The sequence below is a fragment of the Propithecus coquereli genome, unplaced genomic scaffold (genome assembly GCF_000956105.1).
Source record: "Propithecus coquereli isolate 6110/MARCELLA unplaced genomic scaffold, Pcoq_1.0 Scaffold66, whole genome shotgun sequence".
Lineage (NCBI taxonomy): Eukaryota > Metazoa > Chordata > Mammalia > Primates > Indriidae > Propithecus > Propithecus coquereli.
The window spans coordinates 7420578-7474542 of record NW_012152618.1 but is presented as its reverse complement, the minus strand read 5'-3'; the positions used below and the strand labels follow the sequence as shown (position 1 = coordinate 7474542).

Genomic DNA, 53965 nt, shown 5'->3' with positions numbered 1-53965 from the left:
AATCCTACCTCAAAGCTCACACACGCTCTTGGCCTGCAAGGCTGCCCAGTTCGCTGTCTCTGTAGATGCGGCCGGTGAGGCCAGCTGCCCAGGTCGCCAGGAGCTGCTTGGTGCTGTGTGGCAGCCTCTGCGGCTGCGGGGCCCTGGGAGCCATCTGCTTCATCTGGGTCTTGCCTTGTCATCCTGCCAAGTGGTTTCTGGCTCTCTCCCTCCTGTCCCAGAGCCTCATCCAGACCCTTGGAGGAGTCACACAAGACCTGGCCGCTGCATCCTCGCCCGCATGGCTGTCTCTCTCTGCTTCCGCTTTCTTGTAGCTTCGTCCTTAGCCATAGCTCTGGTGGCCTCGGCTCAGAGCATGGAGAAGATCCCTAAAGATTGGGGACACAGAGGAGACACCACTTTCCTGGGGCCCAGGAGGCCATCGCAGTGGCCGCCAAGTCCAGACACCATCAGCTTTGGGAAATGTCTCAACCTCTTTTGGAAAAGAGAGGCCAGTGCCCCGCCCCAGGAGCAAGAGTAAGGCGGGGGACGTTGGCCAGGCAGGGCCTCCTGGCAGGAGCAGCTTCTCCCAGGGAAGCCTCCAGAATCAGCACAGCCCAGGTCACCAGGTGGCCCCGGCTCTGCAGAGGAATTGCCTATCTTTGGAGCTCGGGCAGCTCAGGGCCACCTGGACTTCTTAACACCCTCAGGGGAGCTAACACCTGGCTCAGGGGAGATGTGCAACATGCAGGAGCGAAATACCCACCAAACCAGGTGGCCTCTTCGAAAAGAAATTCCCTCATGTTCAGAGAAGGGCAACCAGACCTCCCTCCTCCCCTGCAGCAGTGAGCTTGGGGGCCGGGGAGAGGCACCCTTTTCTGACTCCTTCAGGAGCCCAGAAGCAATACGGCTGGTCCCAGGGACAGTGTCCAGCTGTCCTTCACAGCCACCTCTCCTGTCTTCAGCACAAAACACCTTTCAGGGACAAGAATGGACTTCAAAGAGAAGGGAAGGTCTATGCCACACACCTGTGATTTTGAGGGACCAGAAACATGAAGAAGGAATTACAACTCCGCGTGACCAGGAGGCCCTGGGATGCGGGGCAGAAATGACAGGTCAGGGAGTCCCATCCTCCATTGAATTCGCTGTCACGTTACAACATGGCGGCATATTTGTACATACTGTTGTATCCAGATAATGCTTTTGTCGGGCTGGCTGAGGAGTAACTTGGTGTAAATCTGTCCAGAAAAAGCCACTCAAGGTAGTTCCAAGCGTGGAGTTCCGTCGCATTGTAAATAATACCTCCGTAACGTCGTTCTGCAGTTCGTTCTTTGCTAGTGAGCAAGTTTGTCAAAGTGTACGCCTTTTCCCTTTCAAATTAATCTTTTTAAAAAATATCCACTAGCACCCCACTGCATAGCATCCCAGCTCCTAATTCAGAGCAGGGGAAGACGTTTCCCCAAGGCCTGCTTTCCCCTCTCTGACCTCTTTGGGAAAATAATGATCACAAAGAAAGAGGACGCCAGTAATCCAACCCACAAGGTAACTGACCTAAAAACTATAAAACTGTACATAGTTCTAGGCTGCGTCTTCACCCCTATGTGTACTTCGTAGTTGCAACAACACACTAGGCGCCCCTGGCCCACCAAGGTTGGGGCAGGTCGTGCTTCGCTCCAGAGCGAGCCCGGGTGACGCTGTGGAGCTCACCAGGAGCGGGGGCGGGCCTGCCCTCCTCTCCGAGCCCTCGCTCTCTGTCTGTCTCTCTCGGTGCCCCTGCTGTCTGCACTACCAGAGCACTCTCAGGAAAGGATCAGAATGCAGGATCTATGTGTACTTCTTCCAGGGATATCTGCATTTAAGCCTTAATTCTAGTTGCAAGTGAAAGGCTTGGTCCCCTGGGAAGGCGTGTTTCAGCACCAGGGAACAGGTGGCTCACCGACTGATGAGGCTGCTGCCCATCCTGTAGGCACCTGCTGGCTGTGCGAGGTAGTGGAGGTGGCTAAAACTCTTCAAGAACTCGACATGTGACTGCTGAAAAAACTGTCGCAGGGCCTGTGGCGGGCATTCCAGGGTTCCTCAAGCTCTACTGAGTTTTTGGGGTGGGTCCTGTATACTGTAGGACGTTTAGCGGCATCCTTGGTCCCTACCCACTAGCTGCCAGTAGCAACCCCCAAGTTAGTTGTGACAACCAGAAGTATCTATAACATTGCCAAATGTCCCCTGGGCTGTCCCCAGTTGAGGACTGCTAGGTCATGCTAGCGGTGTGTCATGCATGGATCTACAGTGGTTGTGGGGCTCCCGCTTCACTGTTACGTGGATTGTCACCAGGATTCTCCTTGGGGCAGGTAGGGAGAAATGGGGTGAAGATGCCTCCCACTCTCTACGCCCATTCCTAGAAAGCAAAACACATCACCTTCATTTTCCTTGGCCACATTTTACTGGAAGCAACAGGGGCTTCTTAATGGGTTTGTGGCCTTCAACTGGTTTAAAAAAAAACTAATCAGATATTATTAGTAGATAGTCAAGGTCTATGCTGATCCTGGATAATTTTAGGACTTTTCTTTGCAAGTGAGCGGGGAGCAATGCTCATTGATTGCATTCCTTGGCAGTTCTTTCTTGAAGATAAAGGGTTCCTGGCAGCTTTCGCTGCGTGTGAGCTGTAAGAATATCACGCGGGTTTGGGGCAGGGCGTGTGATGAGACACCAGGTTTATCCCTCCGATACTGAAAAGAGATCAGCTCTTAGCCGGCTTTGATATTGATTCATGGCATAAGTGGGGGCAAATCTCCTAATCTTTCTGTGCCTCAGTATCCCCGCCTGAAAATGGGACTAGTTGTACTAACCTACCTCCTCTAATGTATGGTGAGGATTACGGAACAACACTTTCTAAGGAAAAAAGTGCGGTCTTTCATCTCTTCCCTGTAGGCTAACAGTTCACATTCAATGAATCATACCTGTGTGGTGATTTTCCAGAGTGTTCTTGGACCACAGTGTCTTCCATCCAAGTCTCCTTGTGAGCGGTGCAAGGAGCTAGCCTTGAGGGGCTAAAATAGACATTTAAGACAGGTTTCGTGTGACCTAGAAAGTAACACCCAAATGTTCCCGTTCCCGGTGCAGCCTGTTTTAATAGTACTTGTGCGAGTGCCGTGAACAGGCTGCCTGGTGTAATCTCACTGTTGGTCCTCAAGGTGTCCCCCTTCAACCAAGGAAAGACATTCCTCTGCTTTCTGCCTCCTTGGTTACCTACGTTCTGGTATCTAAGGGGTCTCTCAACTCACAGCTTGTCTCCTGCGTTTCCAGAGGTCTCTGCAGTGGAGCGGTTTGGGGAGCCAGTGTGTATGAGAGTGATGAAATGCGACTGCATGGGGTCCAGAGCCCTGCTGGGCTAAAAAGCAAAGGGGACCAGCTGGGCATCACGTTGCTTTCAGACAACAGAAGACGCTGGGGCTTCCCTGGCACAAGCTATTGACGGGTAGGGGCGGGGGGTTCTGGCTTTTTCGATGCACGACATCGACTTCGGTCAGCTGGAGTTGAGACCTCTGGGGAAGTCTCCCCTGGAGGCGTCTCTGTTCTTGCAAGGAGCACAGCTCATGGAGGGCGCGGCTGCCTGGCCTAGTCCTGGGGAAGGCCCAGGGGCCCGTGGGCGCTGCAGACCAGGCCAGACCCTCGGGCAAACCTCCTCGGAAAGGTCAGGACACAGGCTTCAGGTTTGGGGAGGTGGCCGCTTGCAGCCGCAGAAGCAGGGACACATCAGGTGCTTGCTTGGGGAGACCCAGCCTGAAAGGTCTTTCCAACCGCGCCCGCCCTGGAGACTGGACGCCCAGAGCCCAGACTCTGAGCAGCGAGAGGACGCGGGAGCAAACGAAGCAGAAAACGTTAAATGCATGATGTAGAATTGCTGCCTTTGCACTAAGCTGTTGTATTAAGCATGAGAGGCATTTGTTTGACGTTGGCAAAGGAATCGAACAAGAAACAAAAAGCTTTGTGTCCTTGTTTTGGCTGTCGATAGAACTTCCATTTCCCTGCCTTCCTTTACCCTGTTTCTCCCCCAACCCCATCGCACCCACTTTCTGTCACTTGTTGGTATTTGGTGGCAGCTCTTGGTCCTGTTGTTCATGTTCCACTGAAAACACGGGGGTGGGAGGGAGTGGTAAGAAAAGCAACTTTTTTCTAATTTTTGTATTGGTATCCACAAGCGTTTGTATTTTTTTGAATTGCAAACACTGTGTTTTCTGGTCTTTGGGGGTTGGTTGAACTTTCTGTATTACCTTTTGGAAAACCTGAGTTTTACCACAGTCTTAAGCAGATTTGAAATAAATTCTTTTGACACTACCAACCACTGAACGACAAGGTATGCTCTGTAATTCCGTCAAGGCAACGTCTGCCTTTCTCCAAACTGGCCCCGACTGCCCACCTGGCGGGGTAGAGGCTGCAGGAGGGGGAGGCCACGTCGGCCTCTCACCAGTGGGTTTGGTCAACATGGTTCTGCCTTGTGTGCCCGGGAAATATTGAGGTGACATATGACTCTAAATCGTAAGGCACCACCTCAAATAGCAGGGAGTTCCTGGAATTCATTTTTGCAAGAGGTAGTGAGGCCGGTGATATATAACAGTTAACATATAGATAAGATACATTCATGAGTGAAAAACAGATCACAGGTTCTACACAGAGATTTGGGGGAAACATCCAGGAGACTAACCAGCACCTTCATCCACACACACTGAGACCAGATGCATCTGACCCCAAAACTCTGTCCCCTGCTGCCTTTCTCACAACGTGATCCTCAGGGCAGCCACCTCACACCGTCCCTGACAACCCCTGAGACCAGCGACCTATAGGATTGCCGAACGGGCTCAGCTGGGTAGGGGCAGACGCTGAGATCAGTGTGGAATGTTTCTTAGCAGTTGCTCTTGGGGTCAACACCCATGGAAGCCAAGGGCAGGAAGCGGGATTGGACGATGGGAGACATGGAGCTGCAACGCAGACCCAAGAGATCCCTCAGCCAGCTCCACTCTGGAGTTGTCCTGAGTTGGGATGAGAGCACCGGGCTTTAACACCCTCGCAGGGACCATTCATTGACTGTGGCTCCCCCAGGAAGGGGATGAGGCGATCCCTGCAGAGGGTTAACACCTGAAGCCCGTCTGCCCTAACCACTCTCAGCAGCTGAGGGAGTAAGTCCTTCATCTCTGAAAGGGAATCTAGTGGGACCTCACGGTGTCCATCGCAATCTGCCATTGGGCCCACGCAGGTCTGTGCTTCACACAGTGTGAGGGAGAAGCTCTTCCAGAATTCCAGAGAGGCACACTTAGAAGAGGAGCGTCAGTGGGACAAACTCCAATCCCTGCCACTGTAGCTGGCCTTGGAGCTGCAACTGAGACTCTGCCTCCTGCCGACCTTGGCGGCTTACCTGTTGGAGTGACCCAGGCCCTCAGCACTGGGGAAGTCTGAGCCTTGGGTCCCTGGGCCCCTTTCTGTGCAGGGTTGCTGCACTTGTCTGGTTACCATCAAACTTGGACAAAGGCAGTGTCCAGAGATGCACAAGTGGATGGCCAGGGTGCAAACACATCCCTCCCTGCCACCATGTGACACCAGCCCTGCTTCCTCTTGACAGTCATGGTCAGTCAGCCGGCAAGGAGGTGGCTCTTCTTGCCCAGGAAACACCCTTGGTTCAGTGGGATACTCCCCTTTGGGAAGCAGGGTCTCTAAGTCCGCAGGGCCAAGAAGGGGGTGGGAATCCCATTCCTCAAGTGGGTCCCTGGGAGTCACGGTAGACAATCATGGATTCTTTTCACTAGGACACAGCACCTTATAAATGTAATGACGTTCAAAGTGGCTTAAGGTGTACGCCGCTCCCTGGAGGATGCTGCCTCCTGCTCACCAGGCGTCACCTCTGAGATGGCACTTCAGTGGCACCTGCGACAGGCCTCCCCTTCTCCCAGCAGGACAGCGGTTCAGGACGGTGGCCCCAGAACAGGCGGCCAGGCTCGCACCTCCTTTGCCATCGAGTGGGGCTCTTGGTTGGAAGTAGTGTTGTCCTGTGGGACCCCAGGCCAGGGCATGATCAAACGCTCCACATGCCCTTGTGACAATGGAGCTGGCGGAGACCTGCAGGCAGGAGAGGAAAACCTGTGATAGGAATGGGTATCTGTTCCTGTCACAGTGGTTTACTTTTCCTTCCGGGCTGGAAAGGAGCCAGTGTAGATAGCATGCCACCAGGTGGCTGGTTGGTCTCCTCAGGGGAGGGTCCCTCACTGGGGACTCAGCACTGGACTCTGTGGTGGGCAGGTCGAACATCTCGGCAGCAGCGGAAGTTGGATCCACCCGAGTGAGAATACGGCGGAGCTGCCATCCATGCTGGGCTTGAGCCCGTTCACAGGGAAGCATAGGCTTTTCCCCTTCGCCAGCTGCTCCCAGCTGTGGGCTGAGGGAGAGAAAGGCACCACGGTGTGGGGTGACACAGGTGTCTGGGTCTGGCCACGCAGCCTGCTCGTGCTTGATCCTGGGTGTCCAGTGGATTACCACTGGGCCCCCGACTCCGAGACATGGAGGGTCTGACAGATCCCAGCTCACGGTGAGACTTCTGGCCTCATGGTCCCTTGGTGTCAGGGCCCAGCAGCATGCCGGCAGCTGGTTTTGCTGCAGCTAGTGTGACCCCCTGAGTTCCCAGGCCCAGCACTCAGGCTCCAGCCAGCATCCCTTCCCCCATAGTCCCGCTACTCACCTCTTTGAACATCAACTGGATCACGCCACTCTCCTGCAGCGCTCCCTGGCTGCTCATCACACGCAGGCAGATTCCTTAAAGTGACTTCGAAAACCTTCACCATCTGACCTCGATGCTCCTTCCATCCTGAACTCTGTATTCATAGTTTCAGTTTGCTGCACTGCCTGGTCCTCTGCCCTCTTGGCGCACGCTTCTCCCTCAGACCAACACATTCGTCCCCACCTGCCCTTCCCTGGTGCCCCGGATCAGAATGGGCCCCCTCGCCACCCTGAGCTCGCACAGCCCAGGACTCGAGTTCATGGCACAATCACAGACGAAGAAACCAGTGAGCCAGTCAAACTTTCAAGATTGTCTCTCAGGAAACCCGTCCAGACTCTCAGATAAAACTCAAATCTGTGTCAGGGCTGCTCATGTCCCTTTTGTATACATCCATGTCACACACACACACCAGGGATGAATCCCTGGACGGCAGGGACACTGCGCTTCCATCACCTCTGTATCTCCTCACACCTGGCATGAACTCTGACTTGTGACGGGTGCTCAGTGTGGTATGTTTGGGTCTAAACATTATCCACAAAGAAATGCCTGAGTTCACGTGGGAATCCTTGGTCCTGAGCTTGGAGGAAAGATGAGCTTGGGATGCACAGAGAGGAGAGAAGGGACAAGTTACCCTCGCTGAGAAAACCCAGGCAATGATGCCGGCGCAACCGGAGTGTTGGGAGCAGCTGGGCCAGCCGGTGGGAGGGTGTGCAGTGCTGGGAGTAGAAAAAGAGGGGGTGCTACACGGCGGGAAGTTTGGGTTTTTCCCCATTAGGCTGGTAATGTAACAAGCAAATGCTTCTTTTCACCATTGGTCCAAATGAGGTAAGAGCTTCCAGTTATCCTAACAATGCTTTTCTACTTTCTAATTGCTTTGTCATTGTAAGAATCGGGCTCTGAAACCCTTTTTTGGCCAGTTGGGCTTATCCTAAGGTCAAGAGTCTGGAGGCGTCCTGGTCTGGGCCCGCCCCCGTGCTAACATAATGTGCTCCATAGAGTTGTGTGTCCTGAGCTGCGTGGAGGTGTGTACTGTGTGTACAGCTGGGAAGCAACCTCTGCCAGGGGGAAACAGCAGCATTGGAAGCCACAGCGCAGGCACGTTTGCTCCGGGCACTGGCGCCACATCCCTTGCCTTGGTGGCCGTTGCCAGAGTCTTGGTTGTGACCAGTCTTCCTTTGGACTGTCTTTTGTTGTCGCTTCTCTCTGCTGCTAACCTTGCTAGAGGAAACCTTATCAACAGTAAATAAACAGCACAGCCTTAAGCTTGATCTTCACTCCTTAAACTACAAGGTTTTTTGTTGTTTTTGTTTTTAGTCCCTATACCTTCTAGGTGTTTCCAGAGCACTCAGTGGTCAGAAAACTGCTCTTTAAATATTTATGCAGTAAATTAAAAACTGAAAACAGAAACAAGCTTAGTGACTTACTCTTGGGATGTGCATGCTTTTCCAAAATGGACTAGCCTGGGACTAAGGTCCGGCCTCTGGCCGGTGCTCAGCTGTCTGAGCCAGGATGGCTGCCGGGAGGTGGGGCCGCCCTGTCTCCAGGCTCTGCGAAGACAGGTCAAACTACAGCAGTTCTACTCTAGTCGGTCATATCTAGCCTGAGATTTCCCCTCATGCTTTCTGTCATGTTTGAGATCTTCCACACCTTTTTAAAAAATTACTCTTGGTGCCAAAATATATATCCTAATGAATTCTGCCTTTCAAAATAAAACTGGAAAACAAAACACTCGTTCCAACTTTGCTGGCACTATTCCAAACATCTTATGAGTTCCTCATTTGCCAATGCCAAAGTCATCTTAAAGTCACAGAACAAAGTCACTGATTTTCTTTTTACCAAAACTTTATTATTTACTAGGCTTGGATCTGAATTTTTTGGCAATTAAAAAAAAAAGCCAAAATTGTTACCATCATTGAAGACTTTTTTTTTAATGTTCCACATTTGAGAAATTGCCATCACTTTCAGCAAGGGCAATAACATTACAAATACATGACTCTGAGGGAGACAACCTTGCTTGAACATAGGTAAGAAGATCCCAGTTAAACCCCCCTGTTGTGTTATTTAAGTCACAGTCATATATACTACAAAAGTTGTATTTTATTTATGTAACTTCTTATTAAGTAGATTTTATACACACGGTTGGCCGAAAATCAAAACTACTTTTCCACAAAACAAATGATAAATTACCAGATTCTTGGTTCTTTCATGGTCTCCTGACACTAAACCATTAAAAATATTAAAAGGCAATTTAATGTAAATTACTAGCATTTACAAAAGAATAAAATTATGAAAAATTGTTATTACGACCAAATGCACCAAATACCAGCGAGCACAAAACTGAAATGACGCTTGCTGGAAAATATTAAAGATGCTTTTTAGTAAGTTCGCTTCATATTCACGCTACACTTGGCCCAACGTGTTGAGCACCGTAGGATAGATACTTCAGCGACTCATAATGTTATTTGATTGACTTTTCTCCCCCAAATGAAAAAGCAGTCTGTGAAACATGAAATAAGAATCATCTAGAAGTCTTGCAGGGGTCCAGTTTCAGGATAGTTGACTCAGTTGCTCTCATTCCTCTTGTTACCTGATAAAGTACTTCACTTAACCACTCTGGAAGAATTTATTTTCTTGATATCAACTGAGCTCAGAATCAATGTCCCATTTTTGAATTTTCCAACCTGTCCGACCCGTCTACTTGACAAAATACTGGGAGCTGACTTCTTCTTTTTGGATTTCCTAGAGGTACAGTCAGAGAAAGGTGCCATGAATAGTTAGGCTTACAAATACGCATGACAGCAGCACCACCAGCCAGGCCGATGCGGCCTGGCCTGCATACTCCAGCTCCCAACCCACGCAAAGCCCTGACCCCACCACAGTGCTCCGGGCCTCCTGCAGTCCCTCCAACGTGCCAACTGCCCTCTGGCCTCAGGACCTCTGCACTGGTGCCCTCTGTGTGGAGTGCTGTGCTGCCAGGTCTTTGAAGGCTGTCCTCTCCTCCTTTCTCAGTTCTCAACTCAGATGTCACCTCTGTAGAGTGACTTCCCAGCTTGCCCCTCAGGACTTTTTTTCACAACACTCTATTTCAACCTTGTCACAGTCCTTGACAAACCCGACATCACCTTACTTCTTTGTATGTTTGGGGTGCTTCCCCACTACTCTCTCTGGGCAGAGACATCTTCCGTGTGACCATGGCTGTATGCTGACAGCTAGGGTACCTGCATGCCTGGGGCCCTCAACAGATAGCATCTGATTGCTTCATGGCATGCGTAAGCACACTAGGAGTCCAAGAACAAAGGTCACGATAGTCAATTTTGAAACAGTAATTCGAAGAGAGAGAAAGGCACTTGAATGAAAGCTAAGAAAACAAGCATAAAGCAACAAAATCAATGTTCCATTATTCAAAATTATGGTACTCTACATTATGTGGTATGTCAAAGAACAGGCAGCGTTGACCCAGACTATGCTATCGTGTCAGCAAACACTCTTAGGAGGGAACAGAAGTCTTCTGTTGGAAATGTCAATTGCAACTTTTCCAGTAGTCACAAGAGTTGTCTGTCTTTGAAAATGGGAGATTGGAGAAGGTTCCTAATTCAGTTCTGAGGCAATTATTCGATCTCGGGCAATTCACTAAATCCTATCTTCCCCTACAGGGTCTCATTAGGGTCAATGACAGGCAGTGAAGCAGTCTAACAGGCTAGGAACAGCACATGTATTCAAGGTGCCATTTTCAGAACCAAGCAATAGACTTATCCAGACCATGCAACCCTCGTGCCTGATGTATCACTCACCTCTCTTCCTGCCCTTTCCTCTTCTTTTTCTTGAAAATATCTGTTTCCTGGGCCTGATTTCAGAATTTAAGATAATACACGTATCAGTAATGGACAATGAAGATTCAAAGAAAGGCAGGAGGTTTGTGACCAAAAGCCACTGAGATACCATTGATTTTTAGTATTTTTTCAAGTGGGCATATTAAATATCACAGTCTCAAAGTTGCACCCTAAAACCCTTTCAAGAATGTAAAAGGCTATTTTCTTTTGGGTGAAAGGTAGGAAGCGTAACACCTATTACCCTGTGGTTCTTCATAGGCCCTTATGTTTCTATACAATGTAAAATGAAAAAAATTAAGTATAGGAAAAAGGTCAAGGGAGCCTACATTATCAGTACAAGGGTGCTGTGGTTTGGACATCTGACCCTCCAAACCTTATGTTGAAATGGGACCCGAGTGTTGGAGTGGGGCCTGGTGGGAGGTGTCTGGGTCATGGGGGCAGATCGCTCAGGAAGGTCCTGGTGCCTCCTCACTGTAATGACTGAGTTCCCACTCTGTTAGATCCCTGGAAGTTCCCTCGAGAGTCAGGAACTAAAAAACAGCCTGGTGCCCTCCCCTAGTCCCTCGCTCCTGCTTCCTCCTCTCACCATGTGACCTCTACACACACGGGCTTCCCTCCACCTTCTGCCATGAGTGGAAGCAGCTTGAGGCTTTCACCAGAAGCCGAGCAGATGCTGCTGCCATGCTTCTTGTGCTGCAGCCTGCAGAGCTGTGAGCCAAATAAGCCTCTTTTCCTTATAAATTACCCAGCCTCAGCTATTCCTTTACAGCGACACAAAAGGACTGAGACAAGGAATTTGCTAGTTCAAAGCAAACCTTGCATGTAAATATGCCAGATTACTTGACTGGTATTATGAAATGTGGACAACTCAAAGAAGTGGAGACTACGTGATTCTTCAACTCTGGCGTCTTGACTGCTTTCCAAGCAGTGGCCTCCTGCATTCCCCTGGCAAACTGCACTCATCTTTCCGTTCTAGTTAAATAAAGAACAGATGGTTACACCCACCATTCTCTTTTCTTCTTCCTTTGCTGCCTTTTTTTCTTTGATTTGCTCCTGTAAAACCTTGTAATTCACATAACTGTTTTTGGGAGGCTGAAATGAAAGAAACATGCACCACCAATTTTTATTCTACAAAAATGTCTCAGTGCCCCTTGCCCTGACTTGCCCTTGGCTCTCCCCTTTTCCGCAACCTGTCTGGGGATAGAAGGCAGCAGCCCCTCACCTTAGCTCCCAGCATAATGGCGCGTTCCTGTTCCAGGACTCTTTCCTTTCCTTTTCCGTAACCCGTGATCCCAAACCGGTGTACTTCCAGGCGAGCCTGTGGACACAAAACAGAATCAGACCCAAGGGCATTCCAACAATGCCACAGAAAAAAACGTCACCCCAGGAATAATGCATCATGACAGTTCTGCTACAGTGTGGATGAAGGAGCTCTGTGGAGGCTCTCCTACCTACCGTGATGTTACCATATCTCACCACATTCTTCTCCCACATTTAAGTTGGACAGCTGGAACAAAAAATTACCTCCACGCAAATGAGTAACAGAGCTAGGACCGATGCAGAGTTCTGCAGTACTTTAGGATGCTCTCTAAAACAAGCCATTACCCACAAAGGCAATCATTTCAACTGAAAACTACCTCTCCAAACACACCTACTCACACTTAGAAGCCATTTATCATAGCAGCTTCAAACACAGGTCTATGTTTTTAGAAGGAAGAGAAAAGTCCCTGAGACCCAATTTCAGCTGTTGAATTACGCCCTCCTGGCTTTTTTCTTATGCATTTTTAAAACCTTATTACAGACACAGAATATACATACCCTCCCTTTTCTTACATACCAATCACCGGTATTGTAGTCATGAAATCATCATGTATTAAATGAGTATGTAATATTCAATCAGGAGAATGTAGTGTGATTTGTTTAAGCATTTCTCCACCAATTAAATATGTAAAATATTCATTTTTTGTTATTATAAACAAAGCTGTTAATTTAGGATAAATTTAATAAATTTATGATAAATTCAATAAGTATATAAATAAAGTTAATTTAAATAATCTAACAATCTCAAAGTACATACCTTTTCTAGGTTAAATTCTTGTATATCCACATCTTTCTTAAAAACACTAGTTTCAGTCTGCAGAGAAAAAAATTCTTATTAAGATCATCTGTTATGATAACATTATGATATCTATTACCAACAGAGTAGATAGGTTTTAAGAAGCCTTCCAATTGACTATCTCACGCCCATTAGATTGACTACTACCAAAAAAACAGAAAATAGCAAGTGTTCACAAGAATATGGAGAAATTGGGACCCTTGTGCTCTACTGGTGGGAATGTAAAATGGTATAGTCAAGGTGGAAAACAATACAACAGCTCTTTAGAAAATTGAAAATAGATTTATCATACAATCCAACAATTCCTCTTCTGAGTATATATCCAAAGGAACTGAAGGTAGGGTCTTAAAAAGATAGTTGTACACCTATGTTCAGAGCAGCACTGCTCACAATAGCTACAACATGGAAGCAACCAGATGTCTGTCGACAGCTGAATGGAGTAAATAAAATGTGGTGTGTACGCACGATGGAGCATCGGCCTTAGCAGGAAGGAGATCCTGACACCTGCTGCAACACAGATGAACCCTGAGGACATGATGCCAAGTGAAATAAGCCAGTCCTGAAAGGGCAAATGCTGTATGATTCCACCTACATGAGGTATCTAGAATAGGCAAAATCATACAGAAAAAGGTAGAATGGTGGTTGCCAGGGGCTGGGGGAGGAGAGAATGGGGAGGCAGTGTTCCATGGGTTCAGAGTTTCAGTTGAGGAAGATGAAAAAGTTCTGGAGACGGATAGCGGTGACGGTTGCACAACACTAGTACTGTATTCAATACCACTGCATAGTACACTTAAAAATGGAAAGATGGCAAATGTTGTTATGTTTCTTTTACCACAGCAAAAAAAAAAAAAATTGGGAAAAAGTGCCTTGAAACTGGCCCAGATAGCTAAATAGTATTTAACTGCATTGAACCTAGAGAAGGTTCTCAAAATTTGGCACAAAAGGAAGTATCTGCCAGTGTGTATTAGGTGTTTTTGGTGTATGTACCATAACGAGGTATAAAAATGGACTTAACATGAAAGTGTTAGAGGTGATAGGGAAAATTGTCATATGGGATAAAAACATAACAGTCTAGCAAAATGCGTGGAGCCCACACATGCTAGAACAAGTTCATTTCTATTAACCAATCTGCATGTCTAGCAACTGAAATCTTCAGATTAGCCTATATGTCAGTTAAAAATAACTCATTTTCCGGAACCTTTAAATAAAGGTATTTAATATTCAATTAAAAAAAAAAAGAACCCCGTCTCCACTAAAAAAATAGAAAGAAGTTAGCTGGACAACTAAAAATATATAGAAAAAATTAGCTGGGCATGGTGGCGCATGCCTGTAGTCCCAGCTACTCGGGAGGCTGAGGCAGGAGGATCGCTTGAGCCCAGGAGTTTGAGGTTGCTGTGAGCTAGCCCAGCACTCTAGCCCAGGCAACAGAGTGAGATTCTGTCTCCAGAAAAAAAAAAGAAAAAGAAAAGAAAGTCATGTTAAGAGAGAGGCAGAGATTATAATTACACAGCCACAATCACAAGCCAAGGAATGCCTAGAGCCAACTCTGGGCAGAGACAAGGAAGGATTCTCCCCTAAAGCCCTCAGAGGGAGCACGGCCCTCTCAACACCTTGATTTTGGACTTTGGGCCTCCAGAACTGTAAGAGAATAAATTTCTGTAATTTTACGTGGCCAAGTTTGTGCTAATATGTTATAGCAGTCTCAGAAACTAATTCATATAATCCTCATTTCCTTTTCTGATATACAAAGGTTTATGGAACATGGGGGATGCTACAGAAATGGGATATCCGGATTTTAGCAATGAATTTGACAAAGCCTTTAAGACATCCTTGTGGGGAGGGGAACCCAATTCAAAGGAGCAACCACACCTCCCTTGTGGACTGAATTTTGGGTCGAATTTATAAGTTCAGTCTGAAAGAGACTGCTACTCAATAAAATCAAATTGCTTTTCCACCAGCACGTAAGTTCCTTGAGAGCAAGAATTTCTGTACATTTTATTCACTGCTATATCCCAGTGCCTAGAACAGTGGCTGGCACATAGCAGGAATGCCAGAAATAGTTGTTGAAAGGGTTAACTCAGCAGACCTGGGTTTATTAAACCCTGCCCATTCCCAAGAAAGTCCTAGTTTCATGACTGGGCCGATGGATGGCTCCTGAGAACTGAGCATTCAGAATACTCTGTGTTTTTGCATACCTGAGACCTTGAGCCACTGCTGTATCAAGTTTGCCCAGACAGTTCATACTAACAACGTGACTGATGGTAAACACCGCTTTTCTCTGGAGGCCTAGAGCTTGAATAACTAAGGTCAGTCTGTATGCCTACATGACTGAGTCCTGTTAGTCCTTTTAGCAAATCCTGAGGCCTAAGGGTGCTTTTGGGCCCTCCTGACACAGTATATAAAGATACTCACCTAACACTGCAACACCAGGGGTTCCATCATATATGAATAAGCTAATCAACTAATTACCTTCATGCTCTCTTCTTGATCTGGCTTCAGTTTTCTTTTTTTATTGCTGCTGTGAAATTCTACCACTTCTATTCGTTCCCTGTTGTTCTTTAGGGAAGAGGCAGGTACTGCAGCAGCAGGGACTTCTGGTCCTGAAGGGGGATCTATGGGGGTGCCAGCAGGAGCACAGTGCAGCTCTTCTCTGAGTTCCTTGAAGAAGCTGGAGGCACTCTTCCTCTGGCCTGTTGTGAGAGAACCAGGTAAGGGAGCTGGCTCTGCTGCCAAGGCCACTGATGCCCCCACATCTGTCTTCTTGTTTTCCCTTTTCTTTCTGATTCTCTTCTGTTCTGTTTCATCTGCTGTCTCTCCTATTTGTTCAAACACAAAAAGGAAAATAAATATTTTTGGCTTTAGCTATCACCAATATCACATCATATGAATGTACTTGTGCATATCCCACAGATATAAGCACCCAGAACACACACAAGGAAATAAACTATTTGTTTTTCTTTAAATAGGGTGTATTTGCATAATTTATATAATCCAAAATGCAGTCATCTTTTGCTAGGTACCTATGTCTTTGACACTTATGAGCACAATTACTTTAGTCCTCGCCTTGGTCCCTACTCAAAGTATCATCCCAGCAATAGTCCTCAGGACTGGTAATCACAACTGGTTCATGCAGTATACTAAAAATGTCAGTCGCTGAAGCCAGTGTTTCTTTTTAACACTTTCTACGGCTACAGAAATATGTAATAGTCTTCCTATTTCTTTCACAGTCAGCAGTTAAGATGAACCTAGGACAATTAGCTCAATTCGAATGCCTTTATTTTCTACTAAATCCCCTTATCTACTCTTTGTTTTACCTGTTCAAACTCACCAGTCACCTGAAAGTTCCAACCAGATTCCTAGGCCCCATTATTCACCTGCAGTACAAATACCACAGAGTTCTCTAAATATCAGCTGACAATTTGTGCTTGCTTTTATTTGATTAATCTTTCACTCTATAAAAATGAGTAGGCGCATTCCATGCCTTCAGAGCTCCTATGATAGAATGATTTCCAGCTTGTGTTGACATAAACTATATTTAGGATTTTGCACAATAGTTTTTTCCTCTAGATTTTAAACTTCTCAAGGTCAGAGTCTGAGTCTTCTCTGTCCTCCAATATTTCCAAGGGTGCAGAGAAGCTCTGTCCAAGTATATGTTAATGTAAGTGTAGGGCTGGGGCTTGACCATCTGGGAATTGGAACCCAGGCTTGGTAAATTACCAGCTAGGTAAACTTCAGCAAGTTCCTTTAACTTCTAGTGCTTGTTTCTACATTTGCAATCATGCGGTTGATGACAGAGTCTATTTCATATGGTTGTGCAAAATAAATGAGTAAATACATGAAAGTAATGTAGTAATGATAAGCTCTCAATACTCTAGTGATTGGCAATCTTTAACTATAAGCTCTCGTATTTTCCCTTTCCCCATCAAGATAAAAGAATGAGGGCAAAAGTTTGGCCCACTTGTGAAATAAAAGGTTGAGAAAAGCCTCACGTGAAAACACTCTCTTAGTCCTTGGAGAGGGACACATAAGGACGAGGCTGGTGAATTGTCCATGAGGTCCCAGGGCGACATGACACACACTAGGGGTAGGCAGGTCTGGGAATCACATGAGAGAAGGGTGCTTCCCAGAGGACAGGAAAACGTGAAGTGGGCTATTTCGAGTCCAGGGTCCAGTGTGCACCGCCCCAGTTAACTCTGAAAGCCTTGATGCTACAGACAAGCAACTAGGTTGGTCCTCACACTTGGGGACAAGTTGGAAGGTCTGATTCATGAATAACTCAACAGAGCCCCGACAAGGAAGGAGGTAAAGGTGATTTGCGATGGAGAAATGTGTTCTGGACAGACTATTGGAACCAGGTGGGACGAAGTGAGGGGTGTTTGACGTACAATACACTTTAGCCAGAAAGCACAGGCCGTCCCAGTTTGGGCCACACGGGAGACCCTCGCTCCCCAAGTCCGCTCTCCACGTGGGCTCCGGAGGCCCCGCACTCACCAAAGTCATAGAGGTTCTGGAGCAGAGCATCCAGAAGTGTCGGAGAACCGGGCGGCGTGACACGTCCCGGCCCCTTCTCCGTCGCCATCATGGGGTCTGCCACCCACCCACAATCCGAGCGAACCACCCGGTTTCGGCCGCGCGGCAGCCCTGCTTCCGGGTTCCGGCGTCTGTGCGCGTGCGCGGCAGGGCCCCGCGCGGCTTCCGTCCTGGTTGAGATGGCGGCGCCCGGGGTCCTGTGGAGCGGCTGCACAGGGTGCCTCAGGCGAGGTCGGGCCTCCCTGCACGAAAGAACCGCCCCCACGAGCAGCAGCAGCAGCACTGCTTAGCAAAGAACTCCAGGCCCCACCCGAGAAGGCAGCCGCACCATGGATTCCTCCAATTCATCTAACTCTTATTTCTCCGTCGGCCCCACCAGCTCCAGCGGGGTCGCGCTGCTCTACTCGGTAAGCGCCCAGGGGACGAGGCCTGGGCGGGGCTGCGAGAGACGAACCCCTTCTCTCAGCCCCAGCTTCCTCCAGCCCAAGACCCCTACCCAAAGGAGTGAGTCCCGAGTCAGGGTCAGGTGGTTGGCTTCGTTTCCAAGGCAACGATGTATTGTGTGTCTGTGTGAATGTATGTTTGCTTTTAGAAGTTTCTACCGGTGGTGATGGGCCGTTTGGTTCCTTTCTGCTCGTTCCTTCTCTTTCCCACCCTCAGCCGATGGGCTTTCAGAAAGCCCCTGGACACAGGCATGAGGGATGAGAATTGGAGTCTTCCGATCTCTAGCAAGGGCGTGTCGCCCTTCACATTAGCGTGGGCAAACTTGAGAAACCTGCGGGTCTGACCCAGCTTAAGGTAGCCCGTGTGGCTCAACACCCAGCCTTCTCGCTGATGTTATGTTCTTGGCAGAAAAGTATTTGGCTTCTATGTGAAAATAGTGTTTTTAAAAAGACTCTAATATGGGAAAATTCAGAACTTCTGGAAATTTCTATTGCCTGTTTTTGTCTGCCATTCATTGTACTTTTTCCATAAATCATTTTGGAGGACAACCAATGCCACCCAGCCTCTCTCCAACTTGCCTTTTCACCCCCAACCCCCTCTTTCTCTCCTGGTTTTAACGGGTCTTTTTTGCCAGCAGGATGTTGGTTGCTCACAATTTTCATGAAGAAATTATGAGGTGGAAGCTTTGCAGCCCTCAGGGTTGCTCAATCCCGGAGCAGCTGCTCTGGTTTTTGTTTGTTGTTGTTTTTAACCACCAAATTACTTTTTGACTGCTTTAGAAGGAAATAAAAGAATGCATTTTAAAAGTATATTACCATGTCCTGGTGGTTAGTGTCAGTTTCTGACTTAAGTACGGTGTTTGTTTGTGCAGGAAGGTCAAACAGGAAAACACAAAACAGCATGATAAACAGAAGCCCCAATTTCAAAAGAAAATACGTCTACCTTCAAATTGGGACACCAATATTCTTTGGAACATGGGGAAACTTCTGTTGCCTCCCTCTCTGTCAAGAACTTAGGGTTTATGATTGCTGTTAACTGCCTACTTCTTTAAAGCTTATCACTTTAACCCTTCTCATCATTGACCTTCTCAACCCACACTGCTGTAGAGTAGCGGTCCCCAATATTTTTGGCACCAGGGGCCATTTTCATGGAAGACAATTTTTCCATGGGGGGGCAGGGATGGTTTTTGGGGTATTCAAGCGCATTACATTTATTTTGCACTTTTATTTCTATTATTATCACATTGTAATATATAACGAAATAATTATACAACTCACCATAGGTTGGGGACCCTGGCTGTAGAGGCATCCCCCATGCTTCGACTTTGTTTTCTTACTCTGCTATTCCAGAGCAGGTGTATAGGAAAGAGGAGCTGTGTGTTGCAGATCCAGCTTGTAGTGTGTAGCTTTTTGGACCCCAAATTGGTTTGTGAATTGACTGGAATTTTTCTTTTGTTATTAAAGGAAGGAGTTGGTTTTTTTTACTTTCCCTTTCACCAGTGATTCTTTAGTGATAAGACTTTTGTCAACTTTTTCATGTGAAAGACTAAGACAATTGTATGTAAGCATACCCTACTTCTAATGCTGGACAGCAATCATCTCTTTACCAGTGGTTCCTGATACTGTTTGTGACTCCATAGCCTTTGCTTCTATAATAACCTGGACTTTTTCTTACTGCTTCAGGCTGTCTTTATTTCCTCAGCCGTGCTGTTACTGTGTAATAGTCTCTGTCTAATCTGAAAGTAGCACTTAGAAATGTTTAAGATACTGCTGATTACAGCAAACATTAGGAGTACGTACAGTATCCTAGTCATTATTCCCAGCAGATCCGACCCTTGCCTTTGAGGGCACAGGAAGTCCTAAAAGTAAACAGATAATTACAATTAAGTGGGATAAAGGCAATGATTGAAGTATGTACAGCGTATTGTGGGAGTAAGGAGAAGGCGCACTTAACCTGTTTGGGGACTTGGAGAAGGCTTCTAAAAGAAGGTGACACTTGAGCTGAGTTTTTGAGGTCTAAATGGGAGATGAGGGAGGGAAGACTGTCATAGGCATCAGTGTAAGAAAACCACTTCCTTGCATATTTGGGGTTATAAATAGTTAGATTTGGGTAGACAGAATAAAGGAGACCATGAGAAACAAAACTAAGGAAGTAGACAGAGGGTACTTCCTAAAGGAATTTTATGTATCATGTTTACATACCCTCAAATATAAAATCTTAACTTTATGGGAGATCTTAATGTTAACATTTATATTTTGAAAGTCTAAGAATGCTAGGTTTCTGGTGTGATTGTGTGGGTAACCTCTTTTGCTTAAGTAGAGACTGTGGGAAGAGAATGAGATTGGGGAAGGAATCTGATGCATAATAAGCGTGGAGATCGATTAGGATGCCATTTCAATAACCCAGAGAAGTGATGAAGCCTGAAGTGAGACAGTGACAGTGGGCCTGGGAAGAAGGGAGATGGAAGAATTGGTGTGACATTTAGGACAATAAATCATCAGCCCTTAGAACAAGAAGAATGTGGTGGCAAAGGAAAAGGAGGCAGTCTGAAGTTGATGCTTGGGTGTCTTACCTGGCAACTGGGCAGATGATGATGCCTTTCACTGATAGGAAAGGAGCAGAGCAGGTTTAGTCAGGGCGATGTAGTAATTGCAGTTTAGGGTGTGTTCAGTTTGAGATGTAAGAGGCAAAAGCAATGATTTTTTTTTTTTTTTTTTTTTTTGAGACAGAGTCTCGCTTTGTTGCCCAGAATAGAGTGAGTGCTGTGGCGTCAGCCTAGCTCACAGCAACCTCAGACTCCTGGGCTCAGGCAATCCTTCTGCCTCAGCCTCCCAAGTAGCTGGGACTACAGGCATGTGCCACCATGCCCGGCTAATTTTTTTTTTCTATATATTTTTAGCTGTCCAATTAATTTCTTTCTATTTTTGGTAGAGACGGGGTCTCGCTCTTGCTCAGGCTGGTCTCGAACTCCTGAGCTCAAACAATCCGCCTGCCTCGGCCTCCCAGAGTGCTAGGATTACAGGCGTGAGCCACCACGCCCGGCCAAAAGCAATGATTTTTAACTTGGGGAACATCATGTCATGGACCAGATGCATCACAAGGTGTTGGGGAGACATCCAGGTACAGGTAGAAATATGGTGCTCGAGCAAGAGAGGAAGGTGTGGCTTAGATATATAGATTTGGCACTCATCAAGTAGGTTGTATCTGAAGTCATAGATGAGCCAGCAATCCTTCAGCGAGACCACAGGATGAAAAGAAGACTGGGCATGGGTAACCACTGGTGTGCCATAATCCAAATCAGGACTTCCTGTTAGAGTCTGAATGAAAGACCTGAACGCCTCACAGTGTCTCACAGGACTTTAGATTATCTGGTAACTGATGCTGCTCTGACTTTACTAATCTTGTTCACTGGTCTTCAGCCACTCTGGCCTTCTGCTTCTCAGACAGCAAGCATGCTCTCTCCACAAAATGCTCATAGTCCCCTCTATGTGGCGTGCTATGTTTTCTCAGAAGTTTTTGTTTCTGGCTCTTTTCTTTATTGAGGTCCCAACTCAAATATCACCTCCTCAGAGAGGCCTTCCGCAACGATTCCATCTAAAGTAGCTCTCCAATCATTTGTCCTCATTAGTCACCCCATTTTATTCTTTGTATTCTTTTTCCAGTGGTGCACTACAGTCTTGTACTGTATTGCAAGAGCTGATTGTTAAATTTTCATGATTTGCGAGGCCATTGTTAAAATACAGCCATTATTAAAAATTAAAAATTAAACATTATTTAAATTTATAATTAAATTCTGTTAAAAACAAAGGTAATGTTAATAAATACTAAAAACTTAGCATTTCTTAATTATTTTACTGATTTTTACCATTACCTATGCTCTTCAGGTTATTTATGTCCATCATACTGGAAGGTAGAGATCCACTATAACCAAATGCTACTGGGTGTCTCTCGCCAAGTCTGTGTTCAGTGGGGTCATATTGGTGGCTTGAAATCTGCCATAGGGGGAGTATATATTCTATAGAAATTGGCAAACGCTGTAACTCAGGGCTCTCCCATATCAGTTGTTAAATGGTTAAACATCGACCAGCACGCTACTGGTGGTATTATTAAGTGAACTTACTTTGTTTATTTGTCTGTCTTTCCTTGAGGGCATGTAAGCTGTCTCAGTGCAGTCCCTTGCCTGCCCTGTTCATGCTATATCCTCAGCCTATAAAACGTTGCCTGGTACATTGTGGGCTTTCAGTGACTACCTTGGGATGGATCCTCCAGAGCAGTAGAAAGGAAGGTACAAGGAAGGCCTCTTTAGCAATTGATAGGGAAAGGCCTGCTCTGATAATTAAGATGGGAGAGAAATACTTCACCTTAATGTTCTTGCTTGGGTTCTTATTTGTATTGTGTTCCTGGGTGAGTAGCCATGTAAATATCTTTATTTAATGATAGCAAATATTTCCCCAGCGTGGATACCGAAGGCCAGTTAACAAGCAGTAGTGCTCAACCCTAACTGCACACAGGAATCACTTCCAGTACTTTTAAAAAGAATTCTGATGCGGATCTTAGCACTCTGGGAGGTCAAGGCAGGAGGATTGCTCGGGCTCAGGAGTTCTAGACCAGCCTGAGCAAGAGTGAGACCCTGTCACTACGAAAAATAGAAAAAATTAGCCAGGCTTGGTGGCACACACCTGTGTTCCGGCTACTCGGGAGGCTGAGGCAGGAGGATCTCTTGAGCCCAGGAGTTTGAGGTTGCAGTGAGCTACTATGATACCACTGTACTCTAGCTGGGACAATAGAGCAAGACTCACTGTCTCCAAAAAAAAAAAAAAAAAATTCTGATGCCTGTGTACCACTCACAGACAAAATTAATCAAGAATCTACAGGGGTGGAAACTGGTATTTTTTTTAAGTGTCCCCAATTTATTTTAATGTGCACCCTGAGTTAAAAACCACTGGATTAGACATTGGTTGGATAAAGGCCAGATTGGGGAAGTTTTGAGCTTTATCCTGTGAATATTGGGAAGCCATCATCAACAGGATTCAATAAATGGTTTCATTCAGTAATTTATTTTTTCATTCTACAAACCGACTGAGTTCCTACTAGGAACAGGAAGGCTGTGCTGAAGCAGTGGCCATGGGAATGAGGAGTAGATGTGGTACGTTGTTACAGGCCGTGTTAACAGGATTGGATGGAAAGGATGAGCGAGAAGGCATGTAGAATGATTCAAAGGGGTGTAGATGGTGTGGCAGCTGATGATTGAGAGTTCAGGAAAATGATCATGTTGTGGGACTGTGCAGAAGAGAAATGGGTTTGGTTTTGGAAAGGCCAAGTGTGAAGTGTTTGCAACTAAATGTGTATGTTGGGAGCTTACGTGGGAGAAGAGAACAGGGCAAAAGATTTGGAAGCATATATATATTTAGTACTTTAAACCAGTGGGGTAGGTGAGAGCACCCAGCACAGTATGTGGGGTGAAGAGAGGAGGGTTGGCGATGTTAACTTAGTAAAAGGGAAGTGGGAGGAAAGAAGACACATTTATAGTTCTGAGGGGAAAACTTCCCCCAGGTTAAGAATCACTGGATTAGAGAAATGAGGTGGATTTTCCACTGTGACAAGAGAGTCATGAATTAAAAACCAAAGCAGGAAAATTTCAGGATGATTGGAGGTTGGGGTAAGGAGGGAGCATTTAAAAATGGCGTCAGGCTGTAGAGAAGTCCAGGAGGATTTGCAGAACTGGAAGGAGGTCAGGATTGAATGATCAAATTGAAAGAAATAATAAGAATTGTGCACAAAGGTTATGCTTAAGAATGTTGCATTTTTGTATAATAGCAAGGACTGAAACATTCACATGTACAACATTAAAAATAATGGAAGAAACTTAAATGACATGGAGGAGAGTTTATGACATTAAGTGAAAAAATCACTTGCAAATCATAGTGTATGTGTGTGGGGTGAGGGAAAATGTATCTACAATGCAGAGAAAAAAGCATTCATTGAAATGGTCTCTAGATCATGGGATTGCAGGTAATTTTAATTACTTTCTTTGTCCTTTACTGTAGTCTCTAAATGTTTACAATAAGCATGTATCACTTTAATTTTAGTTAAAAAAAATTATTTAAGAGGTTAGGAGGCTGGGCACAGTGGCTCATGCCTATAATCCCAGCACTAGGGGAGACCGAGGTGGGAAGGATCGCTTGAGGCCAGGAGTTCGAGACCAGCTTGGGCAACATAGTGAGACCTCATCTCTACAAAAATTAAAAAAGAGAAAAAATTAGCTGGGTGTGGTGGCACACACCTGTAGTCCCAGCTACTCAGGAGGCTGAGGCAGGAAGATTGCTTGAGCCTAGGTATTCGAGGGTACAGTGAGCTCTGATCATGCCACTCCAGCCTGGGCGACAGGGTAAGACCCTGTCTCTGGAAAAAGAAAAAAAGAAGAGGAGAAAGTTAGGGTACATAAAGATGATTATGCTGCCACTAAAATATTTTAAAATAATATTTAATATAGGAATATATTCATAATTGAAAAGATAAGATAAACTGGTATTCATATTTTGAATAAAAATATTTCTATAGCTACGAATGAAAAAATAAAGAAACTACTAATAATATTCCTGAGGTATAAAATTGTGGGCAATTTATAGTTGCTTATATGTTTACATGTTTCCAAATTTTCCACAAACAAACATGGTGAGTAGTATGGGGTAGCGGTTAGGAGCAAGGTCTGTGAAGCTGTAGGCTCAAGTTTGAATCCTGTCTCTGCCCTTTACAAGCTGTGGGACCTTGTGTAAATTATTTCACTTCTCTGTGCCTTGGTTTCCCATTGTAAAATGGGGGTGATAACAACTGCTTCATAAGTTTGTGGTGAGGGTTGTTCTTTAATATGTAAAGCTCTTAGAATCGTGCCTGACACTTAGTAAGCTATAATTATTATTACTACTGTTACTTTTATAATCAGAAAAATGCTTTTTTTTTTTTAAATTAGTAATTTGGAAGTCACTGGTATCCTTATAAAGAGAAGTTTTAGGGGCTGGTTGGATAGAAGCTGAATTGCGGTGGCCGGACAGGAGATGAGAACATTGTCACAGTATTAGCTTATATGGGAGTGCTTTTTTCTTGAGTGATTTTTTCTTCAGTTTGCACCCCTGTGGGTTTATCTGACATAATTTTGGGTTTCTAGTGTATGCTTTGATTTAATTTTTAAAGCTAAGTAGAAGCAAATAAGACATTTGTCAATGTGATAGATGAAACTGTGTAAAATTGACCAGATTACTCTAGAGTTTAATGTCTCATCTTTGCTTTCTTGGTTAAATTTCCGAAAGTGATTCTGGCTTTACAAGGATAGCAATCAGAAATATAATAAATATTATGATAATTCATTATCAATTTATCAATCTTAATTATCTTTATATCTCTTTTTCTTAGTATATGAAAATCTAACATCAGAACACTCTTCTCTTATTCATATGTCATAGAATAAAAATTTTGGCAGAGATAAAACCTTCCCAATATAGTCTAATCTGTCCTAATTTATTTTACAATATGTGCTTATTACTTTCTTTCATTTGCCTTATCCACAGAAGGATCTCAAAAAGTGGGATGAGTTTGAAGATATTTTAGAAGAGAGACGACATGTCAGTGACTTGAAATTTGCAATGAAATGCTATACACCTCTTGTCTATAAGGGAATTACTCCATGTAAGCCAATTGATATTAAATGTAGTGTTCTCAATTCTGACGAGATTCGTTATGTCATTAAAGAGGTAAGTTATTCCCTCTTTAGCCATGGATAGATTTGTTCATTATCAGCATGTTCTTTCTCTTCTCGATTCTGTGAATTTATTTTGCTATCTTTAATGTCTCCTTTTAGGTTGAGCTATATTCATTACATTCATCATATACCTGTGGTATCCATAACATGTTTTAGCTCTTTGCTAGACACTGGAGGTCTAACAGTGAACAAATTGAGCACAGTGTATACTCTGGTAGGGAACAGTGACAATTGTACAGTCAGTTACAATGAAATATGAGACATGCTAGTGGTAGCCCTACATGCAGGGACACTAATTAATTATAGTAGCAACGAATTTGGTGTAGGGAGGCAGGCAAGTGATTTTGTTTTAAATGAGACCTGAAAGATGATTAGGGGTTTCCCAAGTGAAGTGGGTAAAGAAGAGTGCTCCTAGAGTAGATCACTTATTCCCATGGTTTTCAAACCTCCACAGGAGAATTCTTCAGGGAGCTTTTAAAAGTCGCTGTATCTGCATATCACCCCCATGCCAATTAAATCAAAATGTCAGGAGGCGGGGGCCAGACATCAGTTTTTAAAGAAGCCCAGGAGATTCCGAAATATAGCAAGGTTTGGGAACCACTGGCTTATTTTAAGGACTGGAGCCAAGAGAGAACAGGACTTTCACCACACTGAAAGTAGTACTGTATGACCAGACCAAAGAGCAAAGAATGGATGATGATAAGAAATGAACCAGGCCGGGCTCGATGGCTCATGCCTGTAATCCTAGCACTCTGGGAGGCTGAGGTGGGTGGATCGCTCAAGGTCAGGAGTTTGAGACCAGCCTGAACAAGAATGAGACCCCGTCTCTACCAAAAAATAGAAAGAAATGATCTGGACAACTAAAAAAAAAATATATATATATATAAAATTAGCCGGGCATGGTGGCACATACCTGTAGTCCCAGCTACTCGGGAGGCTGAGGCAGGAGGATCGCTTGAGCCCAGTAGTTTGAGGTTGCTGTGAGCTAGGCTGACGCCACGGCACTCTAGCCCGGACAACAGAGCCAGACTCTGTGTCAAAAAAAAAAAAAAAGAAAGAAATGAACCTGGACATGTTGTGAAAGGCTTTGTAAACCACATAGAGGAATTGCATTTTATCCTACATACAGTGCAAAGCCATTGAAAGGTTGACATGATCATCAGTTGATGTTTTAGAAATACCATTCTGCTAAAACTAAAGAGAGTAAGTCTGCTTGTGATGCTCTTGCAGTGATCCCTTTATGCAATTTTAGTTGCCTGGATTTGGGTTGTAGAAACAGAGAAATGGACAGATTTTAAGCAATTTGAGAGGTAGAGTCAACCTTATTTAGTGACCAGTTGGGTGTAGGAAGGGAAGGAAAGGAGAGTCAAGGATGATTCACTGAAATAGGGAACATAGAAGAGGGAACCAGTTTAGGAGGAAAGCTAAGTCCCATCATGGATGCGTGATTTACAGATGTCAGAATGAAGGTGTTCAATGGGTAGGGCTAGAGCTTCCTGGTGGCTGGCACTCTGTACCCTGTTACCAAGTGTTCATGTGGTCACAGGTCCACCGGTGATGAACATGAATTTGCAGCGGTTGCTTCTCTGGTGCTTGATCCCTCCCAGACCCTCTTGCCTCATTATTACTAGGAGCAGTCTCCTATCACTCCAGGACCCTGTTTTCTTTGTTTTCAGAAGGAATATGCTCTCCCTTTTTTATTTTTGGTCCTCTATAAATGTCTTAAAGGAAATCACGCATGCAACTAATTGTGTGTTTTTGTAAAGGAAGGAGGAACTCATTCAGAATTGCAGTATTCTTGCTTAATGCTGGCTATTAAAGAATATTAACATTGAAGCACTGCCTCTTTATTCCGCAGACTGTGGCTTGCGCTCATCTTCCCCACAGGTAGGACTGACTCCATTCGTGTGTGAGGCCTCTTCCTGATCTTGCCTGATACCTCTAGTTTTTAGTAGAGATATCTTCGGTTTCAGCTCCAGGATATTGCCTTAGACTTTATTTGTTCTATAGCTTCCTTTCTGACCATTTGTATCTGCTCTGGTTTCCAGTTGGTGAAGAAGAAAGACAGTTTTCAAGTTTTTTATTTTAAAAATGGGGTCTCACTCTGTCACCCAGGCTGGAGTGCGCTGGCACAATCATAGCTCACTGCAGCCTCGAACTCCTGGGCTCAAGCGATCCTCTCGCCTCAGCCTCCCAAGTTGCTGGGTTTATAAGAGGGAGCCACTGTGCCTGTTCAGTTTTCAAGTTTTAAATTTTTGACTCCCATGTTCTGAAGTTTGCCTATAGAGATCTTGCTTTTTTAACTTTTAACTGGAGTTTAATCAGGTTTATGGAAAATTCTTTTATCTCTGCTCTGTTTTCTCTTTTGACTTGGTCATGACCAGTGCTCCCAATCTCTTTGTTTTGATTGGCCTTACGTATGGAGAAGCTATCCGTTTTCTCTAGCTGTGCCTTTCTCATAGATGAAGTCAAGTTTCCTCATCAATTAGATGCTAACAACAGTGGTTCTCAGCACTGGCTTTTCGTTAGAATCTCTTGGAGAACTTTTGCAAAAAGTTAACTATTATTATCCACTAGAACGTAAGCTCCCTAAAGGCAAGAATTTTTATCTTTTTTTTTTTTACGGCTGTATTCCTAGTGCCTCCTAGCACATAGCAGGCTTTAATAAACATTTGTTGAATTAGTGAATAAAAAAATAACGATGATGCCTTGGCCCCAGGTACAGAGATTCTGATTTAACTGGTCTGGGATAGGACCCAGGCTTCTCTCTCTTTTTCTTATGCTTTTTTTTAAAGCTTGTCAAATAATCCTAATGCACAGCCAGGTTAAGAGTGACTTATTCATTTAAAAGATTTTATTCAAGCCAGTGTTTCTCAAACTTGGCTGTGCTGGTGAGAAAAAAAATCACATAATCTAGATAGATTGGAATCGTTACAAATTCATGATTATGCAGCCCAATTGGGCTTTCCATCTTACCCAATAATTCTTTGTTTCTGTAGTGAACCGTCTCCCATTCTCCAAAATGGCAAGTTTTAGCTGCCCCACTCTCTCGGAACCTCCAATTCTCCCCCTCCTCTTGCTCTCAGCAGCTGACTTTTCTTCCTCTGTCACAAAGAAAATTTAAACCATTATATGAGAGCTCTCTCAACCTCCTGTGACCAAATATACCAATTTACCTGCATCCAAAACTCATCATTTTCTTTATCCCTCCTATTAAAATGGCAGAGGATCCCCTCCTCCTGTTTTGAGTTTAATCCCTACCCTGTTCCTTTGTTCTGAATTCTACCCCTCCTTCATTCTCAGGGATTTTGCTCTATTGACCATCCGTTATATGTCTTCACCTTCTTCCTCTTTATCAGCTCTTTTCCATCAGCATTTGACATGTTACATCTCATCCAGCCTAAATAGACCTCCTTTGACCCCTCCCTTCTCTAGTTTCTCTCATCTCTTTCTTCCCCACCTCTGCCTCTCTCCTCTTTTAAGAAATTGGCTATGTTGTCTACACTTACTGCTAAACCCCCTCATTCCTTCATTTACTACTGAGCTTGCTGGAATCTGGTTTCTGATTCACTGTAACATCTCTTTCCAAGCTTGTGAATGACTTCCTCATGGCTGAAATCCACCTCGTTCAAATCCGTGATAGCCTTTGGCACTTGTTCTCTCTCCTTTCTTACCATGGCACCATACCCTCACCCTAAGCCCCCATATCTTTTTGATCATTCCTCAGTTGCTTTTATGAGCTTCTCTTCCTTTGCCTTCCCTTGATTGATTAATTGATTGATTGACAGAGTCTCATTCTGTCACCCAGGCTGGAGTGCAGTGGCCTGATCATAGCTCACTGCAGCCTCAAATTCCTGGGCTCAAGCAATCCTCCCATTTCAGTCTCCCAAGTAGCTGAGACTACAGGCATGCATTACTACACCCAACTAATTTTTGAAATTTTTTGTAGAGACAGGGTCTCGCTATCTTGCCCAGGCTGCTCTGGAACTCTTAGCCTCAAGTGATCCTCCCACCTTAGCCTCCCAAAATGCTGGGATTACAGGTGTGGGTCCACCATGCCTGGCCCTTCTTGGCCCTTTAAATGCTGGTATTCTTCAGGATTTTATTCTAACCCCTTCTTTCTTATTCTACCCACTCACTGGGCAGTTTTATTTATTGCCAGGATTTTAAGTACCCTTTTTATGCTGACATCTCCCTATTGTAATAAATAATAATGTAATAATATAGATAAATAGTATCTATTCCTTCAGCTCAGATCTCATTTGAGTTCCATATGTCTACTGGAATATCAGCTTGGAAATTCCAAAAGCACCTCACATTCAAGATGTCTAAATCAAACTCTTTACCCCTCCCACTCCCAGCCCTGTACCGTGTACCTAGATATATTACCTCCCACCCTTACCCAGTTTTCTCTAAGAATGGCCCCTTCATATACTAGTTGCTCAAACCACAGATCTGGATGCCATCTTCAACTTCTTGCTTTCCTTTTGTATACTGTCGGTCACTAAGATTGCTGATCTTCTCTTCTTGCTGTTAGCAAATGATCATATGTTTTCCTTTGAGATAATGGAAATATTAGACACTATCCTCCTTAATTCCCGATCCTTACCTTCAAATGTATCTATATCTACACTCAAGCCCCTGTGTGCCTTTTAGTTCAGCCTCAGAGACAAAAAGCCTGTTCTCTTGGTCAAAGCTAACCCCACATCTGTGGTCTGGGGGCCACCTCTTCCAGCCTGTTGTAAGGCCTCTGGCAGGCACCCTCTCCCTCCCCTCTGTCTTTAGCCTCTCTCTCTCTCAGCCGGTTTCTTCTGTTTAATCTGTAAACAGCTCCAAGGCTTTCAGATCACTGAGCTGTACACTTAAGTGGTTAAAATGGTCAATTTTGTATTACTTGTATTTTAGTATACTTTTTAAAAAAGTGAAATGCTAATTAATAAAAACAAAAACCTGGTCCAAGCCTTTTCCATCTTGGGAAAGCATTTTTGCTTTAAGCGATAGCCTCCCTGTTCTTCTCATTCAAATTTTTCAGTTATTCTATGGCCACTCTCTTTACTTCCCCACCTCCTATTCATTCGGTCCATTTGCATTCAGTATCAGCTCTTTTCTGACCATATTACTAAACCTTTTCTTGCCAAGTAAGGTCACTGTTTCAGAGAACCTCAGTAAATCAAAGGAACACAAGTCAGTGGAAATAGTCATCCCAGTTCCTCCTTGGGCCTATTGAACTGAGCCCTCAAAATGGTACGATATGGAACTAGATAGAGGTGGCGATTGCACAGTGTTTGTGAATGTACTAAATACTCCCAAATTGTTTACTTTAAAATGATTAATTTTATAGTGTGTGAATTTAACCTCAATGAAAGAAGATAAGCCACTCATTCACGGAGTTGGGGCTCTAACTTCCCATCCTCTAACCTGCTATGCCTCATCCTAAAGTAGAGCATTCTCCTTTGGGAAGCATAGGCACTATTTATCACATAGACGTCACTTCTTTTCAAAGCGCTTGTTTAGGGGAAGGTGCAAATGGTGAAATCAGCCTTCCTGGAGGACAGAAACTGTGACTTGTTCATCTCCAGGCCCTTGACAGTCCTAGCACACAGCAAACATTTTGTTCTCTTTCCAGAGATGTGGAATGCCATGTGAATAAAGTAAATTCCATTGTAAGATCCTTGATTTCTCTAATTATCCTTTGAGGGTTTGGGGGTTTTTGCACTGATACACCTCTTGTAGTCGGAATTGGTTATTTCAGTGTAATCTTGTATTTTTACCTGTATAATACCTTGTAATAGCATTGAACAAGCAGGTGAAGTGCTGCTGTAGTCTACTGAGAGAAGCCACCAAATGCCAGGATACTACGTCATGGGCCATGCCTTATTTTAAAGAGTTTGGATGTAAACTTACTAACAACCAATGGAAAAGTGAAGTCCTTTCTGTGCTCTAAAATGCTGCTCTAGAAAGCTGTTTCTCCTGGAACTTCTAGCCTTTAAACTTGTCTAGATAGGATCTTTTATCTACTTTTACTGTGTTGGAAAATAAATTATGTCAATTTAAGTTAAGAAAACACACAATCTTTGAGTTATGTAATATTGATCGATTTGGAACTAGTCATACTGGTTTGAGTAAAGAGGTCCGGCTTGTTTTTATCAGAAATTTACTCTTGCTTTCCCTTTCCTCTTAGCTTTCCAAGGAATCCCTTCAATCAGTTGATATCTTCCGAGAGGAAGTTAGTGAGATCTTGGATGAAATGAGTCACAAACTGCGTTTGGGAGCCATTCGTTTTTTTGCCTTTGCCTTAAGCAAAATATTTAAACAAATTTTCTCGAAGGTGTGTGTAAATGAAGAAGGTATTCAGAAAGTGAGTATTGTTAAAAAACAATCTCTTCTTCACTCCTCACAATTTAGTCAACTCAAGGACATCTCTCTTGGACAGTAAATTCCTAGGGCCGGGTTATCAGGCCTCTAGTCTGGGGGAAGAGGATATGCCTGTCTGGAGGTTGGGCTGTTTTCCTTTTAGCTTTAGACCTGCAGACTTCAGACTAACTTAGTCAAGTAACTTAATGTTCGATGTTCACTAAAATTACAAAGTAGTAAAAGAATTTCTGTGTATGTTTCACCTAGATTCCCCTACATTTCCTTTATCCTTTGCCCAGTACTCTGATGTGTTTTTCCTATAATTAAGGAAATTCTCTTATGGTACAGTCACCAAAATAAGGGTATCAGCATTGATACAATACTAGTAATACACACCTCACTTGTGTTTCACCAGTTGTCCTAGTTATAAATAGCAAAAGAAAGTGCTGGATCATGTGTTGCATTCTGCTTCTACATCTCTTTAGACTTTTTAAATCTAGAACAATTTCTTGGTCTTCTTTTTTAATGTTTCATGACAATATCTTTTTAAAGAACAGGCCAATTATTTTATAGTGTTGCTTGATTTGGATTTGAGTGATGTTATTTCAATATTAGATTCAGGTTGTATACTTTTTTTTTCTTTTGTCAATGTTTTATTTTTAAAAAACAGGTGAATCCACTTTTTTTATACATCATCACACTTCAGCAATTACATAAAACACAAGTACATGCATCTACGGTTACGCACTGCATTGGAACCCTGATGTAGGTTATAAAATCTACCATGCAGGTAGGTTATAAAATCTACCATCAACCGTTAAATCAGTGTGAAGAAATACAGTGTCAAACCAAAAAACATAACTATAGTTGCATAGAATATCAACCATGCTATAACATTTTAAGGTTGTTGAAAACAAAAGGAAAATTATAAAAGTTTGCCTTTATTGAATGTACAAGAATAAGGTTCAACACATCGGTGCAAACGGATTTAAGGATTTACATGATTTAACAAAAGAAAAAATAATCACTTAAAAAGCAGTCATGTATATACTGCAATTCATTATACCCATTCAGCGGACTGTTCCCGCTTCTTATTAAAGTTGTAGGTTAAGCCCTTAAAATTATAGATTTCAGTTTATATTACTCATCTTTAGTACCGGAACTGCACATTTCCTCATCTGACAACATACAATAAGGAATGAATATCAGCAGCTTAAAAATGAAACAAGCATTTACTTTATTTTGGATTTCTCCCACCCCCCAAAATATAAATATATATGTACATTTATATACTGTATGTATCCATAGGTTTTGCTGCGCTTTACAAAAATGTGTCACTAGATGGCAGCAGTGCATTTTAAAGCACCGTTGAACAGCTGCATCAAGTAAAAAATGGCACATGCATGTCGTGATTCTCAGAGGACCTTTTCACTTCTATTTAAATATTTTAACAAAGGAAAAAAAAGCAACATTCACAGCACATCAAGCCCAAAATAGTTTACACCTTCTACATTGAAGCATTGTTCAAAATGTAGCTAGCTAGGTCACCTTTAGAGAAGAGGCTGAATAAGGCCTGCTTTGGACAGATGTTGTGGGGTTGCTCACTTGAAAGCAGAGAGAAGCGAAAACGGCCAAGCAGAAAATTCAGCAGGTCATGTTGCCACCAGTTTCAGGAACCCAAAGATACTATAAACAATACTTATTGGTGTTTCTCTGGCACGAGTTTTTGTCTTTGTGATTGTTGGTAGAGTTGGTTTTCATTGGCCCAGCTGGTTCATCGTCGTCAGGAACCTCATCTGGCCTCTTCATCTCCTCGTACACGACAATAATCACCACAAGGATGATAATTTCAGCCACAATTCCCAAGAAAGGCCAGAGTGGGGCCAGGTGGCTCCGTATCTTGATGATGGTGACAGCAGAGTGGAGCCAGTGGAGTTGGTAGCATTACAGTCATGCTGGCCAGGATCTTCTGTGCTCTGGAGTTCATAATGCTCAACTCAGTATAATTTTCTTTATTGATGAGGAAGAAGCGGCCAGAAGTATTGACAAGCTCCACGGGCATATTGTTCTCCTCACGCCACATCCACTCTGGGCAAAGGCAGCCAACTGACCTGCAGTACATCGTGGCATCCTGCCCTTCCTTCTTGTTCTCACTCTATTTATGGCCAGTGATGTCAGAAACAACTTTCACTTCAGTGGTGGCATTTGCTTTAACAGTGCTGACAAAGTGATATGCGCAGTGGTATTCTCCTGAATCCTCAGCTCTCGGCTTATTGATCCTAGATTCCATGTTACTGGCATTCTTACAAATGGCAATCATTTCCACCCCATTCTTTGTCCAGTAGCTGTATGTCTGGGTGTGAGAGCTGGAGGTGAGGTTACACTACAGGGTGACAGGGAGAGCAGGACTAAGTAATGACCTCTTCACTGGTGACAATCCTTGGCTCGTTCTGAGCCTGGCCCCGGGAGGAGGGAGTCAGAGACCAGCAACAGTCAGAGGGCCAGGGTACTAGGGAGCAACAGACCCAACATCCTCCCTAGCAGAAGACCCAACAGCGAATGGGTCAGGGCCAGAGCCTGGTCAGGAGGGTAGGGGAGTGAGGGAGGGGTGGGCAAGTGCACAGGGGAGTCAGGTTGTGTACTTCTGGCAGGAATACCCCAGAAGCAATGTTGTGTTTTCTCAGTGCATCATATCAGGAGCAAATGGTGTCTATTTGTCCTATTACTAGAGATGGTCACTTTCCTCAGTTGGTTAAGGTGGTGACTGCCAGGTTTGTGTACTGTAAAGTTATTATTTTTCTTTAATAAGTTTCTTGTGGAGAGACACTTTGAGAATGGTTCAGTATCCTATTTTTCATCATACTTTCCCCCACTATTTTTTGCTTTCACTGATGAGTTTTCCCTGAATCAGTTATTACTCTAATGATTGCCAAATTGTGATTTTTCTAATTTCATCACTTTATTATTTATTCTTGCTTTTTCCTGTGAGGAAGAGCTTTCCCTATGAAAATTATTTTTATTCATTTGTGTTTTTTCTCCTAGGAAAGTTCTTACCTTCATTTGACTTCCTCCTCGTGCCTTTTAATATTTTGTTCTTATTCAGTCTTTTAGTTTCCTGTCAAATATTTCTCCTTCCTTCTATGACTACCTTTAAGATTGCCGACTTATGCTCTGGATCTGCCAGAGAATGTTCAGTATAGTGTTTGGGGGCCAGGCAGAGTCGGCAAGCCATGTCTTAACTGATCACAAGTTACCTGGCCTCAGTTATCTGTTATATAGCACGTTGATACCAGTGAGTGTTCTTGAGGTTGAAGCTTGAGGAATCTATCTGGAAATGCAGATGTATCCTTCCCATCTGCACGACTCCCATTCCCCTTGGCAGTGAGCCTAGCACATAGAGAAACATTATTCCTCTCGCTTTGTTCTAATAACTTACAGATCTTTTTATTTTTTTAATCTTCCCAAGAGAAGCTTTGTTTTCTCTCACTGCAAACAACCAGTCCATTGCAGTGATTAACAATTGACTTTTTCAGTCAGACTGACTTGAGTTCAGTTCCCAGCTCCACCATTTATTGGATGCGTGACCATTTACAAATGGGGAGACTAAGGCTTATTTACAAATATGTGGTATTAAACAATGTGTGTAAAATAATTAGTATATAAAATGTTGCCAATATAGTACCCAACTAATAGTGGTCATCACTGTTATCATTATTGTGATCCATAAAAATGTGCATTTTTACTATTCTTTATGTGAAATCATTTAATTAGAACTCTGAAATAATACTTGTACCTTTTCAGAGAAAATTGTGTGTATGGTAAGGAAGGCAGAAAAAGATGATTAGTATTCCCTCTGTACATAGACTTCTTTTTCCATTTTCTGATTTGAGATATGATTTTAATTACATGAAAACTGAAATTTTTTAAAATGTAACATTTATTTTCAAGCTACAACGAGCCATCCAGGAGCATCCCGTTGTTCTACTGCCTAGTCATCGAAGTTACATTGACTTCCTGATGTTGTCTTTTCTTTTATACAACTATGATTTACCTGTGCCAGTTATAGCAGCAGGAATGGGTAAATATTGTTTCTCTACTTTTTTTAACTATAAAAATTAGAGTGTTCGCTGGCGTGATTCCAGCAATACTGAGGTATTTGAAGAAGATGATGCAGACGGCCTGTCCTTCTATGCCGCTTGACCTTCCCTAGACGATGTACACAGACGTTTATGCACGTGGGACTCCTTGATTTGGGTTTGAAAAACGAGACTATACTACCTACATGTATTACCTGCCTTTTCCTTTTTTTAGTTGATAATATATTGATGGCTATCTATCCAGACAGTAAATAAATCTAAGATTTTTAATGTATTTTTAATTGTGATAAAATACACATAACATAAAGTGTACCATCTCGGCCATCTTTAAATGTACAGTTCAGTGGCATTACTTATATTCCCAGTGTTGTGCTGCCATCACCACCATCCAACTCCAGAACGCTTTCATCTTACAAAGCTGAAATGGTACCCATTAAACACACACTCCGTTCTACCCTCCCTCAGCCGTGGCAACCACCATCCTACTTTCTGTCTCTATGAATTTAACTACTCTAGATACTTCATATAAGTGGAATCACGGAGTATTTGTCCTTTTGTGACTGTATTGTGCAATATGTGCTGTATTTGACTTAGCATAATGTCCTCAAGGTTCATCTATGTTGTAGCGAATATCAGAAATTTCTTTTTAAAGTTGGAAAAACATATCTGTTCAAGACCCCGCTTTCAATTTGTTTAGATGTATACCAAGAAATAGAATTGCTGGGTCATGTGGTAATTTTACTTTTAATTTTCTGAGGAACTACCATACTGTTTTCCACAGCAGTTGCACCATTTTACATTCCCACCAACAGTGCACAAGAGTTCCACTTTCTCCGCATCCTTGCCAACACTTGTTATTTTATCAGTTCTCTTTATTTAATAATAATCATTCTAATGGGTGTGAAGTGGCATCTCGTCGTAGTTTTGGTGTGCATTTCCCTAGCGATTAGTGATACTGGGCATCTCTTTTTGTGCTTATTGAGTTTTATATTAATAGTTTCAGGTCTTACATTTAGGTCTTTGATCCACTGAGTTAACTTTTGTGTATGGTATAAGGTAAGGGTCCAACTTCACGTCTAACATTATTTTTAATAGTTTGTAATATTATATTATATTTAATAGTTTGTAATTTTAATAGTTTGGACATCATAATTTAATAGTTTTGCTGTTACAAACAGTGTTGCAATATATTTTATAACAGTGCTTTTATTTCTATAAGATAGATTCTTAAAAGAAGGATTGCTAAAGCAAGTAAATTCTTTATCAACTCCCTTTCAGGGTAGCCAGGAAAGCTGGGATTTAAGTGTACACCTTTGTCAATAAATGTAGTAAATAGTAAGGTAAAAACTGCCAGAGACTTAAGCACTTTAAAAGCATTTTCATCTAAATAGACATGTGAGAAAGTCCTTTGAAAATTAGGGAAAATGAAGGTAAGGACTGTTTTAAAACTGCTGGTAGAACTCTTCCTCTCATACCAGACTTGCTTTGTTTAATCTCTTCCACTAAAAGTAGGATGATATTTTTACTTGATGGGAAAAGGACGAGAGCTGGATTGGTTTGCTGTCCAGGGCATGAAGGACGCATGTTGGTCTGTTGTCAAGTTAAGCAGGGCTGGGGCTAAAGAAATTGACACCATGATGTTGTTAAGTTGTCACATTGCTCTACTGTTGTCCCTGGTCTCTAGCTGGTCTGGTGGTAAATACAGTAGTGCACAGAGTGGCACAAGGTAACCTCCCAGTGAGCACCCAGCTCACAGAATCTCTTCTTCATAATTCTATTAGGTGTCTCTTAAAGATTTTAATCTCAGAAGGTATAATTATTAACATCATAGGGATATTTCACATACACGAAATCTGTCTTCATAGTCTCTGAGTTTAGCTCTTTATAGAAAGTTCCAAGATGTGGCCGGGCGCGGTGGCTCACGCCTGTAATCCTAGCACTCTGGGAGGCCAAGGCGGGCCGATTGTTTGAGCTCAGGAGTTCGAAACCAGCCTGAGCAAGAGCAAGACCCCGTCTCTACTAAAAATAGAAAGAAATTAATCGGACAACTAAAAATACACAGAAAAAATTATTCGGGCATGGTGGCACATGCCTGTAGTCCCAGCTACTCGGGAGGCTGAGGCAGAAGGATCACTTGAGCCCAGGAGTTTGAGGTTGCTGTGAGCTAGGCTAACGCCATGGCACTCACTCTAGCCAGGGCAACAGAGTGAGACTCTGTCTCAAAAAAAAAAAAAAAAAAAAAAAAGAAAGTTCCAAGATGTACAAATAAATATTAACCCCTCTTTTATTTTTTAGACTTCCTGGGAATGAAAATGGTTGGTGAGCTGCTACGAATGTCGGGTGCCTTTTTCATGCGGCGTACCTTTGGTGGCAATAAACTCTACTGGGCTGTATTCTCTGAATATGTAAAAACTATGTTACGGGTAAATGCAAATAATTACCAAGTACTTTCAAGCTATACTTTTCGTTTCATTGATGTTTGCTTATTTAGATTCTTAACTTCTGAATTGACCAGTTAGCCATTTTTTTCCCTTGAAGGAATGTTCATAAGCTCAGTAATGTGTTTAATCTGTGTGACTCTCTTATTTAAGTTTCAGCATAAGCAGTATTTGTTCAGGAAGCTGGGAGGGGGGCTTGGGAAAAGGAATCAAAAGAAGCATTCATCATTGTGAGAGTAGGCAATGGGTTTCGTATTTTGTTTTGTTTTTTTGTGTTTTCTCTTTAAAGAATGGTTATGCTCCTGTTGAATTTTTCCTCGAAGGGACAAGAAGCCGCTCTGCCAAGACATTGACTCCTAAATTTGGTAGGTCGCTACAGATTAGAAGGAAAAATACAAACCCAAATCCTTTAGGTATGGTGTCATCATAGCTGCTACACAGAACTTGACACCTTTTTTTTTAACAAGATATATTTTCTTCGTAAGTATAATTGTTTAACTGTTTATATTTATGGGCTTAGTGTATAATGTATACTTTTAGTGTCTTCCTGTGTAGGTGCCCAGGGTTGCTCTGTTCTTCAATATGTACGATAAAACATTTCTCCCTATGTTTACAGGTCTTCTGAATATTGTGATGGAGCCATTTTTTAAAAGAGAAGTTTTTGATACCTACTTTGTTCCAATTAGCATCAGTTATGATAAGATATTGGAAGAAACTCTTTATGTATATGAGCTTCTAGGGGTTCCTAAGCCAAAAGAATCTACAAGTGTACGTAAAGGATAGCCAGACTTAATTTTATTTGAATTCAGAGAATATGCTAACTTGCACATCAACTAATTTCAACTAATGTACTCCTTTTTGTTTCCATTTCCACCGTTACGATACTATTAGGGGCTGTTGAAAGCCAGGAGGATTCTCTCTGAAAATTTTGGAAGCATCCATGTATACTTTGGAGACCCTGTGTCACTTCGATCTCTGGCAGCTGGGAGGATGAATCGGAGCCCATATAACTTGGTTCCAAGGTGCAAGGCCTATGTTTTAGTAACTATCGTAAGGATTAAAATCTGAAAGCATGAATTGTGATTCTTGTATATGTACAGGAATTGTTGAGCACTATTGGTAGGCCAGCCAAAGTAGGTACTAAATATTATTTTTGATTCTAGAAAGGATTGCATAATAATAATGAATGGCAGCAAGTCTCTATTCTCAAGAAGGTTGTAGTTTTATGGACAAGAAAATGTGTTAGGTTCTTTCAGGATGCAGGGTATAGATACACATTTGGGTATACCTGGATGGGTAAAGGAGACAAACCATTTGCCTGCACAGCCAGGCCTCAGATGCCTGCAAGATCATTTATAATTTATCTGTAGCTTCAGCAGTTCCCCAGCAGCTACATTAGTCATTGCAGAAGCAGATGTTAGCTTTTTGCTGCCACAGGCTTTCTCTCTTTAGATCTCAAGTTGGGTTGGCCAGTTATTGTCTAGTATAGGCACGCTTATTGGCTACAGCTTTCACATTAAGCTACCTTATTATGTGGCTACTTTTAGGTCATATGTGTATCTCTGCTCCAACCAGCTCTGTGTAGGCCTAATCGTACGATTCAAAGTTTCGTGATCTGTACATGAAGTCAGGCAAACTGGACAGCCTATCCAGTATAGATGTAAACAGTTACTGTGTGATCTGATAAGCATGTCTACAATAGAGATATGTTCAATGTGCTGTGGATTCTGAAAAGACAATAATTCAGTCTACTGGGGGAGGCATCAGTTTTCGCTGAAGTGATGTATCCTATTTATAAAGCAACAGAAGTTTTTTGTCTGCAACTGGGAATAATAGGACTTTGAGTATTTTTTGATATCACCTCTCAAGAGCATACCCTGGAAATGTACGGGTAGGTTACACTATAATAAAACAAAGGAATGCCTCTTGCGCATGACCTGAGAGAATTTGGTTGGCAGAAAGTATGAGACGTCTTCTAAAGGGTTGATCTTCTCTCCCATTCCCATTTGTTAGGTGGCAGAACTGTAATTTGTTGTTCTGTGCTCTTCCTTTTAGATACATTCCTCAGAAACAATCCGCGGACATGCATGCCTTTGTCACTGAAGTTGCCTACAAAATGCAGCTTCTGCAAATTCAGAACCTGGTTTTGAGCCCCTGGTCCCTAATAGTTGCTGTTCTACTTCAGAACCGGCCATCCATGGACTTTGATGCTCTGGTGGAAAAGACTTTATGGCTGAAAGGCTTAACCCAGGTGTTCGGAGGGTTTCTCATTTGGCCCGGTATGTAGGTGAGACGTAGGTGGTGAGAATGCTTGTTGCAAAGTTGTAGCGTGGACCTGAGAAACCTTTAGAAGACTTTCGGCAAAGCATTGCTCAGAGAGAGGAAGAACACCTAATCTGTTTTTATCACTATAGGACATTAAACACAGCATATTAATTATTTGAGAATAGTTGTTTACATGTCATTTCCCCCTACAAGACTCTGAGTATCTTGAGGACTAGAATACCATCTCCTTGGCAGCTAGCAGAGTGGAGAATGAAGTTACAAATCCTGTTGTAGTCCACAACTCCTTCCCTCCACACCACCTCTTTAAACCACACTATGTTTGCAACCCATTGGTCTCACTGAATTGTAAGGATTAAAGACTGGGTCTTGTAGAACTTTATGCAATTCTGTGATAAAAACTATGTAAAAACCTCATTGGAGTTATGAATACTATGCTGGGCATTCAGGATATATATGACAGTACTTAGCTTAAGTTGTTTTTAATCTATTTGGTTTAAAATCGTACAGAGTAGAGTTAGAAATGCAATCCTTTCAAGACCAGATAATTACTTATCGTCAGGTACGTACTATTATTCACTCATCAGTCCTATGTTGAGTACCTCATTGGTGCTGGGTACTACCAGGATACAAAGTGAACAAGGTAGATCCCTGTCCTGGAGGTTCTCCTGGTTTGTAGAAAGCAGGGGTGGGTGGGTGATATGTACGCTAGTAACAAGGGTGCAGTGAAGTAGAGACAGGGAGCTACGCGTGCGCTCTGGAGGGTTCCTGAGCATTCTGTGGAGGAAAGGCCATACTGTGGAATCAGGAAGATTTCATAGATGTGACCTTTGAGCCGATCTTGACAGAAAAGTAGGAGCTCTGCAGGAAGACAGGGAGAGGAGCCTTGCAAGGCAGGGATGAGGAAATGCAGGATGGGCCAGGCACTGAGGATTCACTGGTGACGCTAGAATGGTGGCTGCGGGTGAGGGAGCGACGGAAGATGAGGGTGTGAAGACGGCTGATCATACAGGCCCGCGGGCCTCGGGGCTCAGGACTGAGACCTCTAGGTTAGTGGAAGCACTTACAGACTTTAAGCAGGGAAGTATTGCAGATCGGCTTTTAGGAAACAAGCTGGTATCAGTTTTAAGGTGGACCCCAGTGGGGAGAGACTGGAGGAAGGGAGTCGAGGTGGGAGGCTGCCGTGCCCAGATGAGAAGCGAAGAGGCTTGGGCCGTGGCAGTGGCAGTGCTCATGGCCCAGCCACAAGGTGTCAAGGAGGAATCACTGACAGAAGTGCCAGTCATTCGCATGCCATTCACCAAGAGGGAAAGAAATGAATCAGACATCTGTTCTCAGTCCTGTGAAGGTCTGGTAGGAGGCAAAGGACTTGTTAGTTCTGATACACGGTAGCAAGTGTTGGATGTCGTGAGGGAGGAGTAGGTAAAGTGCTAAACCCATCACCTTTTGGCCTAGGAACATATGAAAACATAGGTACCTGTCTTTCTAAAGTGTTTTGCTTTTTCAAGATGGGATAAATATGTGACTAATCCATAACAAAGAGTATCTGTTCAGGCACTACAGTAACTCTTGTTACTATAATAAAGTGAGGGTTTGTATCCAAGTGACGGTAATAGAGTGGGTGACTAAATATCATTCCTAACGTACAACATGTTACTGATTCTCCATGCTGAGAATATTTGTTAAATATCGCCATCTCTTCATTATGCTTCTGTATTTCTAGCTGCATGGCTCTCTGCAGGCCAATGTCGTGTCAGGTGATAGTGTCAGGAACTGTTATGGGACTGCTTCTTTGGTTATCTTTGATGTGGGAAAACAGGGAATCTCTTCGGCAGCCCTCTGTGCTCATGGCGGCCCGATGGTAGGACTGTGCCTCTTTGGGTTGCCCTTTGGTCCACCTGCAAGGTGATATTCTTGCCACCTTGTTCTAGGTTTCAGCAGGCTGTGTGTGTGAAGTATGTGTGTGCGTGTGCGAAGTATGGCTTAATGCAGCAGTCCCCAGCCTCTTTGGCACCAGCGACTGGTTTCATGGAAGACAATTTTTCCACGGCCTGGGGAGGGGCTGGGGATGGCGAGTGAAGGAGAGCAGCTGTAGATACAGATAAAGCTTTAGCTCATTTCCTGCTGTGTGGCCCAGTTCCTAATAGGTTGTGGAACAGTACCGGGGGCTGGGGACTGCAGTGTTAACGTGCTCTTAACGCTAATCATGGGCCTTTTGTCTTAGTATTGTTGCATTCACATGCATGTGATTTTCCAGTTCATGGAACTTGCTATTACAAAACTCTGGATACCCTTGGTTCCCACAGTAGACAGAGGAAGTGTTGATTTTCAGAGCAGAAACTTACGGGCATTTCAGAATGGCTGACAGATTTGGGGTAGATAAAAAAGTATGTTACATGTTCTTAGACAGGGATTTGATTTATCAAATAGTACTTTTAAGATTTTCTTCCATGTGATATTGTTACCTCAATTGGTAGAGACTAAAACCTGACACTTGAAAATAAATGTCTGTCAAGTTTCTAGCATTAAGCATACAAGGCCTAAGATTCCTGCAGTGACCTGTCTCATTTGAATGACTTGTCTTTGTGTGTAGATAACAAACCTGCTGAAGAAATTGTGCAGTCCCACATTCTTCTGCATTCCAACATCGCCAGCATTGTCAGAGACCAGGTGATTCTGAGAGTGGACTCTGGAGACTCAGAAGTGGTCGATGGACTTATTTTCCAGCACATCACTCTCCTCATGTGCTCAGCTTATAGGAACCAGTTGCTCAACGTTTTTGTCCGTCCTTCCTTAGTAGCTATAGCATTGCAGATGACACCTGGGTTCAGGAAAGGTAACTTTCAGGAATGTGATCTTGAATTTTAGAAGAGGCCCGGCCATTCTATTCCATTCCATGTAGGGAGCAACCTTTGAAGCCTTGTAACCTTCAGCCACATCTGTGCAACCCAGTAAGGAGTAGGCCTGTACACTCAGAAGAAATTAGCTTTGTTTCCTAAATGCATGGCCATCTGCTTAGAATTTTGGAATTCGAAGGGCCTAGAAATCATCTAATCTAAACCTCTCCTTTTATAAATAAGGAAATTTAGGCCTACAAAGTTACATAGTTACTCAGAGAAGGATCTGGCATTTGAGCACAGTTCTCCACTTCCTGGTCTGATACTCTGTTTCTGCTGTAACAGTTCCCTGATCCGGCAGAGGCCGATGGGGTGGGTAAGCCATCCAGCAGTGTATGAGTACTTACTAGATGCACAGTAGCATTCTGGTCGCATCGAGGAATGTAAAAATGAGTAAGACACCGTTCTTGTTCACAGGAGTAGTCAAGGCCAGGGGTTTCTGCCCAGGCCACGTGTTAGAACTATGGGGGATGTGAGGGGACAGGGCGAGCCTCACCCCAGAGGTTCTTCTTCCCTTGTTCTGGGGTATGGGCAAGCCAGTAGTGTTTTGGTCTTAGCTTTTCAAAGCTCCACAGTTGAGTCTAAGGAAAAATGCTAAAGATACAGGAAATATGAATATAGAGGGAAATTAAGAAATCAGTTCCTTCTCTACTAGGGAACAATGGGGTAGGGGAAAGTAAAGTACCCCGGCTTCTAATGACCATGGTGTCTTGCTCATTACCAGACTGGCTGATTACGGGCCTGGTTGTAATTTAGATTTAATCATTTAAAAACTATGCTAGACTGTAGTTTGCTTTGTAAGTAAAATTTGGATCGATTTTAGCTTCTTTTAGGGGACTTAATTCCTATCCCCGTTATATGAATAAAAACATGCCTTTGAAATACTGCATTTGGGCATATCATGGACTTCCTGGTACTCCCCAAAAGTTTAAAAAGCAATATTGTAATTTTATGTAATGAATTTATTTCCAGAGGATGTCTACAGTTGCTTTTGTTTCCTACGCGATGTTTTTTCAGATGAGTTCATCTTCCTTCCAGGAAACATGCTAAAGGTAAAGTCCTTACAACAAAGAGCAAGTATGCTCGCAGTGTGAGTTCTGGAAACACTAGGTGTGAATTCACAGACGGGTCGCAGGCAATGTGTCGTCTCTTTCTTCAAGGTGAAGCGGGGCAGAGAAAACTGGGACACTCACAGTTTAGCAGACTCTAGTTTAAACCCAGGTCAAGTTTAATTAATGATTTAGGATTATTTGGTGAGAGGAAGGTCATTCTTTGAACCATTAGTGAGGCCACTATAAATAAACTAACTCTGTTTTAGTAAACTTTAAAAAACCAGCACTCATTTTCCTGTTACCAGCTTCTTGGAGTGAGTCAGCCAGGCAAATGCCTTTTGTTTTGAGAGTAATGAGTGATGGTCTTGCTTCATGGTGTAGACAGCTGAGGAATCGCCAGGCTCCCAGAGCCGGGCTGCTGTTTGGTTGGGACAGGGAGTGGCAGAATAGATGAGACGGGGTTGTTAAGTGTTTGTATGCTATGCTAAGGAGAACAGGTTTTATTCTGTAGGGAGTAGGAGCAGGGGTGTTAGAGGTTTTTAAGTACAAGGGTAATTCTAAGTATTTTTAAGAGTTGCCGTATGTGCTTCCTGTTTAAATTAAGGAATGTGGCCGTGCAAAGTGAAAGAAAATTCATCACCCAGGTCATGATTTCTAAAGCTTATGAATTTTTTGTGTTTGAGGTTCAACATTTTGAATGTTAGAACAGATGCTTCTCTGGCTACTGTCTAACAACCAGAATTGTTCTGGGAGGGGCTGTGGAAGTAGCTGGTGTTCTCTGAGATGTCGTTCAGAGAACAACACGTGGCTGCATACATTGTGATCAGCATTGCACACATTAACCTAAATGAGCGAGTGCCTTATGGCTTTCCCTTCCCCTTCCAGGACTTCGAAGAAGGCTGTTACCTGCTTTGTAAAAGTGAGGCCATACAAGTGACTACGAGGGACATTCTAATTACAGAGAAAGGAAATACCGTGTTAGAATTTTTAACAGGACTCTTTAAGCCTTTTGTGGAATGTTATCAGGTATGTAAATTCGGCATTCTTCTTCATGTTTCCCATGTCAAATATAATAAGACTTTCTCAGTCTGCTTATTTCTAATCTGAAGGACAGGTGTCTTCCCCAGGCAAATGTAGAACTAGAGACTGATTAATATGATGAATGATTTCACCTCTCCAGTGAGGGATGAAATGCTCCATGCATATAGGGGGAAGCTTGGTCCATTAAAGACCCAAGAGGGTGACAGCTTAGTGATGCCATAAGCACAGTATTTATGTGACCGCAGTTACACCCAGACATTGTCATACTGTATCTTATGTCTTTTGTTCACAGTATATAGCAAGGTGTTTGATATATTAATATAGTAGGCACTCAGTAAAGGCAAGACTTGAATGATACAAAAAGTCAGTTATTTATATTGCTAAATGCTAATATTATAAGGAAAAGAAAAAGTTCAAGTGAAAGTATCTGAGTTTGTCAGAGCTCTTAGGAGTGGTTAGAGAAAGGAGATGGTTACATGCCCAGCAGGAATTGTGCCAAGATTCAGAGGGAGAGGGAGTTTTAAACGTAAACCATAGGAGAGGCCTGCACATATTTGACACAAGAGGATTCTGTGACTCTCAGCTCTGTTTACATGCACACCGGCCTCTGGCACCAGGACCGACTTCCTGGCAGAGTGGGGTTTGTGGGCCATGAAATGACCCATGCCAGCCTCCCTTGCACAAAGCCTAGCACTTAGTGAGCATCTGATAGGTGTTAGTTCTACCTTTAATCACCTTCCTACAGTAGAAATCATCAAGTATTTTAAGGCCTGGCACTTTGTAAGGTGTATTTAGAGAAAAAAACAAAATTATAAAAATCTGTCCCCTCTCTTCCTGAGTAGCATAAGCTGATGGTAATTAACTTGCAACCTATTAATATTAATATGAAAAATTATACTTTAATAAATATCAATATTTTTTCAAATTCCCTTTTTCTAATTATAAAAAGTAATATAAGCTTGAAAGTGATGTCCTAAAAATTCTTCAGCTTTTCTCTGCTCCAGGTTTGGAGAGTTTTTAGGCAGCTCTAATATATCATTCTCTTAAAAGGGGCAATGGAAAGTTATTTACAGTTCTGTTGTATTCGGCTACCCTTTTTCTGTTCCCCTTATCTTCCGTTATAAAATCAGATAATTTGCAAATACCTCTTGAGTGAAGAAGAGGACCACTTCAGTGAGAAGCAGTACTTGGCTGCAGTCAGAAAATACACAGGCCAACTTCTCGATCAAGGTCAGTCATAGCTCTGTGGGCGGTGATTTGTTTTAGTTGAGAACAAAACAGTGGTCCGCTAACTCGGACTCTTCCTCACCCTCTATTGTAGGTGCCTCTCAGTGTTATGACGTATTATCTTCTGATGTGCAGAAAAATGCCTTAGCAGCTTTTGTGAGGCTTGGTGTGGTGGAGAAAAACAAGGTGTAAGTAGTCGATGAGATCCCATGGGTGCTAAATGGGCAAGGACAGGAATGACATTTGAGCACAAATTCCAGAGACACAAAAATGTATGATCTTAGTAGATCACAGTTTACTAGCTTTATATTGTGTTAGGTTATTAAGTATTAAGTTATTAAGTATGAAATGTCCAATTTCTTTAAATACTAAGTTTGACTGTTGATATTTCTGACATTTCACTTTGACATGTCTTGTTTTATGTTTATTGTGTCTTTCAAATGCACGTTTTGGCTTGTGATTATCTTTCAAACTTTTTTTAGAGCAGTTTTTGTGAAACCATGGATAAGTTAAAAATTTGTGTTATTTTCGAATAATGAGTTCCTCTGTGGAACCAATGCAGCGCAGATAGCTCGAAATATCAACAAAGTGTTTGGGAAGGATGTGGCTAACCAACACACAGTATGTTGATGGTTTGAGAAATTTCGTTCTGGTGATTTTAATCTTGGAAATGAGCCACGGGGCAATCTGAGACCAAGGTGGATAATGATGAGCTGAAAGTCCTAGTGGAGGCGAATCCATCTCAACCTACGTGTGAATCAGCAGCAAGGTTTGACATTACTATTCCAACAATATTGGACCGTTTGAAACAAATCAGCAAGGTAAAGAAGCTGGATACATGGGTTCTGCATGAATTAAATGAGCATCAGAAGAGAAATTGTCTCGAAGCTTGTCTTTCTTTGCTGTCACGACATAAAGCTGAACCATTTCTATACCATATTTTTATGTGTGATGAAAAATGGATCCTTTTTGATAATCGCAAGCGTTTGGCACAACAGTTGGATAAAGATGAAGTGCCAAAACAACAGTTCAAAACTGAATATTCATCAAAAAAAGCTAATGGTGTCTGTTTGGTGGTCCAACACTGGTATTATCCACTACAGTTTCATGAAACCTGGTCAATCGATCACAGTGGATGTCTGCTGCAACCAGTTGGATGAAATGATGAGGATGCTTGTGATTAAGCAGCCAAAATTGGTCAACAGAGACAGGCCAGTCCTCTCGCAAGATAACACTGGACCACATGTCACACAAACAACACTGCTCAAACTACAGAGGCTGGACTTGGAAACTCTCTGTCATCCACCGTATTCACCAGACCTTGCACCAACTGACTACCACTTCTTCCAGGCTTTGGACCACTTCTTGTAAGGAAAAATATTCAGTTCTCAACAAGCTGTGGAAAATGCCTTTCACCATTTCATCGCCACTTGCTCTCTTGGCCTCTTTGCTGCTGGCATAAACAAGCTACTGTGAAGATGTTAAAACTGTGTTGATAGTTTAGGTGCATACTTTGATTATTGTACTGCTTCTTGTTTGAGATATAATAAACTACACTTTTGATTTGAAATCGGACATTTCACATTTAATGACCTAATACTTTACTTATCCATCCCCTAATTAGTTAAGTCAATATGACTTACCCTGAAAATTTTTTGTGGTTATGAATAAAAATGCAGTTGAAGTGCAGAAAGAAAGTACTCTAGGCCAGTATTTGACCTAATATTGAAATATATAGATTAATTACAAGAAAGATTTTTGGAGGAGTGTAGCCTGTATGTACACATACATATACATTACATATATATGACACATATGACTGTACATATGTATAGATACATAGATATTTATTCTTCTAAGTAAACAAATTAACAATAATAAAGCTTAAGATGTAAACTCTCACAATTATGTCTCTTATGTGGTCCACAGATGAAACAGGAAGCCAGGAGGTAGGACAGGAACAAGAGGTCTTTGAACTGCATAAGACTGGCCTCAAGGGAGACTGTTGAAAAGTACTCTTGCAGTATCTATGATCAGCAGCAAAATATAATAATGAAAGTTGTCTTTTCCCCATAGATTATGTAATAACAAAGCTTATTAATTCTTTTCTCCTAGAAATAATGACTGTGTATTTAATGTGAATGAACCCACCGTAACCAAATTAGAAGAAATGCTTGGTAAGTGCAGTTTAATGAGATATGATGAGTTTTCGCCTTGTATTTATCAATATATATTAAAACAAAAAAGTATACTGTGGCACCAAATACTTTATCAAAATGAATAGTAGTGGAGTTCTGATATAAACAGGCAACTACTTATATAATCTAGAATTTTCTCAAGGACACTAAAGAGAAAGTTCAGAGAAAACTAACAAAGAAAACACAGCAAGCATAAAGTAGGCAGTCTTCCACAACATAAAGATTCAGTTCCTAACGTAACCAGTCTGAGTCAGAAATCCAGACCCTTCACGTCCTAGTCTTGGTGAGACTATCTCTCATTTTTGTCCTTTGATTCATGCCATCCTTCTCAATTCTTGGTTCCCTTCTTTTCCATGTGAGAGATTGGGGTCAGTGTCCATATCACATAAACTTTCTGAACTCAGAACTAGCGCATCCTTGGGAGAATAACCCCATGCTTACTTTTCTCTAGATCCTGTCAGTTATAAAGAAATAGTCCCACCCAAAAAAGGCAGGGCCGTTGGTTTATGGTACGTAGTGAGAGTCAAGAGTGTTGACATAACAGAGAGAGACAATGCTCAGTGGAGGTCCAGAACACTTCTCATAGCATTAATGGGGCAGTTCGAGGAGGGTGTTGAAAAAATAATTATCTGTTGATTATATCGAATAAGCAGATATCCTTGAGTGGATCTTCGTACAAGTATTTTTCTACCTGATCTTAATCTGTCTATTGGGATTAAGTGAAGACTAGGACAGGGCACATGGACAAAGGAGAACAGTTGAAGAAAAAGGCTAGAAGGGCAATGGACTAGTTGCCATGGATGGGGAAGATGCAAGTACCAGATCGTGTGGAAGAAAATGTAGGTTGTAATCCCAGTCTCCCATTCATATCATATCTGAAACTCTCAGAATATGCAACGTTGAAACTCTGTTTCAAATTTGGTAAGAGGATATATAGCTAAGACAACCCCCAAAACCCATCATTCTGTGAGGGTGACAGAATCAGTTTCCTAATCACAGGAAGCAGATGTAACGTGAGTGTGAACATACCAGAACATACTGAACTTGAAGTTCAGAAGACACGATGGGGTTCAGCTCCTGGCTCTGGCCCTGTGGCACCGGCCACACGCTCACCTCTTGCGCCACTTCTGCAGAGTGGGCTGACATCCTTGTTGGTTGCTGCACATGTAAAGCTCTATACAAGTGTGAGGTGTCTGTCTTGGGTGGTGGCTTAAGGAACAGTCGGATGAGGAAGGGCAAAATCAACATCATTTCATGAGCTGTCTCTCTTTTTTTCTTAGGTGGTAAGACGCCTATAGGAAAACCAACCACTGCAAAACTTTAATAATCACCAACTAGTTATGGAAAATTTGGTCACATAATTGCTCTCATCAAAGGACTCTTTGAAGTAAAGGAAGAGACACATCTTCTCATACTTCATAAGACTTTGAGAACAGCGGACTTAGTAGCGAGGAAGAGGTGACCATTGTCAGCAGTCAGTGTGATCTTCCCCACCGCGATGGTTAAAAGGCGTTTGTATCCAACACTGTGTGTGTTTTAAAATAAAATAAATCTTTTGGAAACATGTTTGGAAAAGCAAAGCTAAGCTCCTATTTCACTAACACTTTTCAACTTAAGTACATGTATTGAATTTTTATGTTGACTTTGGAATTAAAGTGTGATACCAACACTAAAGGCTCTGGCTGTTATTAATAAAAGTACTGAAAAGGGTATACCTTACATTTCTTGTGGCTTGCTTTGATTAAAGTTGCCTCAAACGAGTATAGGTTTGACAGAGATATAATAAATTAGCTAGCTTACTTTAAATTTTGCCACCCAAGGGCCTGAATTAACAAAACTGAATTAGTCAAAGTATGTGCAACAGAGAGATGCTATGTGACATAAATAAGCTGAGCTGCCCCACTTCAGAGACTCACACTTCCCACCTGCCTGCCCTGCACACAGCCCCCTTACCTGAGCTTGTCCTCCAGGGTTGGTGTCTCTGCGCGCTCCTCCTCCCGGACATCCAGCCTCTCCCCCAGCACGGCCTCCAGAACGTCCCTGCACTCCTCACACTCTGAGAAAAGACACACACGCCGGCCTCAGTGGGAAGCTGGACACGCTGCTGTGGTCACTGCCCACAGGGGAGGAGGCAGGGCCCATCCCAGGGACAAAAGTGTCCCCAGTACCAGGTTCTATGTGGGGATTGCTACAACTTTGATTCTCAACCTCCCATCTCCATGGCATTGATAATCCCCTATTGAAAAGTGAGGAAAGAGAAGCTCAAAGACACATAGAGTCACTTGGCAAACATTGCATTGGTACTTGGGACCGAGTCAGAGTTCACATCCCCTACGGTCTGACTCTTAATCAGGGGCCACGTGACCAGCCAAGCAGCCTGTGACGTAAGTCACTGTGCTGGGCGTGACACAGTGACTCCTGCACAGCTGGGAAGGTCCCGAGGAGAACAGGACTAGTGGGTCCCTCGTGCTGGGAATGTGAAGAATGCACCAGCCTCTCACAGGTAAGAATGTGGGTTGGTGCACTTGTGTGAAATATCAGGCATCAGACCACAAGGACCTGAGAGAACATTCCCTCCCACACACTAGTGGGGCTTGGGTTAGATTGGAAGTAAGAACTGTGAACTCAGTGATTACTCTCGTCAGGCTCTGCTGTAAAAGCGATACAAGAATTAATGAAGGTGTTCATTACAACTCAAAGAAATAGGTGCTGCGATAGCACCTCATAAACGGAGGAGGAAACTGAGGCACAGCGTAGACAAACAACTTGCATTGGCGTCCAGAGACATTCCAGGGTCCCTGCTCTACACACGGCACTGTAACCTCGACTAGGCCTTCAGCCTTCTTCCATCTTCTTCCTCTTCATAATGTTTCATACGCTTATATTATGATTAGATGGAAAGGTGTTAATGAGACACAGCTTGTCCTTTCCCAGAACTCGTCTCTTCACTTCCATAACAGGCTTCAATTTTTATTCTCTTTAATTCCTTTTGATTGAAAAAAATCCTCTTTGGTTTATTGGAAAATAATTTGTAGGAAAATGATGCAAATGCACCCTCAGCCTTGCAGGCTTGCTCCTAATCCTGCTGTTGTGCACGTGCCCCTGCTCCCAGGATCCCCGAGGTCACTCGAGCTTCTCTTCCTGAGCAGGACAAGGGCTGGCGGTGGCCAGGCTGACAGGCCCACCCCCCACACTGGTTTGCTTGTCACAGGGGCTGCTGCTCTCCTCCTCGTCCCTTGTTCACACGTGGGCCAACGTCTCCTGGCTCTGACCGTCACGGTCCACCTGCACCGGCCAGCCGTCCTGTGTCCCTGAACGTTCCCCAGCTCGGGGGACACACAGGTGTGGGAAAGCTTCCCTGACATAACCAGAAGCACCATCTACCTTCCAGCTAAGTTTCAAATGACTTTCTTGGACTCAAAGTAGATCCGCTGTCCCAGGAAGCAGAGCTTCCCTCTCACCAGGGTCAGCCCTTGGGACAGGGTCACTAAGGAATGCCACCACTGTCGTTAGGAGCACACTCCTCTGGAAGCTCCTCTGAAGCAGGGGCTGTGTCCCACCACCTTCCCCAGGGGGGCAGCTCAGTGCTTTCCTGTTGGGCCTCAACACGAGCTTGAATTGAATGGAAGCTCATCAGTCCCAGAAACTACAACAGTGACGCTATACGACTGCGGGATTTGACACAGTACACAGGGTCCTGACATAAACCAGTGTAGCTTGTGCCCCAAATCACAGGCACTTCCTTGGCAGCTGCAGGAATAAAAAACTGAGATTTTACCCACGTCCCACCCTACTCCTCACCTGGAACTGTGGTCAAAACTCTTTGTACCTCAGTTTCTCCATCCTCAGAAAAATGAAGTTAAAATACCCCTTTTTCCCTTCCTAGGAATATAATCAGGATGGAATTTATTTTGATAAAGGGAAGAGAAGCACGAAGTCTAGAGACTTTATTTTCTCAGAGAGAACACATACAACCGTTCATCACTGTGAGGACGGCGAACCTACAGAACTTACTGTATTTCTGCAGCTGGTTGGCCAGGGAGAAGGCCATCGATTCGGAAATAGTTTCTCCCTGAGGTCTCGAAGCTGCTGTTTGCTCTCTGCCAGCTGGGAGCGCGGTTCCCTGTTGTTTTCCCAGATGTCCATCTCCGCCCTCTGCCTGGACAGAGGGCAGAGAGACCCTGCCATGCTGCCAGGTGTGGCAGAAGAGGCACAGCCAGGGACTGGGGAGAAGAAACCCAAACACGTGACGGGTGAAGAACAAACGAAACCAAAGAGGTTTCATCGGGACTGAGGGAGGACCAGCACCGCACTGCTTAACTTACTGTTGGGAAAACGTGATCCGCACCCCACAGCCCTCGACAGTCCTTCACTGTGCAGTGAATCGGGTTCAAGGTGCCAGAGCTCAGAGCCGAAGGCTCTGCCTGCAGCTGAGACTCCAACTAGAGTGAGGCAGGTAGAGCTCAGTGCGCCGGGTAACTGTCTGCGGTTGTCAGAATTATGTGCGGGTGCACGGAATGTTAGGAGCCCCTGTCCCCCAGTGCCTGGGCCATGCCGATACACAAGCCAGGTGGAGTAGCCTGAAGGGGACACCACTGATGGGACACCCCCTGAGTGGCCATGCTCCAGAGCGGTGTAGACATGTGCTTATGCCACAGACCCCTTCATTTATCAGTAAATCTAAGCGTGCTTCCTCTTGTCCATTCTTGTGTCCGTGTGGAAATATCTAGGCAGAAACAGTTTCCCCACGAGTTTTATTTTGTTCATGGTTGTTAAGTAGTCACCCCACCATTTCTTGACCATTAAAACAGAACTTAGGACATTTCCTAAATTAAATAATGTAAAACTTTTGCAATGTAAAAATCTGAATCTTTCATGACATTCTTCTCTGTGTCTTCTCCCATCCCTCCAAATCCATTAGAAAGCATAGAACAAAATGTAGTTTATAACACTAAGTGAACAA

General features: G+C 43.4%; 2 protein-coding genes and 1 pseudogene across 2 annotated transcripts; 1 reads left to right on the top strand and 2 right to left on the bottom strand.

The window, feature by feature from the left end:
- Positions 1-8750: 8750 nt before the first annotated feature.
- Positions 8751-17307, bottom strand: LOC105823172 (chromosome unknown open reading frame, human C1orf131). Its single transcript, XM_012660292.1, has 7 exons — positions 17177-17307; positions 15155-15501; positions 12647-12703; positions 11792-11887; positions 11575-11661; positions 10531-10583; positions 8751-9478 (listed from the first exon to the last, which is right to left on the bottom strand). The coding sequence occupies exons 1-7, from the start codon at positions 17265-17267 to the stop codon at positions 9340-9342; spliced, it is 870 nt and encodes a 289-aa protein (XP_012515746.1). The 5' UTR covers positions 17268-17307; the 3' UTR covers positions 8751-9339.
- Positions 17308-17342: 35 nt separating this feature from the next.
- Positions 17343-50577, top strand: GNPAT (glyceronephosphate O-acyltransferase). The gene is made up of 16 exons (XM_012660291.1): positions 17343-17622; positions 25225-25407; positions 31597-31773; positions 35718-35847; positions 38162-38289; positions 38594-38669; positions 38921-39072; positions 39196-39326; positions 40360-40583; positions 43181-43423; positions 44457-44536; positions 45422-45562; positions 46708-46807; positions 46899-46992; positions 48920-48981; positions 50283-50577. Exons 1-16 carry the CDS (start codon positions 17545-17547, stop codon positions 50324-50326), a joined length of 2043 nt encoding a protein of 680 aa, XP_012515745.1. The 5' UTR covers positions 17343-17544; the 3' UTR covers positions 50327-50577.
- Positions 33456-34301, bottom strand: LOC105823066 (annotated as a pseudogene).
- Positions 50578-53965: the final 3388 nt, after the last annotated feature.

Bases quoted from the DNA above. Each gene is read 5' to 3' on its own strand.
- LOC105823172 (XM_012660292.1), bottom strand. From the start codon at position 17,267: ATGATGGCGACGGAGAAGGGGCCGGGACGTGTCACGCCGCCCGGTTCT. The intron at 12,704-15,154 runs GTAATTAGTTGA...TTTTCTCTGCAG, and splicing joins ATCAAGAAGAGAGCATGAAG to ACTGAAACTAGTGTTTTTAA. The intron at 11,888-12,646 runs GTATGTACTTTG...TTGTGTCCACAG, and splicing joins AAGAATTTAACCTAGAAAAG to GCTCGCCTGGAAGTACACCG.
- GNPAT (XM_012660291.1), top strand. From the start codon at position 17,545: ATGGATTCCTCCAATTCATCTAACTCTTATTTCTCCGTCGGCCCCACC. The intron at 17,623-25,224 runs GTAAGCGCCCAG...CCTTATCCACAG, and splicing joins GGGTCGCGCTGCTCTACTCG to AAGGATCTCAAAAAGTGGGA. The intron at 46,993-48,919 runs GTAAGTAGTCGA...CTTTTCTCCTAG, and splicing joins GTGGTGGAGAAAAACAAGGT to AAATAATGACTGTGTATTTA.